Genomic DNA, 62,500 nt, shown 5'->3' with positions numbered 1-62,500 from the left:
AAAACATGAATAGTTGGCGGTTCATTCCACTGTGGCAGCCCCTGGCAGTCTCCATGATCTTGCTCTGTGAGGGTTGTCAGTAAGTGTCTGCTGTGTCTTTTCAGGCATTATCGACAGCACTCTGGTGGACCAGCGGCAGGTCGTGGCTGTAACCGGAGACGGAACCAACGACGGTCCGGCTCTGAAGAAGGCAGATGTGGGATTCGCCATGGTGAGACCTGCTGGAAATGTGCTCAATCTGCATCCTCTGAGGCCTGTTCTTCTAGAGCACAGACTGTCCTCATTTCACAACACACACACACATTCAGGCAAACACAGAATCAGAGCGCCCCCTAGTGGCAGCACACACTCTCTGCAACTGTGTGTCTAAAGCATAGACTGTAAAAAAGGGTCTATAGACATGTCAGCATGGCATATGCAGAATGACTTTTAATTTTCAGTGACCCAGTTCAAGCACTTTTAGTGAAGAAATGGCCACGCTCAAGGTCTGTTTTCTTTAATAATCAGTGATCTTCACTGCCTGATTGATATCAATATGAAGTGGGTCTCAGAGCCACTGCGTTATTGTTCTGCTGCATGTCTTTAAAATATGAGCATTTATTTCACTCCAGTATTTTCAATGGAGTTTCAGCGCTCGCCTGCTGATCCTGGTGGCACGTGCGTGTAAACGGCTTTCTTAATGTAGGCTTAAGTCTTTTTAACTGATTATATATTTTTTTATTATATTACAACATCTACGCTGTAATAGAAACTGGTAGGAAACACTAGCTGTTCATGCACCCTTTTGACAAAAACAGCTTGTGTCAGCCGCCATTTTTGTTCCCGTAAGTCTTTTCTAGGCAGTGCATTCTTGTGTTTCTGCTCATCACAGACACTTGTTTACTGTGGTTTTACCGTCAGCGGGTCTGATGGGAGAACAGGCCATCGGGCTAGTCTTTAAACACACATGTTGTTTCTTCCACTGGATATAAAGTTGTTTGTACTGTACAGACTGCCTATTCTCTTGTCTCCGTCTAAACTCAACCCTCACAGCAAATAATCAGCACTTTTACACCTTCACAATACTTTATTCTGTCTGACTTATGAGCCCTTTTCTTCATGGATACAAAAAAAGCATTGTTCCAAAAATGTTAAAATGTACTGGTCTTGCTATATTCGTGGGGACATTTCCGTCTTCACAACTCAATGTATAACAGGACTACAGACTCACACAATCACACGTTTTTGACATCATTAGATACTCTAAATGTTCTCTAAATAAAGTCATTTTCAGATAAAGTATTTATAAAACGTTCTTAACATATTATTATGATTTGATATGTTGTTATCATGTTAAGAGAAAACATTAGTAAAAGGTTCTCGTAATATTGAGAAAATGTTGTTGGAATCATTCCTCTGAAATAGTTTGCATTTCATTTGTTGGATCCTCTTTATTACGTTTTATATTTCTTTTATGACTGTTTTACTTAATAAACAGTCTTATGATCTTGAAAGAAAATGAGTTGTTGCAAGATCAGATACGGTTGCGGACGGAAGTTAACGAGATCTATTTATATTATTTATTAAATTTCCCATTAATTGTATTTTATTAATTTCTACCCCCAACCCTAAACCCACTCGTCACAGTACTGTAAAAATATGAATCATTGTTATAGTGTCACAAAAATGATATTCTGTGCTCTCCTATTAACACTTTACCAAATGTTCTTCTATCAACATTTTTGAAACATCTTTATCTTGTTAAAATAATATTCTAATCACAGCAAAAGTAAAAAAAAAATGCTTGCCTTTATTTATGCTGGGTTAAAAATATGACCTTGACATGATCTTAAGATGTAATATAATAATCATTATTAGACCTCCTTTGAAATGTTTTTACTTTTCCAAATATTTCACCAGGGATATTAAACAGTTCAAGAACATATGTTCCTAGAAAATGTATTCTTTATTTTAGTGTAGCTGTAAAATGGAGTATATGGTTTCCAGCTGCACATGTTTCTAAGGCCTGACAGAGTTCAACATATTCAGGCACACACATTTTACCCTTTGTAACTTCAATAGAATAATATTATTGGATTATTTTAGCAGTGTTATTTTACATTTGTACTCAAATTCTGTACCTGAATACATTTTGACAGTCCTGAAAACCATAAATCACGCTTTTTTGTTTCTTACATGTTATGCATTATTAACTTTCCCACAGAATTATCCAAATCTAATATATTAACTTTTTTTCAAATAGCAGTTTTCAGTCATCTGGTAAACTTGTATATATGTTTGTGTGTGTGTGTGTGTGTGTGTGTGTGTGTGTGTATATGTATATATATATATATATATATATATATATATATATATATATATATATATATATATATATATATATATATATATATATATATATATATATATATATATATATATATATATATATATATACATACACACACACACACACACACACACACACACACACACACACACAAACATATATACAAGTTTACCAGATGACTGAAAACTGCTATTTGGAAAAAAAATATATATATATATATATATATATATATATATATATATATATATATATATATATATATATATATATATATATATATATATATATATATATATAAAATATATGCTATTTGGGAAAAAAAAAAAAAAAAAAAAAAATATATATATATATATATATATATATATATATATATATATATATATATATATATATATATATATTTATTTATTTATTTATTTATTTATTTATTTATTTATTTATTTATGAATGAATGAAAAGCTGGTAACACTTTATTTTGATGGTCCATTTGAGTATTAGTAGACTGTCTGCTTAATATCTGCTGATTCTGCTCCTTCAACAGACATTCAACTGACTATAAGAAACTTTGCAAGTACATATCAACTTACACTAACCCTAACCCAACCTAACAGATTACTGATAATCTAATGAGAGTTAGTTGACATGTAGATGCAATGTAACTTAAATTTAACAAACGGACCATCAAAATAAAGTCTATTGCAATGTCCAATTACTCCAATATCTTGCAGCCCTAAACTGTGTGCTGTTCATAGTAATACTGGAGACAGAATACATGTGTTTCTGTGGATGAGGCATCAGAGCGATGTGGCTGACAGGCTGTGTGTGTCTGCACAGGGAATCGCAGGGACAGATGTGGCCAAAGAAGCGTCTGACATCATCCTCACAGACGACAACTTCTCCAGCATTGTGAAGGCTGTGATGTGGGGAAGAAACGTTTACGACTCCATCTCCAAGTTCCTTCAGTTCCAGCTGACCGTCAATGTGGTGGCGGTGATCGTGGCCTTCACCGGAGCCTGCATTACTCAGGTCTGCACCTCAATAAACACTATTATTACTGCTTAAACTCAGCTTTAAGGAATAGTTCACTTAACAATTAACCTTGGTGTTCTATTGGTGATCATTTTAAGTCTTAACTACTCACATTTTCTTTAAGAAATGAGAAAAGCTGCTAAATTTACGCCACTGTCTGCACACATCCAAGACCAGCTATCTGACCTACTATGAGACCCAAATTAGACTATGCAGAGACACGAGCGAAGAATCCTTATTAGATTACTAGGCCAAGGCCAAAGACTTCATCCCTATGATCTAAAATAGCATTGTTTAATTTCCTAGAGGATCGCTAACCTAATAAATGATGCAGCAGCTCTAAGAGAAACAGGCTAGACTGTGTGCAGAGACTGAAACGAGTGCTGGAGATGAGCAGAGGTCTTCATTTCAGGGACGTCTTATCAATATTATATGACATAACGACAGGCCTGTCACACTAATCAATATATGAATTTATCGCACAACACGTGGACATGACCTTAATCACTTTTGGTGATGAAATATATATATCATCCATACATAAAAAACACTTCTAGCAACATTATAGCTGATTGCGCAACACTCTCTCTTTATTTTTAGGTGTCAGTGTCAGTATGGTTCAAAAACACTGTAGTATTTACTATAAATGACTATAGTATATTCGTATGTGGGTGTCTGACAACTGAAAATATTTATTTAATTAATAAATATTTATTAAATTGTTAAAATATGGTTAAAATTGTGAAAATATGGAATATTCTTGAGAATAAAATAAAGAATAAAAGATTATCTGTTCTTTTTGAAGACTGTACTTGCATTATGATGCTATTATTGTGTCAAAGTGGTCTTAAAATGGCAATAGTATTGTTTATCGCAAGACATTGTGGTGCTATACATCGCACCACAAAATATAGATATCATGACAGATATCTTGTGCTAGTTATGATATTCAAATGGTCGGTCACAAATTTTAATAGCTGGCAATTGAGGAATTAAATAGGTATTATGTACACACATTGCCATGTAAAAGTTTGTGAATCCCTTGCAGAATTTAAGAGGATTGATCAGATAAATCCATGATTTTTTTTTCATTTAGTTCTTTCTTGAGTAAGATATTTTACTTAGATGTCTCCATATAGTTCAGAAAACAAACAAATAGCTGACATTATTAAAATGACCCAATAAAAGTTTGTGAATGCTACTTTATGTGATGTTTCATAAATATATTTCTCGAGGAGCACGCGCAGATGTTTCAACAATTCTATTACATCATTGATAATCATTTCCCAGAGATGGGTTGCGGCTGGAAGGGCATCCTCTGCGTAAAAACTTGCTGGATAAGTTGGCAGTTCATTCCGCTGTGGCGACCCCAGATTAATAAAGGGACCAAGCCGACAAGAAAATGAATGAATGAATAAATTGATAATCATTCTATTATCCAACCAGCATTAGACCAAACCCCAATACCAAGCTCGTCCTACTTTCGTTATCTCATGACTTTAGCCTCCCTCTTCCGTCCCAACACCTCACCTCTTAAACAATATCTAGCTAGGGAGAGCATTCCGGGGCTGGGCTAGACATTTCACTCAGACCCCAACGTCTCTCTCTTTTCCAACAAGGTGAGTTACATGAGTTGGGGTGCCTTTTTCTCAGAGCCCTCTCCCTGGACAGCATGCCGAAAATGCTGTCCACTGTTCACTTTCTGCCGCGACTCCCCAACCTTCTTCACTTTCGTCTAAGAAAAACCCTCCGCTCTTCACATTTGTCCGCAACATCAACCCCCCACGCTCAACCTCAGTCAACATGCCGGATCCGTGACCCCATTTGTTCCCGGACCTCGCAATTCCCAAATTAAGCACTAGATGTAAGTGTATACTCGTGAACTGGGTGTCTGATGATTTTTCTAAGTGTTTTTTTGCTTCGTGAGAATTGTTCAAAGGCCTTTTGTTGGAAATATCCTTTAGAAAATCCTCCATTTGTAATCTTCAGTAAAAAAACAAGAGGAAAATGAAGTGCAGTTTACCTTGATCTTCCAATTGCAAAAGTTTTAGCCCCCTTAAATGCATAGTGTTTCCTTCTGGATCATCAGGGAGAGCTTAAAGTTTTTATTAAAGTTGTACATTTTATAATAATTCCAGCACTAAAAAATGGACACGAGGGTTCTAAAGAACAGTATAAATGTAACTGTTCCGAACAAGTGAGACCAAAACTGTATTCCAGGGCATTATTTTTAATATTGTAGTCTTCTGAAGTATATATAAACATCTTACGTGCCTAAAATACTTTAAACATATCCTAATATTAACCATTTAGCAGTGGGGATATTGTAGAATGTCATCAAGTTACATTGTAATATGCTGTCCGGTGGTTCTTTAATGCCAAATTGCGATGATCTGTAGTGAAATCTTTCTCAGTCTTGTTTCATTAATGGTCCTTCAGGATTCTCCTCTGAAAGCAGTGCAGATGTTATGGGTGAACTTGATCATGGACACATTTGCATCTCTGGCTCTGGCCACCGAACCGCCCACCGAGTCTCTGCTGATGAGGAAACCCTACGGCCGAAACAAACCTCTGATCTCCAGCACTATGACCAAGAACATCCTGGGCCACGGCGTCTACCAGCTCGTCATCATCTTCTCACTGCTGTTTGTGGGTGAGTTACAGAGACTAACGTGTAGAAGTACATACGCTGAGGATCAAAATTAGACAGCAGATTACCTTGATTATTTCAGAAACTATGCTTATAGTTTAAAATTGTGTTGTAGCTATACCGTGCTAATAGAAAACAGTGTTACAGTCAGAACAGAAGAACTAAACTTTCTGACAGTTACAACAGTCAGAAATAAGTAGAAGTAGACACAGGTCATAACTAGTCTCTTACTATTCTCACACAAGTCATAACTACTGGACTCACACAGGTCATATCTAGTATCTCAAAGGTCATAACTAGTCTCTCACAAGTCTCTCAGGCCATGACTAGTCTTTTACTAGTCTCACACAGGTTGCAACTAGTCTTTCAATAGTTTTTCACAGGAAATAACTAGTCTCTCAGGTCATAACTAATCTCACATAGATCATAACTAGTCTTTCAAGTCATAAGTAGTCTCTCACTTGCCTCACACAGTACATACCTAGGTACTTACTAGCGTCTCAGGACATAACTAATCTCACAAAGGTCATAACTAGTCTTAAACATGTCACAACTAGTCTCTCAGGTCACAACTAGTCTTACACGTGTCAAAACTAGTCTCTCACCAGTTTCTCAGGTCATAACTAGTCACTCACCAGCCTCACACAGGTCATAACTAGTTTTTCACAGGGCTCTCACAGGTCACAACTAGTCTTAGTTGGGTCAAAACTAGTCTCTTACTAGTCTCTCAGGTCATAACTAATCTCGCAGAGGTCATAACTAGTCTTTTACTAGTCTTACACAGGTCATGACTAGTCTCTTACTAGTCTCTCAGGTCATAACTAATCTCGCAGAGGTCATAACTAGTCTTTTACTAGTCTTACACAGGTCATGACTAGTCTCTTACTAGTCTCTCAGGTCATAACTAATCTCACACAGTTCATAACTAGTTTTTACAGGGCTCTCACAGGTCACAACTAGTCTTAATAGTCTCTCAGATCATAACTAATCTCACATATGTCATAACTAGTCTTTCACTAGTCTTCCACAGGTCATAACTATTCTCTTACTAGTTTATCAGGTCATAACTAGTCTCACACGGGTCATAACTAGTTTTTCACAAGGCTCACACAGGTCATAACTAATCTCTCACTAGTCTCTCAGGACATAAGTAATCTCGCAAAGGTCATATCTAGTCTTTCACTAGATTTACACAGGTCATAACATAAAAAGTCTCTTGCTAGTCTACCAAGTCATAACTAGTCTCTCGGGTCATAACTAGTCTCACATAGATCAGAAATAGTCTTTCACAAGTCCCTCCCGTCACAACTAGTCTCCCTCAGATCACAACTAGTCTCTCACTAGTCTCACACAGGGCATAACTAGTTTCTCACAGCACATGACTGATCGGAACATTCAGTTGCAGTTAAACAGAGTTATTCATGTCTATCAGTGTCTAGTCCTTTCTGAATGGGCTTATCAGTGTCCTGGATATTTTGGAAGCAGTAATGTGTTCTCTAAGTTTGATCTGTGCTGCACACTTGTAAAGTAAAGGGTTATTTTGGCTGCAGAAACAGTGTTGTGTGTGTTTGTGTCGCAGGCGAGCAGATCTTTGACATCGACAGTGGCAGGAACGCTCCTCTGCACTCTCCTCCATCAGAGCACTACACCATCATCTTCAACACCTTCGTCATGATGCAGCTCTTCAACGAGATCAACGCCCGCAAGATCCACGGCGAGAGGAACGTCTTTGACGGCATCTTCAGAAATCCCATCTTCTGCTCCATTGTTGTGGGCACTTTCGCCATTCAGGTACCGAAACCTTCGAGAAAAATAAAGAGAATTTAAGAAGTACATTCTACATCTGTTCACAGTCTTCTCCGTCATTACTCACTGTGGTTTTAGATTGTGATTGTTCAGTTCGGAGGCAAACCCTTCAGCTGTTCTCCTCTGGATCTGGAGAAGTGGATGTGGTGTGTGTTCCTGGGCATGGGAGAGCTGGTCTGGGGACAGGTAATACACACATTTACATGCAGTATGTGATATTCTTTTATCAATCATGCACACAAACTGCTGAGCTTAATTTTGTGACATGTTTTCCTAGTTCATGCAAGGCCTACTTTAAAGGAACAGTTCAGAGATCAATTAAAAATGATGTTGTTAATGAATTACTTTATTAAGACAAACACACACACACACACACACACACACACACACACACACACACACACATTTTAAACTAATAATCATTTGTCCTGTCTGCTTAATATCTGCTGATTCTGCTCCTTCAACAGACATTTAACTGACTATAAGAAACTTTGCAAGTACATGTCAACCCACACTAACTCTAACCCCAATCTAACAGTCTACTTACAGTCTAATGAGAGTTAGTTGATATGTAGATGCAATGTAACTTAAATTCAACAAAATGTGTCAAAGGACCATCAAAATAAAGTTAACCAAAATCTAAAGCTAAGCTAACATATAAATAAAAGCATAAATGCATGAGAGTCACTTACCTTTGGCCGATTCATGACTTGGTTGTCTACACTTTGTGGATGACCTCTGACCTTTCTTTGTAATCTTTTAGAAATGTTTAAAATTTAAACATTTTGAAATAAGAAGTTTTTTTTTTCATGTTGTGACGCAGAAACTGAATATTTAAATGAGAAAACAGTAGGCGTGGCTTGTTTTTTCTCCTGCGAGCTGATTGGATGTAGTAAAGTAGGTGTTTCATTCAGAAAGATGGGGAAAAGAGTTCGGGGAGGGTTATTACAACCTAACAGACTCCTCCTGCTGGTCACCATTTCTGTTTGATGTCAAAACTGACAGCTGGAGGGGCGTGGTTTAGTATGTTAGCCCCGCCCAGTACCTCAGACATACCTAATCTGAGAATTTAAGTGAAAACAAACATCTGTGAACGTTTTTTGCTATTTCTGCAGAGAATTTTGGTAAAAATCTGCGGATTTCTGCTGAATTGTTTTGGGAGTATCATAGCTAAAACCTTAATATGTGAAATAAAAATAATATCTTTTAACTTTTATTAAATTTTTGCAATGCAAATCCAATTAGATTCACTGTATTTGGTAAACAAAGCAAGTCTGTGATGTGATATCTCTACTAAAAGACAGAAAATATTACTACTTACTGCATTGTACATAAGTCAGATCAACATTTTCATATTAGTCAATAACTAGTCTTTCACTAGTCTCACATATGGCATAACTAGTCTCTCACTAGTCTCACACAGGGCCTAAATAGTCTATAAGCTGCATATTCCTGTTGTGAAGCTCAAACCTCCTCACTTTTTCCCAGGTCATTTCCACAATCCCGAACAGCAAGCTGCGGTTCCTGCGAGGCGCCGGGCAGCTGACACAGAAGGATGAAATGCCTGAGGAGGAGATGAACGAGGACCAGGAGGAGATCGACCACGCCGAGCGGGAGCTGCGGAGAGGACAGATCTTGTGGTTCAGGGGGTTAAACAGAATACAGACACAGGTCAGAAACACACACACAGACACACACACTCAGCATCAGTTCATGAACACTCCATGTTCCAGCTGAATCTTCATCTATTGCGTTTCAAGATCTAGCTTGCAGTCTCACTACAAATACAAATTTTATTATTAATTTAAAATTACACACATGCAGTTCTGTAGCATACTGCTGTCTGAAATGTTTATATTGATCACTCATTAGTGATGGGAAGTTCGGATCATTTTACTGACTCGGATCTTTGAGTCTCGTTCATCGAGATGAACGATTCTTTTTTCGAGTCATTTCGTTCATTTGGTTCAATTTGCCAAAATATTATTAAAATGTTATAAATTGCCTTTGAACACATCTACAACAAGCCCAAAAGATTAATCACACGACAAATAAGTCATCAATAGAACACTATAAGAAGGAGAAAATAATAATGAACGAATGAACGAATCACTCCCTGAGAGGACTCGTAGTTCCCGAGTCATATTGAAGATTCGTTATATACAGCATATACAGCACTGTTCTTTTAACAAAGAATACATCAAATCAGCTGGTAACAGAAGGGTTTTGTTATTGATATATTACCAATATAATCAATAATATAACAATATATATGATGTCCTATCAGATTTATAACACACTTATTATATACACTTTATTTTAAGGTGTCTTTGTTTCAGTGCAGCTACTTATTTAACTACTGAGTAAGATGAATTAATTGTATGTACTGCATTTACAACATGGTTAGAGTTGAATGCAGGTTAAGTTTTAATTAGTTGTAATTACTATAGGAAGTACAGAGAAAATGTGTAACAAGAACACCTTAAAATAAATTGTCCCACTTTATATTAAATGTCCTTAACTACTATGTACTTACATCAAAAAATAAATACAATGTACTTACTGTGTTTATAATGTATTTGAGAACACCTGTGCTGCTTGTGAGTAGGGATAGAGGTTGGGTTATGGATGGGTTTGGTGGCATGGGTAGGTTTAAGGGTGGGTTAAGGTGTGGGGATGGTCAACAGTGTATTTACAAATGTAATTACAAAAGTTAATTACCGATGTAATTACATACATGTATTTAATTAAGCATAAGTACACAATAAATACATGTATTTACACAATAAGTACATTGTAACAAACTATTAATTCATGTGTAAGTACATGTTAGTTAAGGCCACTTAATATAAAGTGGGACCAAAAAAACAAAGAAACATTTGCTTGAATTTATTTAGATTTGTTAAAAGTGATGTTGTAATTCTGCAAGAGTGTGTCACGGGTGGCAAGGAGGACCCAAATGCAGAATTGACAAGAGAACACAAGGTTTATTTTCAGGAGGTAAACAAGGCTATGCAGGAGGACAGTCAATAGTGCAGGGCGATTTCAGGAGAACAGGCTGGTGAGGGGAGGAGACTCAGGACTTCAGGATGATACAGAGGGAAGTGTCTTAAGAGGGTAACACAGGCTGGTCAGGAAAGGGGAATTCCAAATTTCAGGCCAAGAAGTGAAAAGGTAGCTAGCTGAACCTCTGGTTAGGGACAGGGGTGGCAAACAGATCGATCATCAAGGGAAGGGGATCCACAACCAGCGATGACCCAGAAGGGAAGTGACACAAGCAACACAACAGGACTAGACGGCTGGGGAAACAAGAAAATTAAAAAGAAGAGCAAGCAAAAAACAAACTAGAACTAAGTAAATATAAGAAATATTTAAGAGGGGAAATAAGAGCTCAAAAAACAAAATAAAGCAAATAAGGAACTAAATGAAACTACTGAAACTTAAACAAAAGGCTTAAAGAAATAAGCTATAACTAGAAATAAAACAGAAAGCAAAACACAGGAACAGGAATTAAAAAAATAAGGAATTAACTAAAGACTAGGGCTAGACTGAGGCTAAGGATCCCAAAAATAGCAAAATGAAAACTTGAAATTAGTCTTGAGCTGCAAACAGGAATAAAGTTGAAAATGACAGCAACCTTATTGAGAGAAAAAATAAATAAATAAATTAACCAAATCAAAAGGATAAATCAATTCAAGAATAAGATCAAAAAGACTTGTACTAGACAAAGGAAACAAAACTAGACCATATGAAAAAAAAAAAAACCTCTATCATGCACTAAACAAGATAAGCTAGACAAGCACACGAAAGATAGTATGACGAACCGGCAAGTGAAAAATGAACTCAATATAAAGGGAGTAGATAGCACAAGGAACAGGTGAACATAATTAGACAAAAAAGGACTAAACAAGGGGGCGAGGCATAGGAAAACAAGGAGGATGGACAAGAGGAGCACATGGCCAACACAACAAAAGAGACAACCATGTGCTAATCAATGACTGTAAAAAATATGGACGACGCGACAGCCCCTTTTCCCATTGAACGCCTTGAGGGCAAAATGCCTGCTTGACGGGCACAAACTGTCGCAAAAGACTGCTGAAATTGGAGCCAGACATGCGCAGAAGGACTGTCTGATGGAACCAGAGGACGAACTTCCAATCAAACGCTTTATGTAAAATCAACCACGCCCCCCGAACTGCTCAGCATGCGTTTGCTGTCATATCAACACAAATGGATGTAATAACGTTAACAAATATGAGGGGTTTATATATTCAATTGCGCCAGCTCCGGGCCGCAGCGCATAACCTACTTGCGGCGTTGCGGGCTGATTCCGGCTCGCATGCGGCAGCGCCGGCTCGCTCGGCCGCCGCATCTGGCTCGATTGACTCGGGCTGGAATCAGGCAGTGAGTCCAGGCATCCGGAGTAGGTCCAGCAGAGGTAGTCAGTCTGAGCTCTGAGGGGTAAGTCTCCGGCAGGCGAGAATCTAGCCGGAACTGGCCCGAGTGTATTTTGCTATCTGGGTGGCTAGGCGTGTATCAGCAAACTAATAAAGCCCGAAAAAAGCCCTGACCTTATCGAATAAACAGTGTTCCACCAGGATCATGTATGTCAGAAACTGTAGTTTACTGCTGAATTCATGTTGTCATAATAACACAGAAATCGAATAATAACACTTCAGTCTTCTGCCGAAGCTCAGACGCGCTGCTTTGAGAAACTGTCAATCACCGCTGTCAATCACGATGACACGCCCAGCATTAAATTACTGCTAAAAACAAACTGTTTACACAAATGAAGATCTGCACCTATTTCAGCACAATAACCAGTGCCTTAATCCACCAGAGCCATCTTTCGGGACATTTTATTGCAAGTGTAATAATTTTTTTATTTGGGCTCAAGTCTCCTTCATTAACACGGAGGAGGAGGGCTTTATGACTTGTACTGCAGCCAGCCCCCAGGGTGCGATCTAACGACCGAGACCTTCACTCAAACGCAGGCTTGCGGCACACCTGGTGCTAATACACAAAACAAACAAAGAGACAATAAACACAGACAGGAGTGACAGGGCTGTAAGGGCTGGATCCTGACAGAGTGGGCTTCACAGGGTCAAGCCTTCAAGCTGAATTATTAGTATTATGCAAACTAACTAGTAAAATATGATGCATTAATGTTTAAAAATGCCTCTCTGTTAAACAGCACAGGAGAAATATAAAATAATAATAATACAAATTCACAGAAATCAAATAATTCTCTTCAACAGTTTATCTGAATCAATTTCTTTTCTTTGCACGGCACATACTCTGATCAGGAAAGCATCCCTTATTGTAAACACCAGTCGTTTCTCCATTTGGAATATCATCCCAGAGCTGCCTGTAGTATAATGACCAGCACATGTGAATGATGCACTAAGATCTCTGCTCTGTCCTGTTGTTTGTGATGTGATATGCTAACAGTGCGCTTCTAGGCTGCGGCGAGGCTGTCGGAGGGGTCCGGACGTTCATCATCAGGACCAGGACTGCTCTAAAGCCATGCTAATTACAGATGAAGTGTTTAATATGTGATCTGCACCGTGTCCATCACATGTATTTCTCTCCCATTCCTGCAGATCGAGGTAGTGAACACCTTCAAGAGCGGGACGGCCTTTCAGGGGGCTCTGAGGCGCCAGTCCTCCACCACCAGTCAGAATCAGGATGTAACCAATGTTTCTAGTCCTAGTCACGTGTCCTTGTGCAATGCTCTTTCCTCTCCTACCAGCACTGCTGCTCCCTCTGGGCGTGAGTGACACTCTTCTTCGGGTGTTTGTCAGGGATGCCTTTGGACTATTTTTAACTATTCCAAACCAGTTGCATCGTCAAATGATTTACTGTTTCCAATCTAGACAAAGCCAACAATATCACATTAAATTGAAAGTATAAACCATTTCAATGGGGTGATGTCATTGGCCCATGAACATTTCCTGCTTGATGTCAAACTATAGCTGCGTCCCAAATGGCACACTATACACTATGCACTCATGCACTGTGTACTTATGCACTTACATATACAGGGTAGTATATGTATGTAGTGTCGTCCCAAATGGCACACTAATGTTTTTAACCAAGCGGAAATTCAAACCGTTTCCCTGATGATGTTTGACGGTTGCCAAATTAGTGAAATAAACGACCGAATTATCAAATAATACCTGCTGCGAGTATAACCGCATTCACCATCGGGAGGCGCTATAATCACTCTCATTGGAAAATTTTGCTTTCACCATCTAAAATAAATAAAGTTATCCAACATGTGCGCCTGATTGCTCCGCCCCTTCCGCTACGTAAGCAAACCTGCGGTCGTTGAGTGTGTGAAGTGTCCATCATTACACACTTCATTTTAGCGGCTGAATGAGTGCATCATCCGGGTTATTAAAGTGCACTTATTATTCTTAGAGTTTTCAGTGTGAATACACTACTTACACTATTTACACTAGAAAATGGCGTAGAATAGTGCATAAGTATGCGATTTGGGACGCAGCTTATTTCATATCTGTGACAAGAGGCGGTTCAATCATGACTTGATGTTATAACAGCTATCGTAACGTTATTTAGCAATATTTGGTACTTTTTGAAGCGATGGAAATTTTAAAAGTAAAACAGGAAATACTCCAGGACCATTGTTAATGTTTACATCCCTCAAAATGGTCCATAATTAATTAAACCCACTTGGCTGCATCTATATCATGCATCTGCATCAATAGTTTTCTACCTCGTATTGTTTGTTCCATTGTGAGCCATTAGGAGAGACTGTTTACCAATATTATTCCTTTTCATTTTACAAATATCTCATTAGAACATTTACAAACTCATAAATCAAGGCAAGGCAAGTTTATTTATAAAGCACGTTTCATACACAGTGGCAATTCAAAGTGCTTTACATAAACAAGAATAAAAGAAACAAGTAAAATAAAAATAAAAACAAATAATAAAAATGCGTAAAAACAAAACAAAACATAAAAACAGGTAAAATGTGATATAAAAGAATGAAGAAGAAGAGAAACACATGATAGATCAGGTCAGATCAGGTCTGATAAATCAGATCAGGTAAAAGCTGTGAAAGCTGTTCAGTGATTCGCCACTGGGGGGCGATCTGAGCAAACACTCGTGATTCATGTGGATTTTTATGGTACCCCCATAGGATGGAGAACCACTGAATAGGTAATGTGAATTTCAGGCCCGGCCCTAAGCAATTTGGCACCCTAGGCAAGATTTCAGGTGGCGCCCCGTCACATCGCAGTAAATTCCCCTGCTAGTGTAGTCATAAGAAACTAACAGCTTTTTAATCGACTACTTCAAGCTGGGAAACGTCAGATAAATATGCCAATGCAATTAACATTAATGCTGAATAGATCTAATATTTACACATTTGCTTGAGGAAGGAATGATGGGGGTAGTTACATTACTATGACTATTTTCCATAACATCTGTGCCCTTCCATAACATTAGCTGACGTAAAACTAACAGATAGCACTATATTTATTGATTAGCAATCTGTCAACGTTGGGTGTAAAAAATATGGGACAACACATAGCTTCAAATGATAAAATACATAGCAAACATTAGAAAATATTGACAATAAAATAAAAGGATTAGCCTATTAAAATCAATGGCCACTCCAGAAATTAAATAAAGCTATAAAATCTACTTCACTTTTAATTGTATTTGCATATTGATTAAAGTTACTGTAGTTATTTAGTGAAGAGCAGCCAGTGAATCTCTCATTGTGTTTTGCTTGATAACAGAGGTGTTCATGTAAGAATGCACAGACCTATAATGAAGCATTCAACTACATTAGTAACTGTTTGTGCTCATTTAAGAGAAAATTAGTATTAGTGTTTATTAGTAAAGTTTTATTAGTTTTATTAGTATTAGTAAAATTAAAATTAGTGTTTGAAATAAAACACGCAGGACGGAGCCAAAGAAAAAAAGAAGCACTTTTCCGACGGTCCCTTACTAAGACCTCCGCTCGGTGCGAGCTCTCCCGGCTGAACGCATATGGTGAGGGCTTAAATGGGGCAGTGGTTGTAATGTTGAGGGGAAAAAAAAGAAAAGGCAGCTGTGAAACATAACCAGCTTTGCCGAAACACACTTTAGATCTTTTTAGGGTAAGAGGTTTTTGAGCCGTCTATCACTGAACATGTCAGTAATACCGAAAACAAAACTAACTTTCTGGCGCCCCCCTGGATGCACAGCACTCTTAGCATTGGCCTATACTGCCTATGCAACGGGGCGGCCCTGGTGAATTTACATCATACACTTTCAGAAATAAAGGTACAAATTTGTACCTAAAAGGTCCATGTCAAAATCTCAAGGATGCATATTAGCACCTAAAAAGTACAAAAGTGTTTCTATTAAAATTTGTAGGTACTAATATATACGTTTGAAGTACCAATATGGACTCTTTAAGTGCAAATGTTCACCTATTGAAAAGGTACCACCCTAATGTCAGCTCACGTACCTTTATTTCCGAGAGTGTACAAGCATCTCTACAGAAAGAGACCGGCTTTCAGGCAGATGACATAGGATGTTGAAGATTATCATCACAGTATTAATTAACTGTTCACCTAAAGACATCCTAGGACAAATCTCCTTGCTCCTTGCTCTTTGTAGAGAGAAGGAGCAAGGACATTTGTCCTAGCATGTGTTTTGGTGAACAGTTTAAATTAAATGATTAGCCCTCGTGTGAAATTTCTTTAGTTGTTTTTTAACCTCTTTCCAAGAGCGAGGACTTTTTAGATGATCAATATTATTACTCTCCCCTTAAGATTTTTTTTTTAATTAGCGACAGAACAAACTAATAACTTGCCTAATTTAAGCCTTTAAATGTCACCCTAAGCTGAATACTAGTATCCTAAAAAATATCTAGGCAAATGTTATGTGCCGTCATCATGGCAAAGATAAAAGAAATCAGTTATTAAAGCTTTTGGGCTCCATCAAACACCCGTCACAATAAGGCGCAAGACATGCTTGGTAGGGTTATATGTTCAGACCAGTGCAACCCTAATTTACAAGTGTTTGCGTCACATTGTTTAAGAGCAAATCTATTTGCGCTGTTTTGTGGACCCATGGGTGTGCTGGTCTAAAAAGGAGGCGTGTTAAGGCGCACTGTTGCCGTGACTTAAAATAGACTGTGTAATAGACCGGCTGAAAGAGTGCGTTAGTTGTGTGTCTTAAACGCTTACACGCTGCTGAATACACACAGGATGTACAGCAATATATAAATATCTTTACAGATGAAAACAATTAAAGTATTAAAATGTTACAAAATTATTATTTTCTAAATAAATATAAACGATTTGCATCTGTATAATGTGATTATTATTAGCAGTATTATTGATTATCTGCAGATTTATATTTGCTTTAATAAACACAAGTGTAGATGTGTCCAGCTGTGGGGTTTTGGAGACGTCTGCATCAGCATATGGGGCATAAGAACAGGACGTGTGTTTGGATGTAACTCAGTTTTCTGACCACACTTCGTTATTGTTGTTCATTTATTCCTTTGCTGGAGATTAGAACTGAATTTAGAATTAGTTTGGAAGCAAATCTTTGTGCTTAATAAAGGAAATTAAATCTGTGGGCTGATGGATGTGTTCAGTGGAGTGAGTTTCCACCGTTTCCTCACTCCACCAAAGTAAAGGAGTAAAGAGGCTGAATGGAGGAGGCTCGTTCTTTATCCTCGCGCTGCAGATGCTCTGTTTAACTGTTTTCTCGCTAGTGAAGCGTTCAGTTTTCACACTTACAAAATCCGCCATGTAAAGAGCAAATGCGCCATGGAGCAACACAACTGACTCTTAAAGGGAATGAGAGACGAGACTCTGATTGGTTTAATGCAGGTTATGCACAGCCAAAGCTCATTAAGAGAATAAGCACAGCCCTGTTAGACCAAGTGCCGGGGCTCAGAAAGTATTTCTCTGTGCTTAAAATTGGATTCAGACATGTCCTTAATGCTTTTGCACCATGCGCTTTAGACTTTGAGCCTTATATGTTGAAAATATCTCTGTTAAACAGCGCTTGAGAAATATTTGGCGGAGGAGACCAACTACAAGTTTTACATGTTTATATATCTTATAAACGTGAATTGTGTGACTGTTTTGGAGCAGCCAAAAACTAGCTTGAAGACATCTTAAAAACGAATACTGATACTAACATCTAAAAACCTTTAAAGCCTTATATAAAGGTCGAAGGGCATCCCTGAAGATCTGCTTTGCTTCTGATTTCCTCTTCACGTCACTGTTTATCAAATCATCTTTAAGCCACTTCTCAGATGAACATGTGTTTCAATGTACCATGTGTTTGTTTTCCCCAGAGTGCTAAGAACCCTGGACTAAGGGTGCAGCCTACGAAGTGAATTTCAGGTTGTGAGTGCCTCCATTGTCCGTCGCAAAAAATTTGATGTGAACTAATATTCCACCAACAAACTCACCAGGCTGGGTAAACATTCAAGTATAGCCAACGGTACTATTCCCCACTCCTGACAAAAGCCTCCAGGCTGCGCTGTTGAAGATTACTGTCTAATAAACTGAGTGTTGCATATGACTGCGCCTGTTGTTGGCTGTTTGATTAAAACCTCTACTAAATGCATTGATGTACTCCTCGCAGGAGGTTGTGTTGTTGTGTTTTTCTTCTGCTGTTTCTCTCCACACAGCTGCGGAGGCGTGTGAAGACTAGAGAGTGGCTCTTTCTCCTCATAGTCTTGTCTTATTTGTCGTCTGTGTGATGTAGATGGAGAGCCATTGTGTCTCGTGGCTTTAGTCTGTCGGTCATGAAAACGTTAGGGTGTAGTCTTCATCTCTGTTGGTCCTCTTTTCATCTGTCTTCCAGACCAGTTTGTGTCGGCTTTGTAAGCTTGCTCTTTGGCTTGGTTAAAGGGACAGTTCAGCCACAAATGACTATTCTGTCAATTATTCGTTGCGATTTTTTTTACTTTCTCTTGAACTCAGAAGAAGATATTTTGAAGAAAGCTGTGACTTCCGTTGTATTTGTTTTCTCCTATAATGAAAGTCAACGGTTAGGGTTATGTATCCGCCACATAAAAATGCAACTCATGCTCATACCTAAAACGTAGTAACGTGGACGTTACTGGAGACTGCGAAATACATCCTGGGAGATACATATTTTTGCAGTTTTTGTTTTCGTGAATCCACGAGAGGCCGCTGTGTGCGCTTTTTCACATCTCAAATGGCTCTCACGAATGCTGTTCGCGCCCGCGGTGTTTTCGCGTAAACCCACTGGAGGCCCCTGTCGACCGACTAAATGATTGACTGGGCGACTGCCCAATCAACTGACTCACCCTCCTCCTTTCCTAAACCCAAACAATTTTACCAATTTACCCGCCCACCCTCTTACTTTCCAAAACCCAGCCGACAGTTTACAAAAGCCGTCTTCCGTTTTCGGATTTTACTACATTCTCACCGTGTTATTTACTTGTTCTCTTTATTTTTTGGATTCTGGTTTTGTCTTACCTGATTTCTGGAACCGCTCTGACTCGAACCTGGTCGTCGTTGTTGTGGTCAACTCCTCTATGCCTCTCAAGTCCGCCGACGTACGTGACGAGCTAACTGGACAAACTGGTTGTGGCGAGAAAGCCCTCCACACGGAAGTAAGCGGTCAGCCGGTAAGCGCCAAAAGGAATGACGTCATACCGCCCGTAGCGTTCGCTTAAAAAAATAAAATGCAGACATACGTACCTCCGGCTACATAATTTACAGCCTCCAGAAACATCCGCAGGACTACGTTTTCAGAATGAGCCTGTGTTGTAAAAATGTATGCCAGAGTAATTGGTGGTTCATTCTGCTGTGGCGACCAAACTAAAGAAAAGTGAGTGAGTGGAAGTCAGCGATTTCAGATTTCTTCAGAATATCTTTATTTTGTGCTCAACAGATAAAAAAAACTCAAAAAGATTTGTGATTTCTCAGTTTTGGGTGAACTGTCCCTTTAAGTTTGATGTTTTTTAGATGTAGCTTAATGTTTTCAACACACTAGAACTCGGTACCAATTAGTACTGTAGATTAAAAACGTCCATTTCCCGCTAACATTTTAGCGCTATTGAGCGCGTTCTTAAACGAGTGCTAAACAGAAGTGACTGTGATTGGCTGTGAAGGTCATCAGTGCACCGAACTCAATGCTGTTTACTGAATGTAACCACAGATACAGGCACATTGGAGCCATAAAGATCAGCAAGTCTGTTTATAACTTGACATGAACGATTCGCTGAGGAATTGTCAGCTCTTTGTGGCTTTAAAACGCTCCAGTGTCCCTGTATCTGTGGTTATACAGCAGTGAGTTTGGTGAACTGATGACCTTCACGGCCAATCACAGTCATTTCTGTTGAGCACACAACGGCAAATCAGCGCTGTTTAAGAACACGCTCAAATATTAGCTTAAAATGGACTATTTTAAAAATTCAGTACTGATCCAGTACTGAATTATAGTATCGTGACAACACTAGTGTAGCCAGAGTTTGGTTATTTAATACGAGGCACAGTTATAGCTGGTGGAGTGAAATAGGCTTATTTTAAACCTCATTGTGTTTTTATTAAGGGATTTTGCATTATTATTGTTAATGACAGCTTTTTCTCTATTACCAGTTTACCCAGTAGCTTGCCTCGTATGTCAGCGAACTTGAGATGCAGAGAGTAGTTGATCCCGACAACACGGTTCAAGTCAGGCGACGAGCAGCTCCAGAAAGCAGGACGAACAAAAACAAAAGGCAAAAATTAAAATAAACAAGTAAATAACAGGGTGAGAACGTGGTAAAATCTGAAAGCGTGGTAAAAATCAAACGGCCTCGAGGGCTTTTCCTTTTTGGATTGCTTTTGAAAACACTATTGGTTGGGTTTAGGGAAGGCAGTGGGCGGGTCAATCGGTGCTTTTTAAAACACTGTCGGTAGGTGGGTGGGGGCATCGGTTAGTCAGTCGGTTGAGAACAGCAGGCCCGAATGGCACTTGCGAGAGAAATTTAAGCTCTGAAAAAGTGTACACAGCGACCTCTGGTGGATTTACGAAAACAAAAACCTGCTAAAAAACATAGCTCCTGGGACATATTTCATGCTCTACAGAAATTTATACCAGGGTATGTATCCATAATGAGCCTGGGTTGTTTTGAAACAAACCAAAACTTGAACTTGCTTTTGGGTCGAGCAACCACATGGGTGTGGATGTGTTTAAGATTGGGGCTGAATGTGCTGCAGGGAGAATCCCGAGGGGGGATTTCATTACAAAAACATGACTTTTGTCGTTTTTTTCACAGAGACGGAGCCTATAGAAAACCATCATACCTTTTTGAAATAATGGCTTAATTTGTCATACAGCTTGAAATCAAATCACACTCCAAATAACGTTTCCAGCCTTTAAAAGTCTTTTTGTGGCCTCCTCCTACCCTCACTTTATCCCAAAGCTCTTTTGAAAGCAGGAAATGAGTAAAGGTGTAAATTGTCACAGAGTACAAAGAGTCAGAAACGCATTGCGGTACAGTGTGAGGATGGTGAACACTGCAGCTTCATAATATCTCTGGAGTTAGGCAGGCAGCTCACTTCAAGACAATAGACCAGGGTTGCCCAAACTCAGTCCTGGAGGGCCGGTGTCCTGCATATTTTAGCTCCAACCTCAATTAAACACACCTGAACCAGCTAATCAAGCTCTTTCTAGGTATACCAGAAAGCTCCAGGCAGGCGTGTCGAAGGAAGTTGGAGCTAAACTATGCAGGACACACCCCTGCTGTAGAGCATTAATAATTTGAGAATCATGACTAGCTTGTACTGTTTGTAGTTTTCAGAAAGCTTTAGTGATTTGAAAGTGTTTGAATGGACTGTTAGCTACTCTCCGCTATTGCGACAGTATTTGAACTCAGTTCCACACAGTACAGTTCTGGGACCCTGAAATAAACCCTTTTGGGCCTATACTTGAGTGTTTACACAGAGACGCATGGAGTTGTTGAAAGAACAGCCTTTGGTTTGTTCTGGTCTTTTCCTGTTCCACAGTCTGTGTGCCTGTGTTCATCTCCACATGGTGTTGTCCTGAGCTGCATGTTGTGTGTGTGTTATCGTCGAGTTGTGTTGTGTTGGCTTGTCATGCTATCGGTTCGCTTCCATCATGGTGTTGTGACTCTATGCTCTCGAGGCATAGGATCTCCTGTCATCAGTCTGTGTACACTTCCTCTCTCTCTCTCTGTTTTGTGTTCGACTTTACGTTCACCTTGAAACTCATCCTGGATCTGAATATCTAATCCGTTCCTCTTTTCAAGACCTTTGCATGCCTTTTCTTTTAATTCCCCCGCTATTTTATTTGATTGATTTCTGTCTAATTAACAATGCTTGTCTCTAGGTATACAACACTGGAGCTTGTATTGTGTACTGTACGGGACATAAGAGCATTGCCGGTGTTTTCCTCTCACAGTCTCATTGTTTTATCTTGGTTTTGCTTGGTTATTACTGGTGCTTTTGTTTTGTTTTTGGTGGGTGAACCCACAGATTTTTTCTCCTCCTATTTGTGACTGACTGTCTGATGCACTGACGCTCATCTCTTTCCCCACGCAGATACGTGTCGTGAACGCATTTCGTAGCTCGCTCTATGAAGGCTTGGAAAAACCCGAATCCAGAACCTCCATCCACAATTTCATGACGCATCCGGAGTTCAGAATAGAGGACTCCACACCTCACATTCCTCTAATAGACGACACCGATATCGACGACGAGGCGGCGAGGAAAAACTCCAGTCAGCCGGCGTCCCCCAACAAAAACAACAACGCCATCGATAGCGGAATAAACCTGACCACCGACACCAGTAAATCAGCCGCTTCCTCCAGTCCCGGGAGTCCGCTTCATAGTCTGGAGACATCGCTTTAGCTCGATAATAATCCTCTTTAGACTGTCTGTTTAAAAGCGCGGCTCTCCATGTGGATCGCGCACTGCTGACTGAACACGTGTGTGTGTGTGTGTGTGTTTGGCGACACACTCTTTTACTGAACAACGACTCGAGAAAAACAATACGGCGCGCATTTCCTGAGGAAACGACACAAACTATTACGAGTAATTTAAATCAGCTATTATCGTGGCTCCTGCATGAATGTACTGTACATCCACCGACCCGGGTTCTTATTTCTGGATTTTTTCATTCATTGATTTTTGATTTGGTTTTCTTTTTTTTTTTTATTGTTGCTGGGACGTTGCTACTTTGATTCACTGATCTGTGAGTATTGTGTGTGTGTGTGTGTGCGCGTGTGGCATGTATCTAAGTGTATAGATTTATTTGGTTATTGATTAAGGTGTATCCAGGTCGCAGGGGCTCAACTTGCACAGTAGATATGCACCTGTCAGGGGGGGGAAGACCCATGGAAATGATAGAATTTATTAAGCGTACATATATATTTATAGACATGTTATAAATATATATTTACAGAGTTTATCTTTATTTGTCGGCATGTTGCCTTGTTCTGCTTCAATAACTACTTTTAACTTATTTATGTCCTAAAGAGAATGTAATTTGTTTACAAACCTGTAGATAATAGCGTCCTGGTTCCTTTGTAGGGTTGAAAACCACGCAGCAGACGTACGTAGTGTGAACAGCTCACGCTGTTCCTGTAATATCGGACTCTAGGTGTTTTATTACCAGTCGTGCGCTGGACTTGCCTGCTATTTTTGTCAAATGCTGTAGATATTTTTAGAGGATTACGAAAGAAACCAAAACTTAGTGGGATATATCAATAACGTGGCATCGTAGTATTAAACGCGTGCGGGAAATCCAACGGTTTTGTGGTCGGCCTCAAGCGTGAGCAGAGATATAAACATGTGTGTACGTATATCTCAGGTTGGGTTTTAATATCTTCTTTAGAAGTACGTATTACTTAAAATAGTTTGAGTTCAGAAGCTGCGATGGCTTTTATGTCATGTAAATTAAGTTATATTTGGCATCTCTGTATGGAAAATCAAACCTGTGTTCAAATATTGTGATCTATTGTGTTGATTCTTCTTTTTTTGGACGTTTATTTTTGCCTTTTTCTTTTGGTTGAAGGAATTGAGACCAGCTCCCGAGCTGACGACACACTTTTGGATTCATGTAATGCAACAAAACCAAGAAGGAATGTTGCTGTTGACTCTTTTCTTAAAAAAAAGGGAAAAAAAAATAAGAAAAACCCAAACCGAAAAAAACTAAGTGTATATAAATATATATAAATATCTATATATATATATATATATACAGTACATATATATATTTACACAGACACACACACACATACACACACACACACACACACATTTATGATCCTTCTCTGCACTATCCGGATATGAATGAATCTCTGTGGTGTAAATCTAGATGTGCTTCTGTGTTCAAATCAAGCTTGTCTTCCTGCGGTCAGTAAATATACTCTTAGCATCTCAGCAGTATTCACTAGTCGTTAACTATTTATCGTACTCTGGAAGCGAATGGACAAACCGGGGTCTGTCGGAAGGCACGCTAATAATCTCCTCGCCCATGCGTTCATTGGTATTCTTTAGCGATTGGAAAAGGCATGATGTCACACACCTAATATGCAACTCATTTTTAATTCAATTTGATCTTTTGTTTTTGGAGCGTTTTCCTCGTCAAGATAAGGTGCACAAGCTTTAACTGTTAGCTCAGGCAGAGACGTATATTCTTGAGCGTTTTTTTTCGTTAATCTAACACCCTTTATTGCTTTTAAAGGGATGTAAACCTCATTTTGAGGTGAAGGATCCCTTTTAAAAGCCTTATTAATTCTCACAGTGAAGCAGAAGAATGAGCTACAGTTAGTGTGGTGTGTGAGGTAAATCCAGACCTGATTTTTAACCACTTATTCAGTTTAGTTCTGCGCCCTGTGTTGACGGGACGAATAACGGATGCAGTTTAAAACCAATAAATCGAAAGGATCTAATAATCACTAATAATAATAATAATAATAATAATATTTCTTGCAATACATCAGCTTCTATGTACTGTACTTAGCAGCATGCGTTTTTGTGGAACAAAGAGCGTACGACGCCACTGGTACTTTTGGCGCACTAGCAATTTATGGGTAAATGAAAAAAAAAGTGTTCATCCATCTTGTTTTTATGAATTTTATAATAATCTATACAATAATTGTAAATAAAAGAAACTCAATGTCTTTGTTCATTTAATACTATGCAAAACGTCGAGCTTTTTTCTGATTGTTTCTCATCTACCCTAGAGTGTGTTGCTGGAATGTTTGTGGTCTCAAAGTCGGTAAAACCAAGAAGAAAAAAAAACACAGTACAAATACTACTAATAATTGTGATGTAAATGATTTTTCTAGCCTGAGAACATGACTCTTGTTGCTTCACTGTCCGCACCACCATTCCAGACAGGAGCGCAAGTGACATGAACGGAAAAACACGAAAAAAACAAGCACTTAATAAATTCCCCGAGGAGCATGAACCAGTGTCCGTGAGCCGTGTGTGTGATGTTTCGTCTGTTTTTCGGCTGCAGATAAAGAGCTTCAGTGTGTTGTGATTGATTTCTTGGTTATATAAGCCAAAACTGTATCCAAATGCCAATGAAATGCCACTCTCTTAAAGAAATAGTTCACCTAAAATAGCGTATGCACATCATGTATTCCCCTACCGATAAACTTCTGGTTAACTTTTTCAATATTATAAAGTTCCTTCAACAGCATTGATGTAGTGATGTAATCGAAATTTAATTAGTTAAAGCATTCCTTTAGTTATTTAAGTGTAAAACGAGATGAAATGTGCTTCGTCAGGATCAGCAGGCGAGCGCAGAAACTCCATTGAAGATACTGGAGTGAAATAAATGCTCATTTTAGTTTAATGCAGTGCTTCCTGGACATTCTGAGACCCACTTTATATCGTAAATCAATCAGGCAGTGAAGATCAGTGATTATTAAAGAAAACAGACCGTAACACTTTATAACAGTTCACCGGCAGAGCTTTAACTGGGTTACTAAAAATTAAAAGTCCTCCTGTGTGCATATACCCTATTGAAAATGACCCCATAATTTACTCACCCTCAAGCCATCTTCTGTGTGTTTGACTTTCGGTAACACTTTGAGTAATAATTCACATTATTTACATCTATTGTTAACATATGAGCTGTTTATTAGCACTTATAAAGCATCTTATTTTATATCACTAATACCTAAACTCAACCACTGCCTTGCTAACTATTAATAAGCAGCTAATTAATAGTTTATTGAGCTAAAAGTCTTAGTTAATGGTTTGTTAATTGCATGGAGAGTACAGTAAGATAAATTAAGAACCCAGGCGAACACAGTCAGGAAGTTTTAAATATTATCCGCACTCTTCCATGCTTTATAATGGTGTTGGATGATAGTGACTTTTATTTTGAAGCTTTCAAAAGTACTTAAAGTCCCCATGAACTGGAAATGGTGACCACTTTTACTTTTTTTTCCCGTATTGTGATGCATAATTTTTCTTTTTTTGGCTGAACTATTCCTTTAAAATAGATAGTTGGGGATCATTTACACTACCGAACAAAAGTCTTGTTGCCTATCCAAGTTTTAGGAGCAGCAAACAATAACTTGACTTCTAGTTGATCGTTTGTTATCAGAAGTGGCTTATATGAAAGGCAAAGGCCTCTAGATTACGAGGCCCATGGGTGAGAAATCATGATGAAATATGACAGTTACATTTAGCGACCATTGGGAAACCTTGAACGTGATTCTGAAGTGGAGAAATGTGTAAATGATATTAGAAATACAGCTCTGAAATAGTAAATCTCTAGATCTGGAACTCAAAAATCAATTAAACATTGACTCAATACCTGATGAATGAAATACTGAACACATTTTCAGTTTATATTGAGAAATTCTTATGGGATATTTGCAAAACATGAAGTTTGGAGATGTATTTTAACAATAATGTTATGATTTTAATCAATAATATGATTTTTTTTGTTTATATTTAGTTTTATCGATTTTGTTGTTTTGATTAATCAATCAGTCAGCCAATTAATCTATCATACAGCCAATCATTCAATTTGTCAATAATTTAGCCAATCAAACAGGTAAACAATCTATCAGTGAAATAATTTAGACAACCGATCAATCAGTCAACCTATTAATCAAACAGCCAATCAATCAGTCAGCCTATTAATCTATCAAACAGCCAATCAATTAGTCAGCCTAATAATCAAATAAACAGCCGATCAATCAGTCATCCTATTAATCAATCAATCAAACATTTAATCAGTCAACCAGTTAATTGAACAGTCAATCTGTCGATAATCCGGCCAATCAATCAGTCAAATAATTAATCTATCAGTGAAATAAATCAGACAACCAGTCAGTCAGCCAATCAACCAATCAGTCAGCCAATCAATCAATCAAACGGCCAATCAATCAGTTTGTAAAAAGAATTAGCCAATTAATCAATCAATCTGTAAAATCAACCAATAAGTCAGCCAATCAATCAATCAATCAATCAATCAATCAATAAATCAATCAAACAGCCAATCAATTAACCAGCCTCTCAAAAATTTAGCCAATCAAACAATCAATCTGTTAAATCAACCAATCAGTCAGCTAATCAATCAATCAATCAATCAATCAATCAATCAATCAATCAATCAAACAGCCAATAAATCAGTTTGTCAAAAATTCAGCCAACCAAACAATCAATCTGTGAAATTAGACAACCAATCAGTTGGCCAATTAATCAAACAACCAATCAATATATTTGTCAATAATTCAGCCAATCACAGTCAATCAATCAGTGAATAAATCAGAAAACCAATCAGTCAGCTTATTATTCAATCAAACAGCCAGACAGTCAGTCAGCCAATTAAGCAATCAAACACCCAATCAGTCAGCCAGTTAATTAAACACCCAATAAATCAATCTGTCAATAATTCAGCCAATCAATCAATCGGTGAAATAAATCAGACAACCAATCAGTCAGCCAATTAATCAATCAAACAGCCAATCATTATGTCAATAATTCAGTCTATCAGGGAAATAAGTCAAACAGTCAATCGGTTAATCAATCAGTTTTAACTGGACTTGTAAATAATTATTAAAGATAAAAAGCTTTTTTTCTGAGATTATTGATGATTGAATTTTATAATATTAATAATATATATTATTACACTGTATGTGTAAAACAACACAGCACACACTCACATTTCACATCAAAATCAGTGTGTGTGTGTGTGTGTGTGTGTGTGTGTGTACTTGCTTATGTCCAAAATGAGGACTTTCGCCAGAGTACACACCAGTAAAATGAGGACCACCTTGACAAATGAGGACTTTTTCTTGGTCCTCATTTGTCTGACCATATAGCAGTATTCAGCATGCTTCAAAATGGTGTCCTGGCTTAAAATCTCACTTGTCCTCAAAATGCACTTTTACATGATTTGTGTATCCAAGTGTGTATCCCCCCACCCCAAAAGTGTGTATAACACAGCGCCCTCTAGGAGAACTGCAATGACGCAATGATACACACTTTTGGGATCTGGCCAATCAGAAAGATACAAGGAGGATGTCACGCCCCCTATTGATCTGACGAATCAGAGGCGAAGTGCGTAAAAATAAAGATGGCGGCAGCAAGTTACTATGGTTACTTCACAGAATAAAAGAGACAGTATGAATAAAATTGCACTTTAATTAGTATTTAAATGAAAATGACCAAACTGCGTCAAGAAAGCCTTATATTTGGTGTCCTTAAGCACGGTACTTTATTCTAGGTTTGAATCGTACTGTTTCTGCGCAGATCGCGTTGTATCCCCGAGGGAACGGATAACACGGAAGTACAGTATGTAACTTAGTTTAGGCTGTACAGTAACTTAGCAGATCCGAGGAATACTGTGGCATAATAGCGCGAAACGGCCCGCGAGAGCGACACGCAACAGAATCAAATGTTTTCCTCGTTTGTGTGTTCTTTGAACTGTCTGTCTGTCCTACACTGTCAGCGACCGCACCGCGCACCTCCCCCGCCCGCAGCTACGCTCCCTCCGGCTACAAAGAGCTCAGCTGCCCGGGAACGAAAGGAGGAGAGGAGCTCCGAGTGCGACCGGGAGGAAATTAGGCGGAATATAATATATAATTTGATGTATATCCGTGTATAATAAATGGTATCATCACTTGGAAACTTTTTGTATACATGTTTAACTTTTTTTCCAGAGTTCTGTTTATCTAAATAACATGTTAATAAGTATTTGTTTAAGTTAAGAAAGCTAAAATGCCAGGTTTAAATCATTTTTCTAAAGAATGAAAAGTGTATTATTTATATTTCCTTTGCACTGAGATTTATATATATTATAAATAGTATGAGTGAATAAATTTCTTATTGAGTAATTTAATTACATTTTAGATAAAGATAAATATAATCAGTGATGGGAGTATAGTCCAAAATAATTAGTTAACTTACTGTAACGAAATCACAAAGTGAATATATTTTTTTTTCTAAAACTTAAAAAATGTAAATAAAATAAAATAAGAAATACTTCAAGCCTGTTTATTTCATTCAAATGTAAACAATGAATTAAGACATTTGCCAGTTCTGTGTATAATATATAGTTAAATCACTTGGAAACTTTTTATATGTTTAACTTTTTCCAGAGTTCTGTTTGTTATCTAAATAACATGTTGATAATAAAGTATTTGTTTAAGTTAGGAAAGCTAAAAGGCCAGGTTTAAATTATACTTAAAGAATAAAAAATGTTTGATTTATATTTCCTATGCACTGAGATTTATAGAGATTCTGATAGTATTGAGTAAAGTGATTACATTTCTTCTTGAGTAATTTAATTACATTTTAGATATGGTAGAAAAGCAATTTACAGCCTTTTTTAAATGCTCAGACACTAAACGTGAAAACTGACACAGACTCACTGAAACTCTTCACTCTTACCTTATTAACACCAATTCTACAAAACTACAAGTCCATTGCTGTAGTGTATTTGTGGATATTTGTTTGTGTGTTCAGTTACTAGTTTCAAGAAATATTGATAAGTATTCTGGAAGAGCTGTAAATACAACTTTAATGTTGTAGTAATTCATTACTTTTTTTAAATCGTTTACCCAACACTGATAATAATAATGTATTAATACTACATGCATTTGATATTTTTCAGCCAAATTCTTAATGGAATAAAGCCATGGTCTTTCTGTAATAACTTAAGTTCAGGCAGTTTCAGACACTCTTTACACAAAAGTCTAAACAGATGTGTGCCCACTATAACAGATTTGCACTGTGATGCTCTTGTTACAAAACACCACACAAAAAGAGTGACAGTAAAAAACAAATAAAACACTTGGAATGATACGATAGCTGTATGAATGTGTGCCAGTTCTGTATTATTTTTTTCACAGCTGCATGTGCAAAATATGAGCCAGAATAGACACAGGTGTTACAAATTTAGATATGAACAATGGCGACAACCTAAAAAGAGGGAAGGAAAAGAAGGAGGAGAAGGAGGATGAGGAGGATGAAAGAGCCTGATCAGCCTGGTCAGAGGGTAGGCCTCAGACTGAGCTCTGTATGAAGACAGTCAGTCTCTCATTGACAGAAGTTTTAGTTGCCTTGCTTTGCATTCACTGTTTCTATTAAACTTGTGCTTTTTGCATAATGAGAGTGCTGAATACACAGATATTGTGATTTCACCTAGTGGAACATGTTCTTGGATCAACATCTCACATGTGTGAAACTCTTCCTGGAAGGCTACAGCTCACAGTTCAGCTTTACTTTAATGAAACATCCCTGATCAAACTAATTGAGTCCTCCAGGCTTGTTTGAAACAGACATTATAATAGATAGATGCCCCATTAACAAGGCTTGATATCACTTTTATGAACTTGAAAAGTAGAACTTTATTATAACTAATTCATTGTTTGGTACAACAACTATACCGTTTTACCATGAAGAGTTTTTACTGTGGGACAGCTATTTAGAGCCATTTATACACTATATGCATTACAAAAAACTAAACTCATAACAAAATTAATTATGGGATGTTGATCTCTGCTCTGTCCACTTTTTTGATGTTGAAAATTCAACTCTACAGTTTAACAAAGTGACTTTTATTGACATTTCAGTATTTGAATGATATAGTGTATAAGAAATAATATCTAGAGAAATACGTCTGTAAAATAACAGGAAATGTACTGGCAGCTTATTACAAGCTAGTTTAAATTGGATATACAACACCAACCCAGACAATAGATCACTTTAAACCAGGGGTGTCCAAACTTGGTTATGGAGGGCCATAATCCTGCTGAGTTTAGCTCCAACAGACCTGCCAGGAAGTTTTTTTTTTTTTTTGACACCATAAAATTATAATCAGTTAAGAAAATATACTGTTCTTATATTTTATATCAGGCAAAACAGCAGCTCCTCTGTTCAGTTGCCTCTGTTTATAGAGCAGTCATAACCGGATTAACCTCGTTGACTTATCGGAAGAACGGACTGAAGCGGACCATGAGGCGTTTAGCTTTCTATTATAATGTCTATGGTTTGAAACCTAAAGGTTTGTTGAAGCAGGCTGGGAACTAAACTGTGCAGGGCTGTGGCCCTCCAGGAACTGAGTTTGACACCCTTGACCTGTTGAACCTGGAACAACATTTCTATTAGTCAATCAGATTGATGAATAAGTTCACATTTTATGTTAAGGTTGATTTACATTGAGGGTTACATGCTTCTACATCATTGTTATATGACTAATCATCCTCTCTGATATTGAGAATAATTTACAGTTATGGCTAGGTTTATGCCGACAAGAAGTTGTCTAACAGCAAGAAGGTCGCTGGTTCGAGTGTCATCTGGGCCAGTTGGCATTTCTGTGTGGAGTTTGCATGTTCTCCCCGTGTCGGCGTAGGTTTCCTCCACAGTGGTACTGATCAACTACATTAGCAGTAGTGTATTAGTGTGGGTGAAAATGATGGGCCCACTGTATGAAACATATGTCAGAGTAGTTACAGGTTCATTCTGCTGTGGTGACCCCTGATAAATTAGTAACTATGCTGAAGGATAGTGAGTGAGTGAATGAGTGAGTGAGTGAGGTTTAGGGGTAGGGATTAGGCAGTGGCGTAGCGGATGGGCCCGCTGTATGAAACATGCCAGAGTAGTTAGCGGTTCATTCCGCTGTGGCGACCCCTGATAAATCAGTAACTATGCTGAAGGATAGTGAGTGAGTGAGTGAGGTTTAGGGGTAGGGATTATGCAGTGGCGTAGCGGATGGGCCTGCTGAAGGAAACATATGTCAGAGTAGTTAGCAGTTCATTCCACTGTGGCGACCCCTGATAAATCAGTAACTATGCTGAAGGATAGTGAGTGAGTGAGTGAGTCAGTAAGTGAGTGAGTGAGGTTTAGGGGTAGGGATTATGCAGTGGCGTAGCAAATGGGCCCGCTGTATGAAACATGCCAGAGTAGTTAGCGGTTCATTCCGCTGTGGCGACCCCTGATGAATAAGTAACTATGCTGAAGGATAGTGAGTGAGTGAATGAGTGAGTGAGTGAGTGAGTGAGTGAGTGAGGTTTAGGGGTAGGGATTAAGCAGTGGCGTAGCAAATGGGCCAGCTGTATAAAACATGTCAGAGTAGTTAGTGGTTCATTCCGCTGTGGCGACCCCTGATAAATCAGTAACTATGCTGAAGTGAGTGAGTGAGGTTTAGGGGTAGGGATTAGGCAGTGGCGTAGCGGAAGGGCCAACTGTATGAAACATGTGCCAGAATAGTTAGCGGTTCATTTCGCTGTGGCGACCCCTGATAAATTAGTAACTATGCTGAAGGATAGTGAGTGAGTGAGTGAGTGAGGTTTAGGGGTAGGGATTAGGCAGTGGCGTAGCGGATGGGCCCGCTGTAGGAAAAATATGTCATAGTAGTTAGCGGTTCATTCTGCTGTGGTGACCCCTGATAAATTAGTAACTATGCTGAAGGACAGTGAGTGAGTGAGTGAGTGAGTGAGTGAGTGAGGTTTAGGGGTAGGGATTAGGCAGTGGTGTAGCAGATGGGCCTGCTGTAGGAAACATGCCAGAGTAGTTAGCAGTTCATTCCGCTGTGGCGACCCCTGATAAATCAGTAACTATGCTGAAGGATACTGAGTGAGTGAGTGAGTGAATGAGTGAGTGAGTGAGTGAGTTACTAGAGATTGATTTTATCACTGGTGATACTGTGTCAAACCAGTTCTGGAAGCTCAAATTAGTACGATCAGATGTGTTTAGAGGTTAAATTGAGGCTCTGCTGTCCCCTCACTTTTATTTACTTAAAAAACCTTTAATAAAAATGTGTATGTGATCTATCAAGCATGTAGTTTGTATTTCATTTTTTTACTATATAAGTTGGCAGTTCATTCCGCTGTGGCGACCCCATGAATGAATGAATGAATGAATATATATAGTAAAAAAAAAGAAATACAAACTACATGCTTGATAGATCAGGAATCCCTGTTTTTATATCAGTTGTTTATTATTAATAAATAAATATATAATAAATAAAGAAATGTATTAATTTGTTTGGAGATTAAATTTAAGTGCATTGTTATCAAAGAAATCGGGTTTTCTAAAAAAAAAGTCAAATGAAAAGAGCATGTTTAATGTGAAACAAATATGTGAAAACTTCAACACGTGGATGCATACATTTAGCAAACTCCAAGTTGAAGCGTGTTACCTGCTGCAGCTCCCCTCCCCCACCCCTCTGTTCGTGTGTATGTGTGTGTGTGTGTTTGTGTTTTAAGCACCCATCCCCCACTGTCAACTCACAGAAGCCTCAAGAGAGCTGCCCTGGGGTAGACTACGACTATAACAATAATATTAAATTAGTTTGTAAATGTAATTCAAGTTTACAACACCTATCAGGTTTCCCCTCACTTTTATTTTACTTAAAAAAATAAATAAATATATATATATAGTATTAAAAACAAGTTTGATGGATCAGGAAGCATGTTGAAAACATGCCTTAAGATTGTGTTAAAACGCTAAGAATCTCTGTTTTTATATCAATTGTTTTTATTAATTAATAAATTATATATATATATAATTTATTTATTTGTTTGGAGATTAAAGTGCACCATCAAAGAAATCGGATTTTCTAAAAAAAAAGTCAAATGAAAAGAGCATGTTTAATGTGAAACAAATATGTGAAAACTTCAACACGTGGATGCATACATTTAGCAAACTCCAAGTTGAAGCGTGTTACCTGCTGCAATTTCCCTCCCCCACCCCTCTGTTCGCGTGTATGTGTGTGTGTGTGTGTGTCTTGAGCACCCATCCCCCACTGTCAACTCACAGACACTTCATGAGAGCTGCCCTGGGGTAGAGACTATGACTATGATGACGACGACAATAATATAAAATTAGTTTGTTAACGTAATTCTAGTCTACAACACCTATCAGGTTTCCCCTCACTTTTTTTTTACTTTAAAAATATATATATTTTTTTGTTTTATAATTATTTTTTATTATATATATATATATATATATATATATATATATATATATATATATATATATATATATATATATATATATATATATATTTATTTACTTATTTGGAGATTAAATTAAAGTGCACCATAATCAAAGAAAATCAGGTTTTCTAAAAAAAAAAAAGTCAAATGAAAAGAGCATGTTCAATATAAAACAAATATGTGAACACTTCAACACGTGGATGCATACATTTTGCAAACTCCAAGTTGAACCTGCTGCAGTTTCCCTCCTTCACCCCTCCCCCACCCCTCTGTTCATGTGTATGTGTTAAGCACACATCCCTCACAGCGCCTCATTCAACTCATGAACGCGCGGCATTTGCAAACACGTGCTAATGACGCAATCAATTGGAGACGCCTTTTCCCGCGAACTCATCTCATCTCTCCTGGGAGAGCAGGTAAATCAATTTATGTATTTAAATGCATAATTACTGCTTACACGACAAAACATTGCCTTTGTAAGATGTATGTTTAGTGCTTATATTCCTTTGTCGATTATATTTGTTGAAATGTATTTAATAGCAATGTTAGCTGTATACTGTTTAACACACATTTCTGTTGATCAAAATAGTGCTTGCGTGTGCTTGTGTGGTTGCCCCAAAAATAAAATCTTTATTTTTTGTTTAATATGGTGATTATTTTAAATTTCTTTAAGTAAATAAGCCTTTTAATGATGTTAATTAGCTTGCCCAAACGCACAGAACATTATATATATATATATATATATATATATATATATATATATATATATATATATATATATATATATATATAAATAACGTCTTTATTATATCAAAGTATATATAATTTTGAGGTGTGTAAAGTTACAAAAACATGAAAATGGTTCATGTGGGTCTAGCCCTGTTTTCAATCTAAATAACAATGTATTTATAGCTTTGTTTAACGAATATAGGAAAATTAATCTTGGATGTGATTTACATCCTACCTATTCTGTTTTTAATTACATTATGATTTAATTTCTGATTTAAATTTTTAGATAGAAGTACATTACTACATCTATGTGAAATCATTTGGGTTCAGCAGAACAATAGACAATATATATAATGTATTATGCTATTAATTTTATGTTATTTATTAGCATAATATAATTTATTATATTTATTTTTTCGTAAAGTCTTTATAGGAAACATGCCCTTTGTCTTCATGCTGGGATTAAGAAAAAACAGAAAGCGTAAAATACCTCAAGAGGATGCAGAACATTACATTTGTTGTAAAAGTGACAAACCTGCAAGTGCAATTCATCAACAATTACAAAGGTAAGTTATACTCACAAACACTCTCTCTCTCTGTCTATATCTCTCTATGCAGTGGTTCAATATAGAATAATAATGAACATGTACAATATTGACATTATGGGAACTCAAAATACATTGAATAATTATTTATTATGTAAACTTTTACAGTTCTTTTTAGTAAAATCCATGTTGTGTTGCAGTGGTATTGTTAACAGTGCAACATTCTAAGAGACTTAATTGTTTTTCAATAATATTTTCAAGTTCATATGGCCTACTACAGGTTGAAATATTAACTGAAACTGTTACTAAAATTTAAAATATTTATAGGTCAGTTGTACTGTACGTTAACTCTGTGCAAGAAGGCTTTAATAGTAAACATTAGTTAATTAAAAGTATTGGTAAAGTTTAATGTTAATCTTAGGTGATGATAATTTCTTAATGCTTATGTATGTGTTAAAATTATAGTAATCTGATTACAATCGTTTTACTAAAGTTAGTCGTTTTACTAAATGGGAATAATAACTAATAATATTCAGTTGTATTATTTTATCCTATATTAGCACAGTAACTGTAATGAATCTGGCTTTTTTCTCACCGTTGACTTTAATCCATTAATTTTATTTTAAAGTGTTACCTGTTGTACTTTATCATACTTTTGCAATTAAATTGGGTTGAAACATTTATTAACTCTGAACATGTGTATATACAACAAAGCACTACATTAATTATTTTTGCTATTATAATTGTTAAAGTAACCAATGCAAACCATACACACACTTAAATTAGTTTTTAATGTATCTGTAATGTTGTAAAATATTTTACAGATTACCAGACTTTTAATTTTCAGCCAGGCACTCCAATGGCTTCCAATGACATCTTTCCATTTCAAAATTGTCACGTTTAAGATCTGATTTCTTTAAAAATCAGTAATCTTCACTACCTGTTATATATGAGATGCAGTGGGTTTCAGATCGGACAAGAAGCACTGCATTAAAGTCCATATCCCCCCGCCATGTCTTTAAAATATGACAGTTTTTTTACCCTGTATTTTGGTTGTTGCTAGATCAGATATGGTTGCAGCCGAAAGTTAACGAAAACTATTTATATTATTTCTTAAATTTCACATTTGTTGTATTTTATTAACGTCTATCCCCACCCCAACCCTAAATCCAACTGTCACAGTAACGTAAAACAGTAGTTGTATTGAGTATTATTTATGCTGCTATCTATTAAAATACCCAATACATTTTATTTTTTAAAGCCTACCTCCACCCCAACCTTAAACCCAACCGTCACAGTACTGTAAAAATATTCATTATTGTTATACATTCATTCATTCATTTTCTTTTCAGCTTAGTCCTTTTATTAATCTGGGGTCGCCACAGCAGAATGAACCGCCAACTATTCCAGCATATGTTTTACACAGCGGATGCCCTTCCAGCTGCAACCCATCACTAAGAAACCCATACACATTCATTCACACTCATACACTTCAGACAATTTTTATCTTACCCAGTTCACCTGTACCACATGTCTTTGGACTGTGGGGGAAACCGGAGCACCCTGAGGAAACCCACGCGAATACAGGGAGAACATGCAAACTCCACACAGAAACACCAACTGACCCAGGCTTAAACTAGCGACCTTCTTGTTGTGAGGCGACAGCACTACCTACTGTGCCACCGCGTCGCCTATTATACAGTGTCATAAAAATGCTGCTATATGGATGTGCATAGCACATACCAGCCGGCCACGTATTCGATTTAGACTTTACCCAGTATTTTCAATGGAATATCTGCGCTAGCCTTTTGCTATACTGACGGCGCTAGTGGTTATACCATCGTTCATCTAATTTTACGCTTGAACAACTAAATGAATGCTTTAGTCTGTTTAACTGAATGTATTGTAATTACATTACAACATTGATGATGTACAAACAACTTTGTGAAATTGAAAATACCCACATTAGGCTATCACCGGAAGTTTATCGTTGGCTTTAAAACTCTAGCTGTGCAGAGAGCCCATTGTGCATAAACAATTTTGTTCCAAATCCCCGTTAATATCTAATCTTTGTGCTAACAAACAATAGCGAACACGGTTGGGCAAGTTACTTCCAAAATGTAATGCATTACAGTATATATATATTAAAAGTTACTGCCATTTCTTTTTTTGTAATTGGTTAAATGACAATATTAATATCTCAGAAATGCATTACACTACTTTTGTATTACTTTTAGGTTACTTTAACCAAAATACCCACAGAAGTACTACTCTAATGAATTAAAGTATTAATTTTCAATAGTATGTCTATGTTTTCAAATACATTTAGCTATATATTGTAATTATTCAGAGAAATTTTTGTTTGCACAAGGAGTCTGACAACAGCCAGTGCTCCACACAGAGATCTGATCATTTATTTGACATATTTTCTTTTAAATATATATTCATAGTGCTTTACCTTTTACACATTTATATATATGACTGTGTAACTGTAATCACTTCTGGGGATGGGGACTTTTTACAGTAAAAGGTAGCAATTTTATTTTATCCAATAAATGCATTGATAATATCCACAGATTTTTAAATAGTCAATCAAATGAACTTAAACTATTAAAATTGCAACAAACATTTGTTTTGGCCCAAACTACAAAAACAAACAAATTTAAAACTAGTTTAAACACACTGGTTTAATCATCTATACATGTCATTATGACTATATTGTATAAATATTATTTCAAAGACCTACATCATGCTAACAATTAAAAGCTGAATGACATGACATAACAGGCGATTGCCCTCTGAGTGCACCTGAAAAGACATGAATGACACTTCTCATAAAGCTTGAGAAGCATACAGGACAAGTAGAACATTTAGTTCAAATAAAAACACAAAAGTATGTAGAATTTAATGCAAACTCTAAAAATGCAATTATGAACCAATGATAATTAATTTTCAAGAAACTGCAGCTAATGAACGTCTTTTGTTTAGGAGGATGAGTTTTCACCACTGAAGCTTTATTCAGAGGGGATTTTGTTCTTGATTACAAGTTTGGGTGGTGAGTATGATTAGCCGAAAGGTTATTAAATATGTTTAGATGTGGTTAAATAAATGAGCAAATAAGCAAACATAACACTGCCGTGCCCCTATGCCAGGGATCACCAAACTTGTTCTTGGAGGGCCGGTGTCCTGCTGATTTTAGCTCTAACCCAAATCAAACACACCTGAACAAGATAAACAAGGTCTTACTAGGTATACTTGAAACACCCAGGCAGGTGTGTTAAGGCAAGTTGGAGCTAAACCCTGCAGGGCACTGGACCTCTAGAAATAAGATTGGTGACCCCTGGCCTATGCTATAGTATCATGATCGGTGATCTCAAAGGTGGATGATATGAAAATTGTGTATCACCCAACAATAATGTCCAAGCACTGCACAACTCTGAACAAGTTCGACCCACGCATGTGCAAGGCAGGCAATTCTGTAATCTATCAGCTTAAATATATCGGCCATATTTTGATATCAGACTGATGACCATAACATTAAAAAAATAGCATTTATCGGCTGATATCGATATGGCCAATAATATATTATGCGTCTCAAAATTTAAGTATTTCTGATTCTGATCATTCTGATTACAATCAGTTCCCATATTTGATTGCAATTTCATAAAAAATGTTCCTCACAGACATAAAAAATATATTACAGAAATTGGGAAGTGAAATGTAAATTAACACTTCTAATCAAATCTGTAGTTTTTAGTGAAATAATTAGCAAGTTTTAAAATATAATTAATTCTCGATACTATTGTTACCACCTCTTTGAAGATGGTCACAGAAAAAAAAATAGTACATCTTAAATGTATAAACTTTAAAAATTGTTTGTATTTTATGCTTAGTGATTGTTTTATGTTTTACAGCATGGATGCATCGAAAGAAGATGGGTCTTTAGGGAGACTTGTAAATGATGACCACAAAGCTCCTAACTGCAAAATGAAAATCATATCTTTGCTGTGTGCAACATACTTCCAGGAGAAGATATAACCTACAATTATGGAGATTCTGGTTATGGTGAGTAGGGGTCAGTAGTATGAGTCTACAGAAATCAGTAGGTTCACTTACCAATTGTCTATATTATGAAACATAAAATTCAACCATAATTATACGGATGCTTTATTCTGTAATATTGACAGTCAAAATAGCAATACTGACTGACATGTATAAGTAGAAAGTCTGGTCAGAAGGAATATACAGGGTTTCCGCGGGGTCTTAAAAATTCTAAAATTAAAAAATCGAAATTTAAGGCCTTCAAAAGTCCTAAATTCACTGTTCTAAGTCTAAAATATTTTTGCACAGGTCTTATTTTTGCGATGTCCAAGTAACGCTACATCTAAAACTCATTTAAATTCTTTTTTTGTTGTTGTTGCTAGGTTTTCAGGGTGTTGTAGTTCTTTATTTCACTAGTCCAATTGTAATTTGCGTTATTACAACTACAAATAAGACCGACATGCCCTATACCGACAATTGCCAATCAGCTTTCTGTTATTGAACTCAGTGCGCGCGGTAAATGTGATGTCATCACTGTGTTTATGGAGGTCCGCCAGCCGCGACATGATTTTGGCTGGCAGAGCTCACAAAATGTTTTTTCAGTTCGTGCGGTTCAAATTTGATTTGAATTGAATATGAAACACTTTGAAGAGATTTTGTCTGAAACAGGTATGACTGTACACACATAGGGCTGGACAATAATTCGATATCAATATATATCGCGATAGATTTTTTTCAATAACAGTGATGATTTTTAAACCCATTTCCGGTATTTCGATATACATTTGCATACATCTGTTTTATTATAGATAAGATCTTATACCTTGTATCATTTGTCACTGAATGACTTTTCGTGCTCAGAATGAGCGTGATGTCACTTGCATGATGACGTACATCACAGACACGCTGCCACTGCCAGCGCTCAGAAGTTAGTTAAGCTGCTCCGTCGCAGAATGCAACAAAATGCTACAAAATGTGTGCCCTGAATACTGATGTGAATGAACAAGCTTCCACAACTAAGAATGCAGACAAATTAGTTGATGAGAGAGGAAAGATGAATGCAGTGGTGTGGAAGTGATTCAGCTTTTTAAGTTTCGATAAACGTTTAGTTTTGGTGCTCTGCAAAATGTGCGGTAGAGTGGTGCAGAGTCTGCCGACTAACAGCGGAAACACATCAAATCTGTTCCACCCGATAGAACATACTGAGAGTCAGAAGCAATGACAGAAGATGAGGCATCATTTAAGTTTAAGTCAACCTGTCGCCTCACCATCCACTTTCCCGACACAGATGGCTATGAGGCACCGTGTAGGATCTAAATAAAACTTTGCTTATCAACACGAGCATATAAATTACTCGCATATAAACCTATACTATGTTCAAAACATGTATGAAACTTGCGCATATATAAACTTGATGCATGCATACACCTATTGATACACCCATTGATACACCCATTAGGGCTGGACAATGATTCGATATCAATATATATCGCTATAGAATTGTTTTCAGTAACGTGATATGAGTTTTAAACTCATTTCCGGTATTTCGATATAAATTTGCATATATATATATATATATATATATATATATATATAATAATTATATTTTTAAGATCTTATAGATTGCATTAGGGATGTAACGGTATCAGAATTTCACGGTACGTTAATACCTCGGTATGAATGTCACGGTACGGTATTTATTGAATCATTTACAGGAAAAACAAAACTTATGAAAATACTCCAAAAAAGTGCCAAAAGTGTCAATGACATACAAATCAGCCATCTATCTGTTAGCTTTGAAACAGGAACTTCAATTTTAATAACAAAAAAATATTAAACCATGTAAAAAAATAAAGTTTCAATTTAGTATTGTTGAAAACTCATCACATTCAACATTTAATCACTCACTCACTTAGATAGAGATGGGCTTTAAGGAAAATTATCTTATAACTATAATCTGGTAAAAGCTGGTATCTCTACAATGTCCCCCTGCAACAGAAAAAACCCCTCTCATTTGGGACTGAGGTTTCTGGGACAGAGATATGACTTGGCCCAGGTTGACAGCAGTGGGTAATGTTGTGCATTGTCTTTCCCCCACTTGAGAGGACAAACCATGAGTGAGATAGAGATCTCTTTGCGGTACAAGTCAATGTCTGCATCAATCTAAACAGTGTGCTGTGTTCTGCAGTCCCCATGACTGTTATTAGTCGTATTCCGCAACTTGCAGGCACGTGCACACATAGGGCTCAACCTGTGCCGTGCACATGCCCTTTTTAGTCTTGGATAGAAAATGCCCTTCCAAAACGATCAAAAGTGCCCCCGCGATGCAACACACCCTCCGTGCCGCTCTTCAGTAGGCGCGCGACAACACTGCTCTTGAGTATGCGCGCTCAACCCCCCCTCCCCGCTTTACAGTACGCGCGTGACAACACAGCTGATCAGAACACGCGCGATAACACAGCTAATCAGAACGCGCGCGACAACACCGCTTTATGTTTGATCACTTCCAGGTCTTTTTCATCCTTGCTTCTAGCAGCACACTTCATTTCCGCATTACTGGATCTGTAGCGACAACAGACCGCAAAGAATGATGGCAACCCCTGGGCTGATGGGAATTGTAGCTTCCACTACCTCCCGTTCGCTTCATTCGCCTGAGCAAATTTTCTCAGAAGACCTATAGTTTTATTGAGTCATGCGACTACGCTAATATCGGAAAAAATTAAAGTTTGCCCTGAAGTGTGCCCTGAATACAGATGTGAATGAACAAGCTATATATATATATGCACAGGGCTTGACATTAACTTTTTTGATCACCAGCCACTGTGGCTAGTAGATTTCCAACTTTACTAGCCACTCTGCATTTTCACTATCCACAATTTTGTTGTTGGAAAAATATATTTTATATGCATAAGTTTGACGTTGACATGCTAAAATTACTGGATTTAAATTTTGTGTTATGTCCCAATCATTTCACTTTTTGTGTGTCGAGTATGAGCTTGCTCAATGAGCATGAGCAAAGGAGTCATGGTTTTATAGTGTTTGCACGACTAGCATGACTTTTTTTAGAGCTCAAAATTAACGATTTACCAAATGTATCTCTATAACCATACAAAACAATAATTATTTCTTAGACACAAATTTTTAATGTGTCAAAACAAGCAAAATATAGCTGTATACTATACTTTTTATTTAATAAAACATTTCTTAAAAAAGAAAGAAAAGCAATTGACTTTTAAAAAATAACTATTGTCATGTATCAAAAATATTTACAGTAATCTGTCGTGGCTAATGATCATCCTCTCATTTGGTATTCACTTGCTTTCTTCTGCTCACTTGATCACAATTATTTTACTTCTCGATTCTAAGATCACATTTGCACGCATATTGGGTCATCCTTATATTGTCGAACCCTGCTTTTAGGAAAACTACAAAATTGAAAAAAAAATATTTTCAACCAGGCAAAGTGGCTTGTGGGAGTGACTGTCTAACACGCCAAAGCTGAAATCTACCTGAATTTGGCGTGTTGCCGGGTGTTAATGTAAAGCCCTGTGTGTGTGTGTGTGTGTATATATATATATATATATATATATATATATATATATATATATATATATATATATATATATATATATTTTATATATATATATATATATATATATATATATATATATATATATGTCTGTTTGTAAAGGCTAAATACAATAAAGAGAGTGAACATTTGAAAAAGTTAACAAGTAAAATTTTTTTAAACCTTTTTATTAAAAGAAAAGTTATAAGAGCCTGGAGGTATTATAGACTTTGCAAATTCAGTTTGCAGATATTTGTAGGTACAGACATCTATTGTGTGCGTTCTTGGCAGTTTTTTTATGTCTTTTTAATATTGTCCATATCGATATCGGAATTATATCATATCGACCGAAATTAAGAAGTATATCGTGATATAAATTTTTGTCATATCATCCAGCCCTATACACACATCTTCTTTATGATCAGTCCATGCGTGATCATAGGGAGAAGTAGAACCAGATGACCAATACTTTTTGGCTAGAAATTGCAACAGCAGTGGGAAAGGAGGACAGTTTTTGTAAAAGTTTGGAAAAACCTGAGGGATAAGTTTGTTTAAAAAAAGAGTCCATGCAAAAGTGGAGACCCAGTTGGTTTTAATATTACAGAATATGTTTTTCCATCATTCATAGGTTTTACACTGATGTATAGACCTATATTACAATTTCGAATTTAAAACAATTTCAAGTTACAAACTAAAATTAAGTAACAAAATTTTGCCTAATTACCCTAACCTGCCAAGTTCACCTAATTAACCTAATTAGGCTTTTAAATGTCACTTTAAGGTGTATAGAAGTGTCTTCAAAAATATCTAGTCAAATATTATTTACTGTCATCATGGCAAACAGAAAATAAATCAGTTATTAGAGATGAGTTATTAAAACTATTATGATTGAAATGTGTTGAAAAAAAAATCTGCTCTCCATTAAACGGGAATTGGGGAAAAATAAACAGGGGGGCTAATAATTCTGACTTCAACTGGAAAGGAATGTATGAATATATGTATCAGTTTACAGTATATTGATGCCCAATTTCTAGGCTTTATTGGTGATAACTAAACTAGCCAGAAAGTCATGTGTGAATTGTTGAGTGGGCAAAATAAAAAATAAAAAATTGTTTTCTGTTTTTATTTCTGCCTTAATAAAAAATATAATTGTAGAGCAACCCAAGATCTGTTGCCATTAATATTTAACTTTAATGGGTAGAACTGTCTGAGATATGAAGAAAAGCATGTGATGCATCATTTAGATAAAAAAATGTATTTAAAAAATCTTGAATGGTTATAAAAATCTTTATAATTAATTATAAAATAATTAAAAACGATTATCCTGAATGATATTAATGATATTACCTAGTTCCAGAAGCTTTTTACTTCTCTGTTTATTTGTCAGATTTTACTGTCTGTTTCTTCTTCTTCTGATCTCTTTATGTGTATGCGTGTTTTTGATATTGTGATACAGGTCCTAAATTTAATACTTAATGGTCTTAAAAAGGTCTTAATAAGTCTTAAATTTGACATTATGATATCTGCAGAAACCCTGAATATAGAAATAGAAGAATATACTTGTTCTGTCTTGACAAATATTTCTGATTTCGATATTCTCTGTTTTTTTTCTGACATCCAGTCCCATAATGCTTCTGTCTCCTCACCTGCTTTGGACAACGTGAAGATGAGTGATCCTCACAAACAAACTGAGCCACAACAGTCAGACAAAGCAAGAAGATCAGGGAATAAGACGGTAACCCTTTCATTCAGGCACCAGGTAGCCTATCTAGTGATCTTTGCTGCTAAGTGAACAGGGCAGAGTAACCAGAACAAGGTAAGACAGACCCTTTGGCAGGTTTATTTAAAATGTAATCTTGTTCTAACTATATAACATCATACAATTATGTCTTAAAGCAATTTATTTAAAGATGAAAGGATAGCTCAATTATGTATTTTCACATGCCAGATATTCTGGAGTTAATTCATACAGTATGACCAATAGTATACATACAGATTTTACTATAAAAGATTGGTTAATTACTGGCAAGTGATAGTTGGACTGCATAGTTAATCGTAAAAAGATGGCGATCTCGATTCGAACCCCTGAACGTCGATGCGCGAACGACATTTAAATGACCATATTGCAGTTTGGAGTTATGTTTACTACAAGATAGGGTTGTGCCGATTGACAGTAGTGTTGTGTATCGATGATAGGGAGAGATATCACAGAGAGCTGAGGCCTGACTATTTTAAAGATGATGTTTGGTTCGTTTCACATTTATGTAGACCTATTACATGTGTTAAATTCATTTTTAAATAAAAGACTTATTATTAATATTATCTTGTTGTTGATGTTATTCTTATCAGAATTAATAATCAATTAACTGTAACTTGTCCAGCTTTAGCTGTGTCCGTCAGCATTGCCTAACCGAGACTTTCAGACTGCAGCAGCAATCATTTAAATTGAAAATTGCCTGCTCAAAGGAAAAAAAATACAATGATTTTAAAATTGCAAGGCGAGTATTACCTATATTCACAATTTTTACCAAAATCAGCATGTCAAAAAGAATTTATTTCCCATTCTTTGCATATCAAGTTAATATGCAACTTCACTGTTACTTAAAAATAATAGGCTAAATAACAAAACAGGATTTAATTAACAAACAAGTTATAGGTGCAGTAGGTGATCTGCCAAAATGCTAACCGGTTGGCATAATATCTTTGAAACACAGTCCCTCCCCTGCCATCCAAAGCCACGCCTCCTAAAACACGAATGCTCATCGTAAAGATGGCAGTGGACAACCCACTAGATCATGTCATTCACCATTTATAAATGTAGCTAGTGTTTAGCCGGTGGCGTGCAGGAATTACACTTATTACTAAACCATATTTGCATGCTATTTCACATGAATATTCAGAGTAGTGGTGAACAATATAAAGAGCGCATCACAGGCTGTCATTGTTCAGAAATGACCCAATATAAATACAAAAGCATCTTCAGCTCAGTAAAGTAGGCTAGGCCGAATAGCTCTATTTACTGATGTTTTGTTGTTAAACTAAATATAAATCTACTTTATCAACGCTGTAAAAGGACCTTATGAAACGGAAAATAGTCGCATCAATCTTTCACGGGGAGATTTCAGTGGCTGAACAACACTTCTGTGCAGATAACCCATTCATAACAACACAATCTACATCAGCACAGAACATGACCTGCCTAACAGAAATACTTCAGTCATGGTATTATCTTTCTTCCAGCGTGCAAAACTCACTCCAATATTGATTCAGGAGTTTAACTGGTTTTTATTCAGCATTTGATTCGCAACTGTGACTGCTCGTCTGCACATAAACGCGCGGCGCACATGCACGCATCCACACGCAAATGGTGAATCTGCATGAAGAGATGCCCAGTGGTTCAAATCTACATTTGCTGACAGTTTGAACTACTTATAAGAATTATGGGAATTGTCAGCCCGACAATATTTAATTGGATGAACATGTTTTAGTTTTATGCCTTACCCAGAATATAAAAATACATATAAACACATTTAGATCATTTTCTTTAATCTTTACTTTTGGACTGTGAAGAGACTTTCGACCAGCACAACACATGATTCTGAAGATGATCACCTACTGCAGCTTTAAATAGACTTTAAAAAATAAAATAAAACCAAAAATGAAAACTTTAGAACTGAAAGAGGCTCAGATGTTCTGGAATAAATGGTGTTGCGGTAATGCACAATTGTTGGTCACCTGAGACTCCTTTTATAACAGCATTCTCACACGATTATCTCTTGCTTTCACAAAACGTTTTTCATCTTTTATTTATATTTGTTACTAATAGCCTATTTTAGTTTTGCCTACGGGTAAAGGAAGCCTATGGACTTTTTAAATTTGTTTTTAGTGCATATATTTACTGATTTGTCAAATACCCAGAATATACAGGGTGTCCGCGGGGGTTGTGAAAGGTAGTAAATGAAATTAGTCAAAATTAAGGGCATTAAAAAGTATTAAAAAGTAGTTAATGTCATCTGACGAGGTATTACATTTTCGAGCTCAAGATAAATTTTTAGATTTTTAGATACATTTTCAGTTTGTGTTGAGTACAGGCCTTTATTCTAAAATTTGCGTGGATTTATTTAAATGTTGAGAGTAGGACCGGAGTGATATCGTGAGGTGGTATGGTAACTTGGCAACAAAGCCGCAACGTCAACACACCAGGGCTCGAAATTGTGACTATTCTGGTTGCATATGCGCCCAAAAACTAAGCTATGCAACCTCATAATATATTTGGGAGCATGTGTGCGACTGCATATAATGGTTGTAGTGCGACCTGCTTAGATTTTTTCTAAAGATGTGCTAAAATGCTTTTCCCTGCCATTATAATGGTTCATATTAGCCGTCAATCACTTAAGGCTTTCCGCTGTCAGGTGACAGGGAGCTTTTGTGACTGCAGGAATTGCAAAACGCCTGAAGAGTGAAAAGTACACAGGTTTGCAAATCCCACCTAAAGTTACAAATAATGACACAGATGACCATGTATATCATGTGGTGAATGTTGATCCACCAACCGAGATCGAGTGTTTTCGGAGAAGGTGGCCGAATCTCGATGCGTTGCATTCACTGCGTGTTCAGCGCAAATGTCCGCTAAATGTAAAATCTAATACTGTACACATCATCGCCAAAGAAGCAGGCCTTCTAAGTTTACACTGAAACTGCAGCTCATAACAAAGAACCGCATTGCGCTGTTGGTCATAGCGAGAATCCTGCTCTGCCTGCTCATTTATTGGGTCGGCTGACTCGCCTGCTTTATTCCACAAACACAGAAAAATGTAAATCAGCTCATAACTAGTGTGAGCATTTACAATGACACAAACCAAAATCAATACTTGCAAAGAGTGGCAGAAGTGAGACTTTTTTTTTGAGATGTATATTCTTTTTCTATTTAATTACTGATGACTGTTTGCAGCTTTCAGCCTTGAATTGAATGATTTATTATAATCTTTTGTTTGTTTTGTAGTAGAAATATTATTCATTAAATTAACTCGCATATAAAAAAACATATTTTTGTTTGATGTAAACTATACATTTATTCTTCATGAAGTAACAGTAGGACTTTATATAGCAGATAACCCACATTCAAGGCAGCATGATAATGACAAATGTAATTCTTTGTTAGTATTATTGTCATCATTGATTCAGCACGATTGTCTAACGTGCTGAGAACGGTGTGTAATTGTGCCGCACTGATCCAGGCTCAGTGGAGAAACAACCATAACCGTACTGAACTGTTCTTAGAAGAGCGGCTATTGATATTAATGACATGCATAACATTGAATAAAAATTATGAACAAAGGCCCATTGTGACATCTAGATTAATCCCTCTGCTTTACTTAAATGTATATGTTATCTGCAATATGTTATTGCATTTAGAAAGATTTAATTTACGCCACTACAGTTGCAGCTCTAAGTTGTGCTGTTATTACATTTTTTTTGAAGGTATTAAAAAAGGTAGTAAAAGGTATTAAATTCAACTTAAGAAGTTCTGTATATAACCTGAAATAAATATGTTTGTTTTATTTGTGTTTAATTCGATGGAATGATAAACATGGACATGGGTGTTATTCAAAACATGACCTATTTATTTTTAAATATATTATATTTATATATTTAAAATGTTTTATTTAATTGTTTAAACCATATTACATAAATTTACAACTACTATTTTACCATTTGTTTTGACTTTAGTTATTAAACAGATTATTAATAAATAATCAAAGAACATTTTACTGAGCTCAGTCAATAGTTTTGTCTGTAGGTCTAGTCAAAAGTCTAATACAATTAGAGCCATGGCTGCAACAAGTTGGCAACACTGTGTCTAAAATGAAACTCTCTTATCAGAAAACAATTAACACAATTATTCCAAGCACAACATTGTGTTAGATTTTAGCAAATACAAATGTAACCTTGTTGATTATCACTTATGTGACTATGATCAGACCTGCCGCACTCAACTATACAAAACATGGTCAAATAAAACTCTTATCACAGAGAAATAGTCATCCGCGGGGGTCCTTCTCTCATCTAAACAGGACATTAATGCATCTTTGTTTCTTATGTGTTTATCATTGTAGGTGTCCCCAAAGGTGTGTGTGTGTATCACCAGAGTCCTCAAAGTGTAGCTAAAGCAGTGTGTGTGTATCACCAGTGTCCCCAAAGGTGTGTGTGTATGTCACCAGAGTCCTCAAAGTGTAGCTAAAGCAGTGTGTGTGTATCACCAAGGTCCCCAAATGTATGTGTGTATCACCAGAGTCCTCAAAGTGTAGCTAAAGCAGTGTGTGTGTATCACCAGTGTCCCCAAAGGTGTGTGTGTGTGTATCACCAGAGTCCTCAAAGTGTAGCTAAAGCAGTGTGTGTGTATCACCAGTGTCCCCAAAGGTATGTGTGTATGTCACCAGAGTCCTCAAAGTGTAGCTAAAGCAGTGTGTGTGTATCACCAGTGTCCCCAAAGGTGTGTGTGTGTATAACCCGAGTCCTCAAAGTGTAGCTAAAGCAGTGTGTGTGTATCACCAAGGTCCCCAAATGTATGTGTGTATCACCAGAGTCCTCAAAGTGTACCTAAAGCAGTGTGTGTATCACCAAGGTCCCCAAAGGTATGTGTGTATCAACTGAGTCCCCAAAGGTAGGCGTGTGTGTATCACCAGAGTCCTCAAAGTGTAGCTAAAGCAGTGTGTGTGTGTATCAACAGAGTCCTCAAATGTGTGTATTTCCACTGTAGTCTAAACTAAATTAATTATAGACACTCCTCTTTCAACTGATCATTTGTATAAAGACTTTCACAGTAATTGTTTTCACTGAGAAACGTGTCTTATGGCGCATGTAAGTAGTTAGTGTATATGAATTTGAACTTCACAACCCTTGTTTTATACAGTATGGGTTTTAGTGTGAATGGATTTGAGGTGTACTATATTAACCATCATATGACTTATCAGTAGAGTTTCATCACTTCTCATATCATTGGATATTAATATGTCCATTGAGCTTCATAAACTCACTGTAAGGTCATCCATTTACTTCTCCCTTACTGTTTTTTAAAATTAGTTTGTATGTATTATTCTGCTAACATGCTGTCTGTCACATACTATTTATGAGAGAAATATGTCATTTCATGAACAATACTTGACACCAAATGACCTTCTGACACCAGATTGAGTTATTTGTGAAGGAAAAAATGTAATTGTCTATTTTCAGTGATCTTATTTACTTTATCATATGTCTCTCTGCACTAACATTATTATAATTATTAATAATATTATATTAGAAATATTCAGATAACTGAGTCCTTAAAGTATACTTTAACCTGAGTTTGTGTATAACTGCGGTCCTCAAAGTGTGACTATACCGGAGTTTGTGTACATGTCCCCAAAGGTGAGTTATAAAATACTGTCCTCATTTTGAAGGTAATTTGTCAGGTCTTTATAGAAGTAATTTTTTGCAAATATCAAGTGATATTCATAATAAGCACATTTTTAGTAGTGCAGTCATGTCTTTCTTTTGTCTCTAGACCCTTCAGAAAGGGTAGTCCCCAAAGGTAGGGTGTTGAGTCATGTGTCCTCATTGGTTTGTTAGGTAGGTATGTGTGTGTGTGTGTGTGTGTGTGTGTGTGTGTGTGTGTGCGCAGCAGAGGGCAGTGTGGAGCATCACTTCACTCACACCAACACACTCTGAACAGCAGAGTTAAAGCTCAGTGTGTGTGGAGGTACAACTGAACTGATTGCTTGAATTAAATGACTGATCCACTGAAAGAGTAAAGTAAGAGAGTACTGTTCACTTCAGCTCATTATACTTGCCTTAAATATGATGCACATGCCGTAAACTCAACAGGTCTGTGTAAGTGAGAGGAGGCTGTATTTTAATATACTGCACACAAACATTTTGCTGAACCGTTTTATTTTTCAGCTAAAGAAGACCGTGCGGGTTTCCTCCTCCGCCATTAGCTTTCGCTGGTTATGCTGCAATGCATTCTGAGATACCACACCTCTTCAACTCTCTAAGCATCCTTGGCCAAAGGGGCGGAGCAAGTACACATCCGGGAATTTTATCTGCACTTGGCAAGATGTGAACTTTGAAGTGGAACAGAACTGGCAAAGTTTGATGACGTTTCACGAGGACACAAGAGCGCAAGTACAGACAAGAACGCATAGCGAGAAACAGCCTAGTCTGAGGTCGTGGGCGGGGCTAACACACTTAACCACGCCCCTCCAGCTGTCAGTTATGACATCAAACAGAAATGGTGAGCAGGTGGAGTCTGTTAAGTTGTAATAACTCTCTCCAAACCCATTTTCTAAATGACACGCCTACATCCAATCACGTCGCAGTACAAAAAACAAGCCACGCCCACTGTATTCTCATTTAATATTTAAATTCACTGCATCACAATACGATAAAACAGTCGCAGCTTCCGCTTCATGTGGACTTTAAGATATGAAAACTATTAGTTGAGGATGTTTTCATGTCTAGTGATCCAAGCTCATCAGTGAATTGCACACTACCTACCCATGAACGACCTCGGGTGCTAGAGTGCAGATTGAGACGCTCTCTTAGCCTTCCCATCATGCCATGCGTTTGACCTTTGCCGCCTTTATCATTGATCCGGAGCTGTCCTACAAACCGTTTAGTGTTTGCACAACTGAAGGAAACGCTAGTAAAGCTGTCAGAACGCACTAAAAGTCCGGCTCTGAATGAAAAGTATGAACCGGGAGTCTCTCCACGTCATTAGCATGCGGCGACGAGTCTGTCTCTGCTGATGAATATTGAGCGGGCTCCCACAGATTAATGCAGAATGAATTCAAGTCCATGCGCAGAGCGATTTCTCCGAAGAATGGCCCTTTATCTGGGCCTGCTTGAATCATGCTGCTTTCCCTTTTGCAGAATGGAGGCAGAAGTAATTGACAGTCCTTTAGAAAGTGCCAACACTAGTGCTTTTCTGGACGGGATTGATTCAGAAATTACATCGCCCTGGGGTCTTTAAAGGCTGGGCTGGAAAATGCGGGCCTTTAGTAATTGTTCTAATGAGATCAGCATACCTATGGTTCCTGTTAGGCAAGACCCGTTTGTAGGAATGACATGGGAAACTCGGAGAACGCCCAACAGATCCCTCCTTCCCTCCCTCCCTCCCTCGCTGCCTTCAGTGCGCACTACGCCAACACACACCATCAAATAACATTTACCTTGTTTTAATCATCTGTGGTAAAGGGTCAGTAGCACACGTTTCGTGGAGAGTAGGAACATAGTGAGGGAAGATTACTAGCAACATATATACAACTAGTAAATACTGTAGTGTTTTTGAGGAAGGACTCTGTATATATTTTAGTATATACAACTCATTTGTTAATACATGCTCCACCAGCATACTGTAGAATTAACTGTAGTAATAAACTGTAATAAATACTGTAGTGTACTTTAGATTAATTACAGTAAACTGTGGTCAATTGTAGTGTAATATACCTTATAGTTGTATAAAACTACTGTATTTGGTCACATCTTACTGTAGTTGTTGTGTTACCATAGCAACTGGAGAATCACGTCAACATATTAATTATTATAGTTGTTGTTACCATAGAAACTGTAGAATCACTTCACCAGAATAATTACTACAGTGGTTGTGTTACCATAGCAACCATAGTATCATGTCGACAGATCAATTACTATAGTTGTTGTGTTTCCATAGCAACTGTAGAATCACTTCACCAGATTAATTACTACAGTGGTTGTGTTACCATAGCAACCATAGTATCATGTCGACAGATCAATTACTATAGTTGTTGTGTTTCCATAGCAACTGTAGAATCACTTCACTAGATTAATTACTACAGTGGTTGTGTTACCATAGCAACTGTAGTATCATGTTGACATCAGTTACTATAGTTGTTGTGTTTCCATAGCAACTGTAGAATCACATCACCAGATTAATTACTATCTGCTTGTTAAGTGGTGACTTAATAGTATGTAATACTGTTTCCGGGTCCAAGCAGCCATTCATTTGATTGGAGAAATCATTCGTTTATGATCACGTTTTATTCCTGTCACACATTAAAGTTAATCTTATATAAAATCATAGTGTACACAACAATGTCTGGGCTTGCTGCATAACAAATACCAAAAATTTAACAATTTATAAAAAAATGAATCACTTTCTGGCCATCGGATATTAGGCATGGACATATATATAGCGAATGTGATTTTCGAAAGTATTAAATCGCTTTGTAAACGTTTATTATTACCATTTTATGAGTCTCCCCATTCAGTTGAATAGAGCGCTTGGACCCGGAAGACGCTTCGCGTGACGTCACACTTAACAAGCGGATAGTTTTTGTGTTACCATAGCTACGGTAGTATCATGTCGACAGATCAATTACAATAGTTGTTGTTTCCATAGCAACTGTAGAATCACGTCACCAGATTAATTACTACAGTGGTTGTGTTACCATAGCAACTGTAGTATCATGTTGACAGATCAATTACTATTGTTGTGTTTCCATAGTAACTGTTGAATCATGTTGACAGACCAATTACTATAGTTGTTGCGTTACCATAGCAACTATAGAATCACATCACTGGATTAATCACTATAGTTGTTGTGTTACCATAGCAACTTTAGAATCATGTCAACAGATTAATTACTGTACGTATTGTGTTACAATAGCAACTGTAGAATCACATTAACATATTAATTATTATAGTTGTTGTTACCATAGCAATTGTAGAATCACCACAACAGATTAATTACAACAATTTTTGTGTTACCATAGCAACCGTAGAATCACGTCAACAGAATAATTACTATAGTTGTTGTGTCACCATAGCAACTGTAGAATGACCACAACAGATTAATTACTATAGTTGTTGTGTCACCATAGCAACTATATAATCACGCTAACAGAATAATTACTATAGTCGTTGTGTTACCATAGCAACTGTAGAATGACCACAACAGATTAATTACTATAGTTGTTGTGTTACCATAGCAACTATATAATCACGCTAACAGAATAATTACTATAGTTGCTTTGTTACCAAAGCAACTGTAGAATCACTACAACAGATAAAAAAGGGATACAGCTGCAGCTAGAAGTTAACAACAGTTATTTATATTATTTACACAAATTCTCATGAATTGTATTTTATAAATGTCTACCCTAAAAAGAACACTCACAGTAATGCAAAAACAGTAATTATGATAAGAATGTAATTAGTAATGACTGGATAATGCTATATTGATGCGAGTGTCCGCAGCTGTATCCCATTTAAACTTTGCCCGTTGTTTTAAAACGTTCGGTTCAGTTTCCTATGGGAGATGACTAGGAATAACAAATGGCAGAAAACGGTCAAAATACTCGCTCTACAAGCAAGTGTGTTCATGACTATACACAAAAAGTTGAATAATACAATAAGAAAGTATCAATCAATAAATATCAATGGAAGTGAATGAGAGCGGAAGTTAAGTCTAAAGGCAGCGCCCGCTCGCTCGTAAGGTCAATATGTGAGCGTGTGTGTGTTATTGAGTGTATCTGTGCTGCCATCAGAAAACAATAATGAGTGAAGCTCCTGCTGGGTTAATTAAATGATCAAACCTGCAGGGAAACTTCAGTCTCATGAGGAAAGAGAAACACGGCAGCTGATGCCCAGACCACCTGCTGAACTCAAGCTGCCATTAACACACACACACACACTCACAATTTTACGTATGTGAGATATATTGTTCCCCCCCCTCCTGAATTATTACACCGCTTGTTTATTTTTTCCCCAGTTTCTGTTTAACAGAGAGCAGATTTCTTCAAGACATTTCTAGTCATAATAGTTTTAATAACTCATCTCTAATAACTGATTTATTTCATCTTTGTCATGATGACAGTAAATAATATTAGACTAGATATTCTTCAAGACACTTCTGTACAGCTTAAAGGGACATTTAAAGGCTTCACTGTACCTAGGGTAACTAGGCAGGTTAGGGAAATTAGGCAAGTTATTGTATATAGATGGTTTGTGTCGACTATTAAAAATATAGCAAAAAAAGGGGCTAATAATATTGACCTTAAAATGGTGTTTAAAAAATTAAAAACCGCTTTTATTCTAGCCGAAATAAAACAAATAAGACTTTCTCCAGAAGAAAAAATATTTTTAGACATTTTTTTAAACATTTCCTTGCTCTGTTAAACATCATTCGTGAAATATTAAATAAAAAAAAAAAAAAATATATATATATATATATATATATACTGTATATCGTCACCTTAGAATTATAAGGTTCTGACATTTTTGTCAAAATTGAGTTATTGACATTCTTATTAAATGACAACTTATTTACATCATGGGATGTTTTTTGTTTTTGTTAGTTTTTCACATTTTAAGACTTTTTATTTGAAAAACAAATATTACACACTTACTGTTTGCTATATGGAATGCAGATACAACCTTATGATTCCAAGCTGAATATATATATATATATATATATATATATATATATATATATATATATATATATATATATATATATATATATATATATATATATATATATATATATATATAGGCTAAATCACAACAGCATTGCTATATGGCTGATTCTGTAGAAATCTCCAAAGTAAACCTTCTATTATTTAAAAAAAAAAAAAAAAATCAATATTAATAATAATAACAAATGATGTAAAGTTTGCTCTAAAAATATATTGTTTGTCTGTTTATTTAGGGATATTATGAAATTAACCCTTGTATGTACTGTTGAGGATGTTTTAATCCACTCTGTGCTGATATTTGGCCACAATTTTATTTATTTCTATTTTTTTTTTGACAGAACAAACCACTGTTATACAATGACTTGCCTAATTACTAGGGCCAGACTGAATCTGCTGACTTTTTTTTTTTTTTGCTATTTTGCGCAGAAAAAAATCTGCAGATTTATGCAGAAAGATTTTGGGAGTATCACAACAGATTTAATGTATGACATAAAAAATAATACCTTTGTTAATTTTATTTAATATTTACTATGCAAATCCAATTAGATCCACTTTTTGGTAAGCAAAGTCTCTCGCGTAATATTTCTCATATTAAGTCTCATATAAAGGCAGATGATAATACTTTACAAACCGTATTGTAAATAAATCAAATTAAAATTTTCATATTAGTCAATAATATTTCTAAAATTAATTTAAAGAAATATAAATTTAATATGAATTTACACACAAGTAAATAAATTGGCTCAATGATGGGCTGGAAATCTGTGTGCAGATTCCGTGTGGGCCAACTAATTACCCTTACTTTACCCTAATTACCCTAGTTAAGCCTTTAAATGTCACTTTAAACTGAATACTAGTGTCTTGAAGAATATCTAGTGTTAGAGCCATAAGGAGCACTAGAGATTTGTCTGTAATATTATATTATTTGTATTGGGATAGAAAGTTAGTGCTATTTGATACAGTATTTAATATTATTATTTGTGATATAATATGTGCATGACGTTTCATGTGTTCAGTAATGCTATACGTCACATGTATGCGTAAGCATCAGGAAAAAAGGATTAGAAAGAAGGAAGGGGCTTGATGATAGACAGTCTTTTGACCATTCTAAAACCATATTTATTTTGAAGCTTGATAAAGTGTACATAGTTCTTTTGTTTGTATTTTGATTATTGTTGTTCTCGACAAACGAAAAGTAAACTGTTGCTTTGCAAGTTTTTGGTTTTGCGCGTCAAATCCTTTGTGCCGAGCCTCTATGGAAATGGTGAAGAACCTGAAGAAATAGATCGCCATTACATCTAGTCTAATATTATTTACTGTCATCATGACAAAGAGAAAATAAATCAGTTATTAGAGATGAGTTATGAACACTATTATGATTAGAAATGTGCTGAAGAAAGCTTCTCCATTCCACAGAAATTGGGGGTAGTGGACTTCACGTTTAATAGCAGGGCTACTAATTCTGACTTCAGCTGTATGTATATAATAAAGCGTATGATTCTTGAGCTGCAGGATCTTTCTGAACAGCCCGAGCGAACACACAAGCTGCAATTCTTCTCTGTCCTGAACAAAAAAGCAAACCTGACCCCAAATCTCCATAGAGACTCTGTGCCGTGTTTGTGTTGCTCAACCTTGTTTTCAACCCGGAGTCTTTCCAAAGTCTTCAAAGAGGCTGCTTGTGATGCCGAGCGCGAGGCAGCTTTTATGCATCACGTCGCGGTGATATATGTGTGTTTTCCGTCCATCCCTTTCACAGGCCTCCCTTACTCAATGAGCGAAGGGTACGTCCAGATTGGGATTGTCCCTGATTGCATGCGAGTGTGGGACACAAGTTTATAGTGGAGGGCGTCTTCACTTCTCAGTGTTCTCAGGGGTGCACAGGTCACGCGCTAATGATTCTGCTCTACACAATGTATTTGAACACAATTACAGTAAAAGTACTCAGATCTCCTTCAATTTTTCACTCTGTTGTATTGCAGTTATTTGCTAAACTCATTTAAATTAATTTCTTCCTCATTAATGTCCTCACAGCGGCCCATATTGACAGAAAAACACTGAAATATCACATGGTTCTCAGTATTCAGAGCCTTCGCCGTGACACTTTCCTCAGTTGCTGATCATCCTTGAGATGGTTCTACTCTTTCATTTGAGTCCAGCTGTGTTTGATTACACTGATTGGACTTGATTGGCCACACACCTGTTTATATAAGACCTTACAGCTCACAATGCATGTCAGAGCACATGACAATCATGAGGTCAGAGGAACTGCCTGAAGAGCTCAGAGACAGAAGTGTGGCAAGGCACAGATCTGGCCGAGGTTGCAAAACAATTCTGCTGCAGAGCACAGTGGGCTGCATAATCCTTAAATGGATGATCAGAAGCCTTCCTAGAGCTTGCCGTCTGGCTAAACTGAGCTATCGAAGGAGGAAAGCCTTGGAGAGAGAGGTAACCCAAAGATCACTGAGGATGAGCTCCAGAGATGCAGTTGAAAGATGGGAGAAAGCTGTAAAGGGGTCACCAATCTCGGTCCTGGAGGTCTGCTGCCCTGCAGGGTTTAGCTCCAACTTGCCTCAACACACTTGCCTGGGTGTTTCAAGTATACCTAAGACCTTGATTAGCTTGTTCAGGTGTGTTTAATTAGAGTTGGAGCTAAAATCTGCAGGACACTGGAGCTCCAGGTGCAAGTTTGGTGATCCCTGCTGTAGAGAGTCAACCATCACTGCAGCCCTCCACCAGTTGGGGCTTTATGTTAGATCCTGTTAGATTAATGAATCTGCCTCATAGCTGTTTCTAAAAGCAGATATATTAGGTTTTAGATTTCTTTATATTTGTTATTTAAAGGCCAAAAGACAGCCGTTGGGAGACTGAAGCACTGCTTGAGAGCATCAAAAACAGTGAAACAGCGCCTCCTGGAGGACGAGCACATCACACACTCCTCTGATTAAACACAGTTCACACATATGAACATTTAATCACCATTTACTCTGAAATCTAAAATAAATCAAACTTAAATAAAAATAAATAAAATATAAATAAACCAATAATAAATATATATATAAATGAATACGTAAAATATAAAAATATAAATGAATAAAAAATAAACTATGAATATAAATAAATTATAAAATATGAATGAATAATTAAATAAAAAATAAATTAATGAATAAAGTGAATTAGACTATAAAAACAAATAAATAAAATATAAAAATATAATTAAATAAACATAAAAATATGTAACTTAAATAAAAATAAAGGAATGAATAAAAAATGTAAATAAATGAATTATTACATTAAATATAAATATATAAATAGATGAATTAATAAAATTTAAATAAATGAATAATTTAATTAAATATAGATATATAAATGAATATAAAATTATAAAATACAGAATATAAAAATATATAAATGAGTGAATAAAAATGAATGAATAGAATTTAAAAATAATACATCAATAAATATAAATAAATAAAATCTAAAATAATTAAAATCTAAATTAAAAATAAATAAGTAAAATATAAATGAATGAATGAATAAATAATGAATAAACCAATAACATAAATAAATGAATGAATAAATGAATGAACAAATAAACAGAATATAAAAATACATAAATATAGATTAATATACTTATATTAATATGTACAAATAAATATTAATATATATTAATATAAGTACATAAACAAAATATAAATATTTAATGAAATAAATTAATAAAAAAAGCATAAAGAAAAAATAAAATATAGAAATATAGAAATATAAATGAATAAACATAAATAAATAAATAAATAAATAAATAAATAAATAAATAAATAAATAAATAAATAAATAAATAAATAAATAAATAAATAAATAAATACGAGCTTTTGAATAATAGCTTGCATATTACGTTACAAAACTGCAGATATCCGCTGATCGTGTCTGAATGAAGGCCAGGCCAGCGTCTTTGGTGGCCTTTCTCTTTGCAGCTCCTGCTTCATTCAACTTAAAATGACAACTGACCCTTAATTGAGGAGCGTATAGTGAACAGGTCAGTGTTTTCCATGCTGCCCAGAACAGCCTGCAGTTCCTCCTGTTCACTACAAATGTGTGTGTGTGTGTGTGTGTATGAGTCTTTACACTGCATGCAGAATCACTGTTTCACAATTACCCCGAGCAGTTTTATTGAATAAAAAAACACTGAATGCATTAAATTCACAACAATAACAGCAACAAGGTTCAGCATTTCAATGCAAAACGAGATCTGACCTGCCATAATATCTGTGTGATGAGATTTAAAGGGGTAGTTCACGCAAAGAATGAACATTTACTCCCTTTTCCTCAAGGGGTTGCAGACCTTTATGAGTTTCTTTATTCTGTTGAACAGAGATATAACAATTATATTATAATTATTATTATATAGTAACAGGTTTTGTTAGACTTACCTTAATGTTTGAGACATTAAAAAAACAGCTTTATTACCAGCACAGGCTCATTCTGAAAGCGTAGCCCTGTATACATTTCTGGAGATCGCAAATTATGTAGCCAGAGGAAGGTATGGCTGCATTTCGCCTTTAAAACCTTAAAACTTTAAAACCTTTTCCACTGTTACTACTTTGTTCAGCTTCCCACGTATTTCGGCGGACTTGAGACTCAGAGCGGAGTTGACCGTGATGACGGGGTTTGAGTCCGGAGAAGAAAAGTTCCAGAAAGCAGGTAAAACAAAAGGCAACAAACAAAATAAGCAAGTAAATAACAGGGTGAGAATGTGATAAGATCTGAAAACATGGTAAAAATTAGGCGGCTGCGAGGGCTTTTCTTTTTCTGCATTGCTCTGGAAAACACTGTCGGTTGGGTTTAGGGAAGGAGGAGGGTGGGGCGATCGGTCAGTCAGTCAGTCAGTCAGTTAGTCGACAGTGGCCTCTAGTGGATTTACGTGAGAACAGCAGGCATGAATGGCGCTCGCAAGAGAAATTTGAGATCTGTAAAAGTGTACACAGCCGCCTCTGGTGTATTCACGAAAACAAAAACTGCGACAACAATAAAACCCTCCTGGGATGTATTTGGCGCTCTCCAGAAATGTATACAGGGGTACATATTCAGAGTGATTCTGGGTTGATTATTACACTTCACTTAAATATCTCATTAAACTTCCTATTTATGAGTTGATCAATGATTAGTTTGTGATAACTATTATAAAAAATACTATAAACAATTTTAAAATGTTGTTTGCATTTTTTGTCATCCAGATAAAGGTTAATTTCGCACATCATCTATCTTCACTTTTTTTTAATATATATAATTAATATTTATAAATTTATCATTTCATATCTATAAGTTAATAATTCATAATAGGATTTTATGTACTAATAATAGTGGCAAATACTCCGATTCAATTAAATTAAGGCTGACACGGTGGCTCAGTGGTTAGCACTGTGGTCTCACAGCAAGAAGGTTGCTGGTTCGAGTCCCGGTTGGCTCAGTTGGCGTTTCTGTGAGGAGTTTGCATGTTCTCCTTGTGTTCGCGTTTCCCCCACAGTCCAAAGACATGCGGTACAGGTGTATTGGGTGGGCTAAATTAGTGTATGAGTAAATTAGTGTAAAAGTGGAAATGGGTGTGTATGGATGTTTCCCTGAGATGGGTTGCAGCTGGAAGGGTATCTGCTGCGTAAAACATGTGCTGGATAAGTTGGCGGTTCATTCCGCTGTGGCGACCCTAGATTAATAAAGTGACTAAGCCGACAAGAAAATGAATGAATGAATGAATGAATGTTGTTGTTTTGTATGTATGTTGTAGTACAGTTGTAGTGTGTGTATGTATGCTTCTCTCCCTCACTCTGTCTGTGTGTGTGTGTGTGTGTGTGTGTGTGTGTGTGTGTGTGTGTGTGAGAGAGAGAGTGTGTGTGTCCAGTGAGAGGCGGTGGAGATCAGATTGAGATCACAGCAGTAGATCTACTCACTGCCTCAGTCACAGCTCTGTGACATCCTTCCTTCAGGGATTTCCACTTTTATTCTTTTTCTCTTCTTCTTTTCTTCCGTCACTCGGGTCCGGACTGAAGCGGCCGGTGACCGGGTGTCTGAGGAGCTTCACTGACACACACAACCGGTAAGAGAACCGACTTTGTGGAGCTGAGTAAATTTCACTCCTGGAGAGATCTGCTTCTCTGTCAGGTAAACAAACGCTAAACCTGAGCGCGCGCGCGGGATTATAATACGCGTCCAACAGAGATATAAGATACTTTATCGAGATAAAGTTTCTACATTCACACATTTGCACTTTCTCCTTATTATTATTTCAGAAAAGTAATAAATCTAAATAGTAAAATCAAATTAGCAGCCAATGACTATCAAAGTATTATACGTTGAGCTCATTTTGTTTTGAAGTCATATTTACACGGCCGAGCGTGTCACAGGCTGTCACTGTTCAGAAATGAACACAGCACCTTTTTTAATGCACTTAATCATATATATTGAGCTGTTTAAACTCACTATTGCGTCTAGAAGGAATGATTTGTGAATATGCATGTGCTTTTTAACTTTCTCCTATTTTAACTATAAAGCGCACTGAGAGCGATCAAAACACAGGAGCATAACAGTAAAATCTGAAATATATGCGAGTTACCATAATGTTTGTATTTCACACATATTAAGTGGCCTGTACATGTGCATCTTAAAACAATGCGCTTTACATATTTATTTTCAAGCATATCGGAATTGCAAATATGTTCAAATGCATTAGCTATGATTTTATATTAATGTCAATAATATGTGGTCATATACAGTGTGTATTCTGTGTGGTGACGTCGCTGATGTTATAAGCAGGTGTTCTGCTCCATATGGCGCTCCAGCTGATAATGGAACGTTCTGGCAACGTTAGGAAAACA

At 36.7% G+C, this 62,500-nt stretch overlaps 2 protein-coding genes and 2 long non-coding RNA genes across 50 annotated transcripts in view; all 4 read left to right on the top strand.

Annotated features, from left to right (window-relative positions):
• The window catches only part of atp2b2 (ATPase plasma membrane Ca2+ transporting 2), a 170,771-nt gene extending 146,827 nt beyond the window's left edge, over positions 1-23,944 (top strand). For 8 of the 45 annotated variants that reach the window (XM_073915945.1, XM_073915926.1, XM_073915938.1 and 5 more), the window contains 9 exons: positions 105-211; positions 3,164-3,355; positions 5,798-6,011; positions 7,588-7,799; positions 7,893-8,000; positions 9,303-9,485; positions 13,418-13,586; positions 18,154-18,202; positions 22,382-23,925. In XM_073915945.1, the coding sequence (XP_073772046.1) occupies positions 105-211; positions 3,164-3,355; positions 5,798-6,011; positions 7,588-7,799; positions 7,893-8,000; positions 9,303-9,485; positions 13,418-13,586; positions 18,154-18,161 (1,193 nt within the window). In that variant the 3' untranslated portion in view covers positions 18,162-18,202; positions 22,382-23,925. 45 annotated transcript variants of the gene reach the window in all.
• A 10,677-nt stretch (positions 23,945-34,621) lies between these two features.
• Positions 34,622-45,459, top strand: LOC141376496 (uncharacterized). Of its 2 annotated transcripts, XR_012386910.1 has the most exons (5): positions 34,622-34,673; positions 35,411-35,552; positions 38,520-38,586; positions 39,446-39,596; positions 44,762-45,459. It is a non-coding gene; the product is annotated as an uncharacterized lncRNA (long non-coding RNA). The 2 variants fall into 2 exon arrangements; XR_012386911.1 differs by lacking the exon at positions 38,520-38,586.
• Positions 45,460-49,191: 3,732 nt separating this feature from the next.
• LOC141376497 (uncharacterized) lies at positions 49,192-55,355 on the top strand. 2 transcript variants are annotated; one of them, XR_012386913.1, is made up of 4 exons: positions 49,192-51,006; positions 51,082-52,786; positions 53,703-54,026; positions 54,079-55,355. It is a non-coding gene; the product is annotated as an uncharacterized lncRNA (long non-coding RNA). The 2 variants fall into 2 exon arrangements; XR_012386912.1 differs by having other exon boundaries at positions 49,192-52,786.
• A 6,190-nt stretch (positions 55,356-61,545) lies between these two features.
• The window catches only part of slc6a11b (solute carrier family 6 member 11b), a 47,830-nt gene continuing 46,875 nt past the window's right edge, over positions 61,546-62,500 (top strand). Inside the window, exon 1 of the mRNA XM_073916162.1 lies at positions 61,546-61,722. The gene's annotated coding sequence lies outside the window, so the exon portion shown is untranslated. The remainder of the gene's footprint in view (positions 61,723-62,500) is intronic.

The sequence above is a fragment of the Danio rerio genome, chromosome 11 (genome assembly GCF_049306965.1).
Source record: "Danio rerio strain Tuebingen ecotype United States chromosome 11, GRCz12tu, whole genome shotgun sequence".
Taxonomy (NCBI): Eukaryota; Metazoa; Chordata; class Actinopteri; order Cypriniformes; family Danionidae; genus Danio; species Danio rerio.
This window is presented reverse-complemented; position numbering and strand designations above follow the sequence as displayed.